The following is a 72,089-nucleotide window of genomic DNA, read 5'->3' on the forward strand; positions in this document are numbered from 1 at the left end:
AAGGAATGACAAGAGGACAATTTACTTGGCAAGGTGGCCAGTGGGCAAGACTGAGAAACTGGTTGCAGTGACAGGAATCACATTTCTGAACCAAAAGCAAAACATCAAAAGGCCATGGTCTGACAAATGTGAATACTTAAGTGGACATTAGGTGAGCATACTGGGAAGACATAAGAGGGGAGGTGGTCACAGTTGTAGAAGCAGATTTTGGAGTGATCCCATTAAAATAAACTTAAAGGCTACTATGCCAAAGGGCCAATTTAACAATTGGAAGAAATAATTATCTTTCAAAATGTCAGACCTCAAGGAGAAAGGTTTGTGACAAATTAAGAGTGTGGAATTTGAATATTTTACATTAATAACCAGTGTTTCATTCCTCAATAGTGACTCATTTTTTTCTCTCTCTCTCCATACCAACTCCATCTCTCTCACACATACACACATGCTCCCTAGTACCCATGCCTTGGGAAATGAGAGGACTCAGCCTCAATTTATGAAACTCAGATAACGTGGGAGGCACATCAACCAGAAGTGTATCCAAGGGCCATTTCCTTGAGAATTTCAGAAAGAGTCTGGGAATGTTATAAACATGGTTGATGCTTTGAGAACCCAGGTTCTAGTCTGGATGAAGTCTTGGCATGTTCTTAGAGTTACCTGGGGCTCCAAGCTTTGGTGGTTGGGAGGCTTTCACTGTGACAAGCATCACTGCTGAAATCCGTCTGTGGGCTAGGCCTCTTCATTCACTTAGTATCTGGGAAAGGAGAAGAGTGGCTTCCTGCCATTTGTCCAACCTAATGCTACATACTTGTCTAGAGTCAAATATGCAGAAGTCATTCTAGACCCTGGAATAGGAGGTGAGCAAAGCAGACTAATTCCCTATGCACAGGGGCTTATTTTCTACTGTCCATCTCTCCTTGGTAAAGTTCTACTCACCTTTGAGACCGACCGTGGAAACCACATCAGTCATTCATGCATGAACACCTTCCTATATCCCGTCAACATCTCTTACAAACCTACCATGCTAGATACTGAACCTTGCAGAGGTGTGAGAAAGTCTTTCCCCCAGAAGCTCAAGTGCAGAAGATGAGAGGTGAGGAGTAAAGATGTACACACACGGTGCCATGGGGGCAAGGCAAGAAGCAGAACCAGTGCTAGGAGTATAGATTGGCCAACCCCAGACCAAGGGCAGAGGTGTCCTCAGAGGAGGTCTCCCTGGGGAAGAAGTTCAGGAACAGCATCCCCAAGGGATAACAGGATCAGGGTGGAGTGGGGCTGGTGCTGTGGAAGCCCTCAGTGTGGGACAGCTCATGCAGTTTCAGGGAAGCCTGGGAATCCAGGTAGGTGGAAGAGCAGAATGGGCGGGCGGGGGGGATGTGGGTGACAGGGAGAGCTAGAGAGTGGCAGGCAGCTACCGGGGGCCCTGTGGCCACATTACAAGTGTTCTTTGGGGTCAGAGGGCCTGGGGGGTGTGAAAACTGCCTGCCATGGTGACCCCCACACCAATAGTTATGCATTATGACAGTTTGACCACAAAAAAGTACCCCATCTACCCCGCGATCTGTTTCAGGAAACAGTTAGCCACAGAAACCCTTCGCCCTAATATTGAACAATCCTTCCTCTTTTGAAACTGAGGAGCTGCTTGCCTGCCCTTGCAGCTAAGGGTGGCTGAATCTACCTGAGGACCTATTAGGATGTCTCCTCTCAGCTAAAAATCCCGCCTTAATAGTATACTCATCAATCCAAGATTACCTCAGTATTTCCTGTTTTTATTCTATAAAACTGACTCTCCTTTCTAACACCTTTGAACCCCTGCTGAAAAGAAGGTGACAGCAGGCTACCCCCTTGCTGCAATTTTATGGATAAATGACATTTGTTTATTTGATCTCAGATGCAGTGTGGTCTTTGGCACTAGAAAGTGTGACATGGAAGATTCCATCACGATGAGAATATGGCTTACTGAGGGTTTGCAATGGGCCACTGATCAGCACTTCACATAATCTGCACAAAGTCTCCCATTAATTAAGTACTCTTGCCTTCCTCAGCATCGTCTTCCCTTTATAGGTAAAGGAAGTAAGGTACAGAGATGAGAATGAGCTTGCCCGAAGTCACACAGCTGGTAACTGATGAAAATGGGGTTTGAAGCTAGGCAGCCTGGCTCAAGATTCTGCACTTTTCCCTACTATACAAGGTGGTTCTAGTACCAGCGAGGTTTTTCTTCACATTTTTGAGGGCCCGTGGCAGTTTTTGAGTTTGGAAATGATGCGCGAGAATTTAGACCTCTGATGGACTGCTTCACCATTCCTGAGGGATGATTGGGTGAGGGTGGGGAGGCTGACGGGGGTGGTCCAGACACGAAGTCCAGGCAGACGCCCCCAAACCACGGCAGCGTCCTGGTTCACAATCTGATGCTCTAAGCTGCAGCGGCAGCCGGGATGGAGGCAAGTGTGAGCCATGAGAGACCTTATCCAGCAGGCTGACACTTTTCCAGGCTGGAGTCTTTAATTCCAACCACAGAACTTGGAATGACAGACGGGTAGGGCAGATAGCATTTTATAGAAGATGAAGAAACTGAGGTCAAGGGTGGGTCACTTGCCTAGAGTCACTCAGCAAACTTGTGGAACCAGATTCCAAGGGTTCACTGGCTCTTGGTTGTGGACCTGGAGGGAAGGTATAGCCCCAGACACAAAGCCGGAGTCCCAGGACACACCTGTTGCTTCTGCCTGTGGGGTGTCTTCTGAGCAGCTCATGCTATATCCTACCTGCACCTCATTACAACAGTTCCTGAAAGGGACACTGGAGTTAGGGTTTGAAAGCCACATTTATATAAAGTGTCACTTGGTCTTCAGGACAAATGCAAAACCTGGATTGTGATTTCTGTTTCGTGGATGTGGTTTAGGGGTTAAGTGATAAACCCAAGGAGACGCAGCTGGTAGATGGAGCAGCTAGGTCCAGTTTTTGGCTTCGAAGTCGAGAGGGCATTGACTGCATGAACTGCCTTCATTATCCACTCACCTCATTAAGAGCATTGGCAAGACTGTGAAATTGACCCTAAGCATGTGCGTGCTTTCTTTAAAACATAACTTGAAGGGTAAGTGTAAAGATTCACAATGCACTGGAAAGTGGGGGTGAGCTCTAGCAGGGCCTTTTCTGATATTCTGAGAGGTCATTTAAATTTTGTCTGGTCTGTTTCCAGGCCCTGAAAGGCACCAGGCTTGCTTTGACTGGCTGCCCTCAGAGTGTATGAAGATGAGAGTGTTATTAGAATCCAAAGTCACTCATTGGCCAGTGCTGGTAAACTAAAACCCGAAATGTGTGCAAAATGCGTTTTCTCTTTGGAGAAAGTGACATCTCATCTGAGTGCCTCGGGCCCCTGCAGGATGTTACCTACTGAGAAGGAATCACACATGCCAGGTTATCTGTCTTCAGGTGATTTCTTCGAAGTGTGGCGGCACCTCCCTTGATGACTGCTGGGGGGTATAATGAATCACCCACTTGCGGGAGAAGGCTGAAGAATTTGCTTTACCAGAGATACAGAAGTGGAGGGAATGCACAGGTATTGAAGTGTGTGTGCACGCATATGTGAATTTACATGCTTTGCATGCCCCTGTGTGCACGCATGTGTGCATTCGTGTGTGCACAAGTGCACTGATGTACACACATGTGCATCTCCAGCCCTGCTGAGGTCTCATGGAGGGGCGGATCAAGACAGTTCCTTAGAGACGACTACTAGCAAGGCTTTTGTGGAGGTGGCCTGGCCCTGGGAAGCTTAGAGCATCAGATTGTGAAGCAACATTTTACATAATGACTCTAGGAAGGATTGTGGGGTAATGGAAGGAATACCGATCCAGGAAGCAAGGCACTGAGCCCTGTCTCTGCCCCCAGCCTGCTGGGCAACTTCAGGAGACTCATCAGCCTCCTGAGCCTCATTTTCCCCACATGTGAAGCTGTAAAACCCAAACTCCTTGCCAGTGTGTTCCAGGCCTGTAGTAGGTGCTGCGGTGCGTGACTCTCCTTCGGGACTGAGCCCCCTGTCTCCCAGCTGCTGGAGTGGGTGCTCCTCAGAAACAAAGAGTCCTTCATCCAAGGTCCTCCCGTCTCTAGGGAGCAGCCAGCTGGGGACACACCCGTGCATGTGTCAGGCCCAGTTCCTGGCCTGATACCTCTGCAGGCCATCCCAGCTCCATGCTCCCTGAGGGACTGGCAGAAACCTCTCTTGTGAATGCACGGCAGCCTGGCTTCTCTGCTAGACTTCTACTTCCCTTTGACTCCCTTTCAAACGGACAGTCCCAAGAGCACTGCCCGATCACGCCCCTGCCTACAGACTTTCATCTCAGGAGATCCCAGAACAACACCCCAGTGGTCTGCGCCTCTGTGATGGCCCCTCCTCCACCGTCCCTCACTCTCGTCATCAAAGCACACTCCAGCCTCAGGGCCTTTGCACCTTCCTTCTGTAGAAAACCCTTCCCCCCACCCTTTGTAGATGACTTCCTACCATTTAAATCTCAGCAAAATGGTCATGTCCTCAGTAAGGCCTTCCCTGACCACCCCATCTAGGATTCCTCCATCAATTAATCTGAATACATCACTGTTTTATTTTTTCTCAAGGCCTTTATCACTCCCTGACATTAGGTTTGTTAATTATGCAGTTGTTTATTTTCTGTCACCCGCTCCTTTGAAATGAAAGTTCCCTGAGCACAGGATCTGCAGCTTGGCTCTCTGCCCCATCCGCAGTGCCAGCAAGTGAACCTGGAACAAGGTAAGCCCTTGACAAATATGTGTAGTGTGAATGGGAGACAAGGTGGTACCAGACAGGGTCCTTAACCTAGGATTTGGGATATCCACACACTTGGATGGTGCATTAAGTGTAACAGATGGCTGCAAGTTGTGTGGCTTAAAGCAACAGGGACTTATCTTCGCACTGTTCTAGTGGCCAGAGTCCTAAAAGAAGGCATTGGCAGGGCTGTGCTCTCTCCAAAGGCTTGCAGGAAGAACACCTTGCCCAGCTTCTTGTGGCTACAGGTGTTCCTTGGCTTCCTTGGCCACATCATTCCTTTTTTTTTCTTTTCTTTTTTAATCTGTTTTTGTTTGTTTGTTTTTTGAGAGGGACTCTTGCTCTGTCACCCAGGCTGGAGTGCAATGGCACGATCTTGGCTTATTGCAACCTCCCCCTCCTGGGTTCAAGCAATTCTCTTGTCTCAACCTCCCGAGTAGCTGGGATTGCAGGTGTGCACCACCATACTCGGCTAATTTTTCTTTGTAATTTTAGTAGAGATGGGGTTTCACCTTGTTACCCAGGCTGGTCTCAAACTCCTGACCTCTTGATCTGCCTGCCTTGGCCTCCCAAAGTACTGGGATTACAGGCGTGAGCCACCACGCCCGGCCACATCATTCCAATTTCTGTCTTGCTGGTCACATTGTCTCCATATTCACATGGCCTTTTCCTGTTCTCTGTATCTTCCCTTTCATCTCTCATAACAACACTTGTCATTGGATTTAGGGCCCACCTGGGTAATCCAGGATGCTCTCATCTCCAGAGCCTCAACTTACTTGTCTGCAAAGACCACATTTTTTCCCCCAAGAAGCTTATATTCATTGATTCCAGAGATTAGGAGATGGACATACTGGTGGTGGGGCCACCGTTTGACCTATTAGAGGCAAGAATAAAAATCCATCTTCATTTTGCCTAAGTTTTAACCAGTATTTAGGATTTGCTTCAATCGTGAATATAGGCACAAAGCAGAGTCCCCTCAGCGGTGTCTATGAATTTGTCATTAGTTGATATCACAGAGATTTTTGCCATAGGAGAAAAAGATGCTCATCATTTTCATAAACACAGCCCTTATCAGACTCCCCATTAGTTCTTATTATAGAATCTGTTACTAGAGAGCCCATATGTTGTCCTTTTACCAGTTTCTTTTTAAACTAGTTTGAAAGGTTGGGCGTGGTGGCTCGTGCCTGTAATCTGAGCACTTTGGGAAACCAAAGTAGGTGGATCACTTGAGGCCGAAAGTTTGAGTCTAGCCTGAGCAATGTAGCAACACCCTGCCTCTATGAAAAATTTTAAAAAGTTAGCTGAACATGGTGGTGTGTGCCTGTAGTCCCAGCTACTTGGGAGGCTGAGGTGTGAGGATCACTTGAGCCCAGGAGTTTGAGGCTGCAATGAACTATGATCATGGCACTGCACTCCAACCTGGGCCACAGAGTGAGACCCTGTCTCAAAAAAAGGAAAAATTGAATAAAATAAAAATAAATAAACTATTTTGATGAGCATATTGCAGTTTAATTGGGAGCTCTGTATTCCTGTGTATTTTGTTTTATGCATTTACAAACATTATTCTGTGAAGGGATCCACGGGTGTTTTGGGAAAGCCAGGGGAGGCTAAGAGCCTCTGGATGGAGGCTCTCAGAGGTGTTTTGGGTTTCTTTTCTTAACCTTCACAGGTTGGGCCATTTTTTTTTTTATCATATAGTTTACTATTGATGTTTTTTTCTTTTTGATCAGTAGTAACACTATCAGAGGCAAGACAGTGAGCTCTGCCTCTGCGGTCAGTACTGAGACCCCAGAGCAGAGGGCTGGGCTTTGAGAGAGGAAATGTTCAGTGCTATGATTCCTTGCATCTCTCAAAGATGTTTCCTGTCATCACATGATGTTGACAGAGCACAGGGTGGCAGACCATATGGAAAGGGCTTTGAGATCCACAGTTGTGATGGACTTGTCTCTCCATTAACTGTGAGAATTATGTTAAAGCTGGACCTATGCCAGGTCAGCATTGCTATCTTGCCTGCAAAACAGATTAGATGATGCTCAAGACCTATGTCTATCTACCCAGAGATTATTGCTCAGCCTGACGTATTTTGATGACACAGATGCTAAGCTTTGTATTTTATGTTTATTATTTTTTTGAGAAAAAATCTGCCACCCAGGCTGGAGTGCAGTGGTACATTCAAAGCTCACTGCAGCCTCAACCTCCCAGGCTCAAGTGATCCTCCCACTTCACCCTCCATTGTAGCTAGGACTCCAGTTTCACGCCACCATACCTGGCTAATTTATTTTTGTTTTTGTAGAGAGGAAGGTCTCACTATGTTGCCTAGGCTGGTCTCAAACTCCTGGACTCAAGTGATCCTGCCTCCTCAGCCTCCCAAATTGTTGGGATTATAGGTGGGAGCCACTGCACCTGCCTTGGATGTTAAATTTTAAAGAGGAACTGGATAACATGATTTCAATTAAGAGTCTCATACCTGTTGCCCTTGTGTTTGCACATGAATCCAACTTGAACTTGTGTCATGTAGGCATCTGCCTGTTCAAAGCCACCTGGGAAAAGAATTTACATTGGACTTGAAGTGAGGTGCATCAGCTGCCAAGGACACCACTAAAATATCAGTCTCAGCTCCATTATAGGTGAAGTGGACAAACAAACCCCTGATTCTTCCTACCTTACAGGGTCCTGGGGGGCTGGAATGAGAGAGTGAATCATTATAGCTTCCACTGTAGTGGTCCATCATCCTGCTTATTCCTTGTGGATGAGCTTGATTGTGCTCAAGTGTTAACCCCACCTTTGGAAGGGGTGACCCTCCTTCCATGGTACTCATAGTAATTTATTTTCCCTTGTTGGGTCTTGAGTTAGGTAGGACCATGTGACACAGCCCCAGAGGAGGAGACATGGAGGGAATTCTGCTTGGATGCTTTTGTGAAGGTATTCCTGGTTTTCCAAAAAATAAGATAGTAATTCTCCTCTCTTTGCTTTTGGACAGGTTGTGCAAGGACGGCTCTGAAAGCCCTCTCAAAACCATGAGGGCAGCATGGCCCACCTGCTGAAGATGGCACAGTGGAAAGGTGAAGTCTCAGGGCTCAGACGAGATCGTGAGCTGGCGAATTAACACAGGAGCCTTCTTTCCCCAAGTTCCTTGTCCTATGAGGTTATACCACTGACTGTTTATGCCATTTTTAGTTGAAGGTTCTTCTGCTTGCAGCCCCAAGCATTCTAACCGACATGAAAGGTCTGCTGTAGTCGTGAGCAGATTGTGGCAGTATATTTTGATAGTCTAGGTGGAGAAACCTTAGTGCAAGGGTTTCATGATAGCGGTTCTGCCTCTCTAAGGATATTCCCCTTCACTTCTGGATTTACAGCTGTGATCCGGATACTGAGTACACCATCATCCCAGTGGTACTATCTCAACAGGCTGCATGGAGAGTAATGGAAAAAGATACCACCTTGACCAAACTGACTTTGACCCCCTGGAGCTCTCACAGTATTTTGGGGGCTGTGAAGGGCAGACCTATCTGTGTTTCCATCAGGCCCCAGTTTCCTCATTACTTTGCTCAGCTTCCAAGCTGAGATCATTATTAATTAATACACTTATAGTTATTAATATATGGTGACATTAATTAACTACAGTCTATTAAATGCCCCCTGTGTGTCTGGTCTGATGCTACATGTTGTGCTGCATTTTCTCATTGATCCTCCCAATAAGCCAAGAAGATGAGTTTTGCTATGCATGTTTTACAAGAAAGAACGCAAGGTTCAGATAATTCATTAATGTGCCCAAAGGCCCCCATTCTGATTGGAAATCAGCAGAGGCAGGATATCACCTCGCAATTCACCCTGGTTCCACTTCTCTAAGAGGAGTTTTTGCAGAGGGAAGCATCTGTTTTAGATTTGCACCAGTTCTTGGCTTGTTCTGGTGATAAAGAAGAAACAACATTAACCTTGATGTCAAGAACCTGGGATTGAATCCTGGTCAGTCTACTGAGGCGATGCTGGGGAGAGGGGGTGTCGTGGCGTGGATTGATTTTTTTTTCTCCTCTGAGTCTTAGTTGTTTTTTATTCTCTAAAAGGGATAGTAGTCCTTAAACTCCAGGTAATTTATTGTCAAAGGAAATAACAAATGTGAAATTGTCCAGGTACAGTACAATAGGTACCAAAACCCTCTGTTTAGTTCATTCATTTATTCACTCTTCACTCATCCCTTATATCAACTTCTGGGTCTGCAAGATGCAGCATGTAAACACCCTGGTAGTGACCTTGAACACTCTGGTAGGAGTCATTCTCCGTCACCTACCAGCTGTGAAATGGTGGGCAGTGCAAGTAACCTTAGTAGGTCTCACATTCCCTTCTGTAACAAAAGCTTTTCTTTTGTGACAGCTACACTTTCATCATTTTAAATGTGTGAACTCATTAAATCTTCTCAATAGCCTTCAAAGTTGGCATATAATTATCTCCTATTACAGATTAGGAAATTGAAGTACAGGGAAGTTAAAAACTTGGCCATGTCGGCCAGGCGCGGTGGCTCACACCTGTAATCCCAGCACTTTGTGGGGCTGAGGCGGGTGGACAACAAGGTCAGGAGATTGAGACCATCCTGGCTAACATGGTGAAACCCTGTCTCTACTAAAAAATACAAAAAATTAGCTGGGCATGGTGGCAGGCGCCTGTAGTCCCAGCTACTCGAGAGGCTGAGGTGGGAGAATGGCATGAACCCGGTAGGCAGAGCTTGCAATGAGCTGAGATTGCGCCACTGCACTCCAGCCTGGGCGACAGAGCGAGACTCCATCTCCAAAAAAAAAAAAAATCTTGGCCATGTCACATGGCTGGTGAGTGCTGGAATTGGAAGCTGATCCCATAAAATTGCATGGTAGGACTCACGGTCCTGTCCACTATTTCTCCTCCTAGAGGTACTGTGAGGAACAGATGTCAATTGCATGCAATAGTGTGGCTAGCACATAAGAAGCAGTCCAAAAATGTCAGCTTATCATGTCAGTGAGATAGTGTGATGGTCACATAAACAAGTTCTGGGACTGGGTTACCTGGGTTCTACCCCAGCTCCATTGCTAAGATGTACAAAATCTTGGACAAGAATTTCATTGTCCTTATTAGCAAAAGACAAAGAACAAGAAAATTCTACATCTGAAGGTTTTGAGAGGATTTATCAAGCTAGCACAGGGAAAGTATTAGAACAGATCCTGGAACATTTTAAATGCATTCTGAGCATTGGTTTTTATTTAAAACCTCTTGCCGTGTTGGTTTTATTTAAAACCTCTACCTGAGCCACAGCTGTGAGTGCTCATGCTGCAGATCTTATTCACCATTGTCTTCTTGCATCTCAGAGCTTAGTACTCAGCACAGAGTCCAGGTGGAGGTGCTTAATAGAAATAGGTTGATCTGAATATAGCCTGCGATGCTTTGGGTACTATTACCTCTTTGTGGCATGGACATTCATAGAACCTGTGCATTAACTGAGTCCTTCCTGAGTGAGTCACTCACATAACAGGCTCCAGTGGGACAGATAAATGCCAAGCAGCTTGGTATGAGAAGGGAGGGGTTGGAGTGGAGAAGCCTGGGATCATGAGCCCTTTCATATTTCTTTTTGCTCTGACGTTGAAGGCATTTGTAATTCGCCTGTACATTCATTCAATCATCCACGGTCGGGAGCGTCCATTTCTGTTTATTTCCTCAAGAGAGGCAAAGCTGAACATTTAATTGCTCCTTTCTTCCTTCATCTCTCTGAAAATGGAGAGCCTTTAGTCATGTGGGCATAGAACACACTTCATCCTTTGTCTCAGGGAGAAGCCAGGTTACCCATCCTAAAACTCCCTCTTCTCTCATTCCTGTTCTCAGTGGCTTCTTTCAACCTGACCTCTCAAATCTCTCTAATATGCCCCTTTCCTCACATGTGCACACGCTTGCCACCCGGCCACTGGTTTCCTGCAGCAGGCCTCTCTTCCTGCCTTCCAGTACTGCCTTTGGTCTGGACTCTTGTAATCCATTCTCCATCCTGTGGCCAGAGCAATCTTTCTAGATATGATCATCTCAATTCCCCGTTTGTCATGCTTCGATGGCTTCTGTCTACTGGCTTCTACCTGAAAGCATTGAGCAAACAGATGCACCCTGTGCCCTCATGGAGCTGGTGGCTAGTCTGTGCTCATTGTCCACAGCTGTGACCGTTTTTGCCATTCACACATTGGGGCACTTTGAGTGTGGACATAGGGAAGGCTTACCTAGTCTGTCTAGTTGGGATAAATAACAAGGTGCCTTGGGAGTTGCCATGTGAGCTAAATGCTGATGATTAGGAGAAGTTGACCAGACTCTGCAGGGCATACCAGGGAGAGGGGGAAAATCCAGCACTAGGACAAATGGATATGGGGAACCTGCCTCTGGGTTGGCTCCTACAGGACTTGTACATGTTGTCACTTGAATGATGGTCACTTGCTTGTTTGTGAGCATCTGTTTTCTGCCCTGTCCCCAGAGTTTCCTGAGGCCAGAGGCCCTGTCTTCTCTTATTCCACATCCTCAGTGCTTAGTGGACACTCAAGAAATATTACTGTCAGTGGGAGACTAAATAAAGAAGGGAATAGTCTCTCTTCATTGTTTGTGTGAAGACTCCTCCTGCTGCCCCACCTCTCACTGTTGTTGTTGCCTTTCCTGCTCAGAAATGTATTGAATCTCTCATTTCTTCTAGGTTGGCCCAAGATACACCTCTTTTGAGTTAGATACAGAGAATTCAGGGGCAGCACCTGCAGGTAGACACAAAATTCTGCAAATGCCACTCTTTGAAGATTACATGCCTGCACTCCCTGTCCATCTGCCTTTCAAGAAAATGTGTAGTTAGAGTGCTCCATGAAGCAGCAGGTGTGGGGGGTGTGTATATGTGGTGTGAATGTGTGCATGTGGTGTGTGATATATGCATGTGTTTGTGACTCAACATGGTTCAGTGGAAGTTATATTCCTACCTTTGGATTCAGGCTGTAAGTTCTAATCACCTACATGGTCATTTATTGCTATGTCATCACTTGACCTCTTGGATCCTCAGTTTCCTTATCAGTAAAATGAGCATAAGTGTCCCCTTGGAAAGACTGTTATGAGGATTAGATATACTGCATTTAAAGCACCTGATATCTAAGGTTTTGATTAATTCCACTTCTCAACTCACCTGTTACAATGCTCAGGGGTTCATCCCATGCTAAAGAAGGGCATTGACAGCTTCAGGTTTGAACATATGAGCTAGACCTGGCCAGGGGCCCTTTGAGCCAAGACAAGGACAGACATGAGCCATGGACTCTTGATCCAGCAGCATCCTAGAGAAGCCATAATGTTCAGCCTGATTTTTTTCTGAATGGGCCTTGGGGAGGGGCTGGCAGAATTCAGCCTAATGGAATATACATTAGGTGGTTGAATCTGCTTGTCTTCATTGGGCCCTGTCCAGCACTGAAATTTCTGAAGCTGAAGTCATGGAGGAGACCTCCAAGGAATATGGGCAGCTCCATCCTTTCCCAAACTCACACTTTCCTTCAGGCCCTGACCAGTATCCAAGGGGAGGCTAAGAATCAAAATAGCCCACTTTTTATCATGTGTCCATTAAGTCCCAGACATTGAAATGGGCACTCTGCATGTGCTATTTAATTCAGTCCTCGAAGGCAGTGACTCTCAACTGGGGGTGATTTTGCCCCCCAGAGGACACTTTTCAATATCTAGAGACATGCTGATTAACAAAAACCACATGATGATCTCAATAAATGCAGAAAAAGCATTTGACAAAATCTGTAAACTGTCATTATGAAAAAGGTCAACAAATTAGAAATAGCAGTTTCTCAACTTGATCAAGTTTGTCTATGAAAGCCTCACAGATAATGCCCTACTTAATGGTTTTAAAAACTGAAAGCTTCTCCCTTGAGATCTAGAAGAAGGATATTTACTCTCACTACTTCTATTTAACCTCTAATATGTTAGAGGTCTGGCCAGGGTAATGAGGCCAAAAGAAGAAAAATTAAATAAAAACAAAAATGAATAAAATATACTCAGATTGGAAAGGCTGGTGAGGAGGGGAAAATGCAGTGACTGCCTTGTGTCTACAGCCTGACATCTGAGTTGTCTTTGGAGTTGCCGACATCTGAGGGGAAGCTCAGCAGACTCTAGAACCCCAGGAGTGCTCTCACCTCTCCTTCCATCCCCACCAGCTTCCAGGAAACTTTGGGGTACATGGACTTGGGAAGCCATATGTGGAGCCACATACCAAAACACTCATTCCTGCAATGGGAGGTACTTGGTTTCTACCTCTCTCCAGACACTATGCTAGACCCAAGAAATACAGACATGAGTGAAATGTGGTGCCTGCCCTAAAGAAGTGTCCCATGTAGCAAAGGAGAAAGAGCCTGATTAAACCAGTGCAGATATGGTGTAGTCCATGAGGGAAGCATATGTAAAGAAGTCTTCCTGGAGGAGGCACTTGGGATGTGCCAAAAAGTGTAGATTTATTTACCAGGCAGAAAGAGTGCATGAAAAAAATCATGAAAATGTAAAAATCATTAGATCTCTTGATCCAAATATTGCTGTCTCTCCCTACTCTCTAAGCTAGGGTATGATTGCATTCCCATGCCTCTCCAAACTTGCTTTGGTCAACGGAAAGTTGAATGAAGTGATTAAGAGATAGAAAATGGTTTGCCATGGTCTTTTCTTCTTGCTGTGACGACAGAAGAAAGCTTTATCAGTTTGAGTCATAGAGTGACTACAATGAACAGATATTTCCCCCACAACTCCTGCTCCCAGTTGCAACTTTGGGCATGTAGAGTAAAATTTAGGGGATGTTTGTCTTTGCAGCATAACTTAGCTCACCCTGACTAAAACATAAAGGCATCACCAAGGGCTGTAGAAAGAGCACAAGAAGGCCGGACATGGTGGCTCACGCCTGTAATCCTAGCACTTTGGGAGGCTGAGGCAGGTGGATCACGTGAGGTCGGGAGTTTGAGATCAGCCTGGCCAATAAGTTGAAACCCCATCTCTACTAAAAATACAAAAATTAGCTGGGTGTGGTGGTGGGTGCCTATAATCCCAGCTACCTGGGAGGCTGAGACAGGAGAATTGCTTGAACCTGGGAGGCAGAGGTTACAGTGAGCCGAGATCATGCCACTGAATTCCAGCCTGGGTGACAGAGCGAGAATCCCTCTCAAAATAAGTAAATAGATAAATAAATAAATAAATAGCACAAGAAAATACCTGGAGGTGAGAAATAGCCTCTTGGATATGAAAAACTCTAAAAGCTTAGTATGGCTATTGTATGAAGTATGACACAGGAAAATGGAGACATGACAGGGCAGAATCTGGAGGTTCTGTTATGCTTTACAGAGGAGCTGTGTTGTTTTTATTTTCCTGTAAGCAATGGGGAGATATTAAGAGTTGCGTTTTGAAAAAAACAAAAATCACCCTAGCTGCAATGTGGAGAATGGACCTCCTGGGGAGAATAAACCTCAATGCAAGGAGACTCAGGAGAAGCCTGTTTTAACCCTACAGGTGCAAGGAGAAGGGAGCCTGCATGAGGCCCACGGCATAGGGATGGAGGAGTGGGGACACGCAGACAGAGAATTCAACAGGATGGAATCTGCAGGACTTGGTGGCTGACTGTATATAAGAATGCGGGAGAAGAAAGAGAGTGGTCTCACTCCAAAGCCTGTGCTCTTTCCACTCACTTAGCTAGTTTTCTTTGGATAAATGCTTTTGCATTATCACCTAATTTAATCCTCAAAATAGTCTTCCAATTTAGGTTGAGCAAATTTATTTCGACTTTACAGATGAAGAAACTGAGTCTCAGAGAGGTGACAGAATGGGTTACTTTAAAATCACATTTCTCAAGTGTCCAAATAGCCAATCTGTTCTTTCTCTAAATTTCTGACCTCAGTCACTTAGATATTTTAGGGGTGGAAATAGATTTTGAGGGGGCAGTAGCAGCAAGATGAGAGGACTGCTAGTGGGCAGGGCTGTTGCTTTTTAGCCATAGTTACCTCGTTGATTAATCTATGAATGTTCAGGCATATGTTACACACATAAAAAACAGTGTGCTCAAAGGAAGCCTCATACACCAAAGTCTGGATTTACAAGACTCAAATGAGTGATTGTTATTCCATTGTTCAAGGCTTTTTTTTTTCCCTCCTTACTCTATCAAAGTATTCCTCGTAGGGTTTCTTAAAAGATCAATTTCAGTCTCCCAGGATGCTTTTAAAATGCAATTTATTGCCCACATTTTATTAGCATTCCACTGCTTAGTAATGCAGTCCATGTTTAAAATGGCATGTATCCACTCATAGAATTGTGCCAGCCTGAGATGTCATTAGCTGGGTATTTCCAATTGTCTTCACGGTTGTTTTAAACAAAGACACAGTGAGTAGAGTCAGCTGTATAATTTAAAGTGGCCCAGTTTCCCCGAATCAAACTCAGGGTAAAGCCCTCTATGGAACTCCATGGACTGAGAGGACCTGGTGAGACGGCAGGCAGCAGACCTGGTTTCTCATGCACTTCTTGACTTCAAACAACCCCGAGCCTGGGCCAGCACCTCTCTTCCCTGAGACTTACTCTCCTTTTCTGTAAGGTCAGAAGATGGACAAGCCAGTGGCAGCTCAGGGCTTAGAGCTCTGTCCTCCTGGTCAGTCCATTACTCCTTAGAAGCCCTTGGGAAATCAGGCTGTGGGAACACGTGGAATTCTTAGGATTAGATAGTCTGACACCTTCTAGTTTGGGGACTCATAGAAGATTTGAGTCTCTAACCTACTTCAGCCACTCAGAAACTCTGAGAGCTCAACTAGGTCCTATAGCTGTGTCAAGTCTCTGTTTTTCTCATCTGTAAAGTAGGGCTTTCATATTGTATTTGGAGGGTTCCGATAAAGGAAAAAGCCAGCACATTGTTCGGAACCTACATGTGTTTAGTGTGTGTGTAAATGCTGACATTTATTCAGCATTAAATACATGCTGGGACTACTTAAAGCACTTTACACATTTTCACATTTAATTCTAACAACACTATGAAGCAGGTGCTTTTTATTTTTTTTTATTGTTATTATTTTTTAATACGGAGTTTAGCTCTTGTCACCCAGACTGGAGTGCAGTCTCGGCTCACTGCAGCCTCTGCCTCCCCAGTTCAAGCGATTCTCCTGCCTCAGCCTCCTGCGTAGCTGGGGCTACAGGTGCACACCACCGTGCCCAACTAATTTTTGGTAGAGATGGGGTTTCACCATGTTGGCCAGACTGGTCTCGAATTTCTGACCTCAGGTGATCCACCCACCTCAGCCTCCCAAAATGCTGGGATTACAGGCATGAGCCACCACGCCCGGCCAAAGAAGGTGCTTTTATTTTCCTTCAGTTTACTGGTGAAGAAACTCAGTCTCAGAGAGACTGAACAACTGACTCAAGGTCAAAAAGTTCATAAGTGATAGATAAGAACACTGAAAGTTTTATCATATTTCATACAGACCTGTTCTAAAAACTGAGCTGAACATTTAATTCCACCATAACTGTTTATGTCGTTAGTCTGACACAGTGATCTGTTCACGTGATGGACAGATTCTAATGTGGCTTCCCTGATAACTGCCTCCTGGTGTTCAGTGCCTCATGAACTAGGCATTCCCGGTGTTCAGTGTAGGGAGGACCTATGACTTGCTTCTAACAAAGAGAATACGGCGAAGAATGCACACTGCATATGACTGTCAAGCTTATCTTGTTGGAGTCTTTCTCTCTCTTGCAGGCTTGATGAAGCAAGCGGTTATATTGGAGGTCCCCATGGCAAGGAACTGAAGACAACTTTTAGGAGCTGAGGGTGGACCCCATCTGATAGCTGCCATAGGGATGGAGACTCTCAGTCCTATAGCTGCGGAGAACTCAATGCTGCTGACATCCAAGCGAGCCTTGAAGTGGCTTTTCCTGGGTTGAGTCTCCAGATGGAAACTCAACCCTAAACAATACTTTGATTGCAGCCTTGCAGCTGTGCTTGACCTCCTGACCCTGCAAAACTGTGAGATAATAAATGTGTGTTGTTTTAACCTACTAAGTTTGCAGTAATGTTGTTACACAGCAATAGATAACTAATACAGTTTCGTTTTTTATTTATTTTATTCTTGTTACCATCATCCTAATAGTTATTATTTAAAATATCCTTCTAGGCTGGGCACAGTGGCTCACATCTGCAATCCCAGCTCTTTGGCAAGCTGAAGTGAGAGGATTGTTTGAACTCAGGAATTTGAGACAAGCCTGGGTGACATAGCAAGACCTCATCTCTCCAAAAAAGAAAATTTAGCCAGGTGTGGTAGTGTATACCTGTAGCCCTAGCTACTCCACAGCCGAGTCAGAAAGATCATTTGAGCCCAGTAGTTTAAGGCTGCAGTAATCTCTGATTGTGCCATTGCACTCCAGCCTGGGTGACAGAGCAAGACCTCATTTCTAGAAAACTATAAATAAATAAAATATCCTTCTATTAGGCTAAGTGCCCTTATGGGAAACAATTAGAGATACAGAACATTAAGTGAACACTAGAGACAACAGAATCCCAGATGACAGAAGAAACAGCACTTGATCTCCTAAACCCACTTCCAGCATCCTCAGTGCCTTCAGCTCTCCCTCACCAAGGAGTGGCTTCCAGCTCCTTCATGCAGCCCCTTTGCCAAACGTTGCACAGCCTGTTGATGTCCCACTGGAAATGCTGCAGCCAGAGCAGAATGCATGTTCTGCAGAGTAGGATGCTTTCTTCCTGCCACGGACTCTCCTCTCTTCGGTAAAATGCATCGCCAATTTCTCTGAGGACACTTACCACTCTCAGTTCATATAGTTTAGGTGAGATCTAGGATGAGTCGGCATGGGCTCTGGTCATGTTGCATGTCCTATTTTCCATAGCCCCAGGCAGGCCAAAGGGATTTCTCCCTAGGACCCCTGCTGGACCTGCTGGGAAAGGGGCACCTATTCTTTTTGCAAGGACTGCTTTCTTCCATGAGGTCCCTGCCAGTGTAGGAGTTGCCAGGAGTCATGATGTGCAGAAAGTGAGCCAGCATCGGGGTGATGCCAGTGGAAGGAAGCAGAGTTTAGGGAAAGAACAAGAGTCATCAGATTCTAGTGACCAATCCATGGGGCCTGAGTGAGTCCAAGCCTACACTTTTCACCTATATTGATACACTTTCTTTTGTGCTTATGCCAGTTTGAGATTGTCGTCCATCCCTAGCCATAGAAAGAGAGCACTGGCACACACGTGCTGAGGGTTAGCCATCATCTTAGATAACAATTATTCCATAGAGACATCATCAACTTTTTTTTTTTTTTTGAAATGGGGTCTCGACTGTCTGTCACCTGGGCTGTAGTGTGCAGTGCAGTGATGTGATCTCGGCTCACTGCAACCTCCACCTCCCAGGTTCTAGCGATTCTCCTCAGCCCCCCGAATAGCTAAGATTACAGGCGCCTGCCACCACGTCCTGCCAATTTTTCCGTACTTTTGGTAGAGACAGGGTTTCACTATGTTGGCCAGGCTGGTCTTGAACTCCTGACCTTATCATGTGCCTGTCTCGGCCTCCCAAAGTGTTGGGATTACAGGCGTGAGCCACCACGCCTGGCCATCAGCAACTTTTAACTTAGACATTGACACAGGATGGCATGGCTACTTCCAGCATTACACGGAAGTAATAATGTAATGTTTACATTATGTAATGTAATGCTGCCAACCAACAAAACTAATGGTAATAATACCTACGACGTGTTGAACGCCAGCATCATGCCAGGTAAAGATCACCCTCTTTTGTGAGTGATCGCACTGAAACCTCCAGAACCATGTGAGAAATGATGAGAATGACAGGCAGCCCTGGTTGGCACCTGCTGTGCATCAGGCTCCTTGTTCAGCCCTTTACACACAGGATCTCATTAATTTCCCGCCAGCTGTCTCACAAAGAGGGTGGCAACTTCATCTTCACTATAAGATGAGGTAGATTGCACACTTTGTTTCTGCTAAAGCACCTCCAATTTTCTCATAAACACCGAGGCCAAGTATCTCTGTGGCCACACAAGGTCCTTATGTAAAAGCTGAAAGGAATGACCATCCCTCACTGTCTCCAGGGCATCTGAGCTGAGGGCAGCCCTAGGGGGAAGCACTGAGGCAGATAGGGCTGCATCCGCACATCTGGTATCCTGAGATATTTGTTGATGGAAGAGCTGAAATGTTGGGCAGCACACACTCCTTGACCCAACAGCCCTTCTAGGACAGCTGGTTCAGAAGCTGGGGATTAATGTTAGGAACAGCAATACAGGGATCTCTGCCTTGGACAGCATGAAGTGGCTGATGCTGTCTGTAAATACACTTGTGTTCATTCTTTACCTACAGGATGCCCCATGTGCTGTGTAGGGGCCTGGAGTTAGGAAATGAGGACTTAATCTCTGTGGCCTTTCCGGGGCTCATTTTGGATATTGGGGGCTGTATATACTCATCTCTGAACCTTTTTTTGTAGGGGGGAGACAGAGTCTCTCTCTATTCCCTAGTCTGGAGTACAGTGGTGCGATCTCGGCTCACTGCAACGTCCACCTCCCAGGTTCAAGCAATTCTCATGCCTCAGCCTCCCAAGTAGCTGGAATTACAAGCACCTGCCAACATGCCCAGCTAATTTTTTGTATTTTTAGTAGAGACAGAGTTTCACTATGTTGGCCAGGCTAGTCTTGAACTCCTAACCTCGGGTTATCTGCCTGTCTCCGCTTCCCAAAGTGCTGGGATTACTGGCATGAGCCACCACGCCCATCCTCCGAACTTCTTTCTGGCTCTGGAATGCAAAGAGAATGGGTCTTTATAGCCCAGTGCTGGTGGATGAGGCTGAAGAGGTCTCGAGCATCAGATTAAGAAGAATTTTGGATGCCAGGCTTAGGACTATCGGGAGGAACCTCGTTCCAGGAGCTTCTCACATCTTATCTTACTGTGTCCTCGCAGCAACCTCAAAGGCTAGATGTATTAGTCAGCTTTCATACAGCAACAAATAATCCCCAACTGTCAGTGATTTACAACAGTGGATTCCAAGCCTGAGCCTGCATCAGAATTACCCAGAGGCCTTTTTAAAACACAGATCGCTGGGCCCAACCCCTAGAGTTTCTGATTAAGCAGGTTTGGATAAGGACTGAGAATGTGCATTTCTCACAAATTTCTAAGTGATGTTGATGCTGATGGACCACGCCTTGAAAACCACTGGTTTATAACAATTGACATTTCTTTCTGACTCACAGCCCTACGGGTGGGCCATGGTGCTCTTCTCTGGGCTGTGGATGGAGTCCAGGACCATTCCACCTGTTTCTCACTCCAGAACTCAGGCTGAATGAATAGTGGTTACTCAGGCATGATCTAATTGCTCATGGCAGGAGCATAAGAGGCCAAGCTAAACCAGTCATGCACATTTAATGCCTCTCTTTTGATTGGTGTGTGTCTCCTCTCATTGGCCAATGCAAGTCACAAGCCTAAGGCCAGCATCTGTGGGATGGGGGAAATATACTTCTATTGAGGCTACAGGCAGGAAGAGTAAATATGCAATTTATAAGGTAGATGCTCTTTTTCCATTAGGCATATGAGAAAATTGAATCTCAGAGAGGCTAACTGACTTGTCCAGCATCACGTGAATGGCAGAACTGAGATTTGAAACTGGAGCCTGTTGGAATGGCAAGGTGAGACCGAGGTGGGGGGTGAGTGGGCTGATGGCTGCTGGTGGCAGGCTTCCTTCTGGATCCTTAGGAGGCCATGGTGAGAAGAGAGCAAGTGAGCGCAGGATCCAGACACACCTGAAATGAAATCTTGATTCTGTCAGTTGCATGAGCTGGGGAGTCAGTCACCTCTTTGAGCTTTGGTTTTCCATTTGGGGTGAACAAGGGCAATAATTCAAAGTTCATAGCATTGTAGTAAGATTTAGGTATAGTGCAGGCAAAGTGATTCAGAAGTTTCCCTCAAGAGAAAACACTTGAAATTTTAAAAGAATGAAGCAGATAATGAGACTAGCCAACAATAGAAGAGATATTATTTTGTGTTGAGGGGACAGAGGCACCGTGTAATCCTCTCCCCACTGGTCCTATAGGAATCCATGTGCTCAGAAGACCGGCCAGCTGGTCTTTCACAGAAAGAGCCTCACTCCATTTTTCCCTGTAGGTTGGACTGGGTGAAGAAGTTGTCTTTTCTGAGCCTTGGGTCCCAGACAAATCTCTGAAGAACCGGGACCCCAGAATGCCTGGCTTCGCATTTCCTCAGGCTTTGTGCCATCTGTATTTCCCCAGGACTGGGTAGATGGCCTGATACTTAGTATGTGCTCAGCAAACGCTATGTGAATTGCATCCTTATTCATCCTTACAACCTCAGTTCTCTCCCTGAAAACGGAGTCCTGGGCATCTTTCAGTAATATTCCGTGAGCCTTTAGTGCATTTATTTTTTCCTTGGTATGCTTTGCACTGAAAGCTATTTTCTTTTCTGTCATCCCCTATCAACTTGGTGAGACCAGAAGTGAGGGCCATTGTGATTGTGGATGCACCAGGGCCTGGGCAGGATGACAGCTTCGTATTCTTATTGTCATGCTCTTTCCATTGTACCAAGCTTGGAGAAGCTGCCACAGTGTGTTCATTCATTCATTCGTTCATTCCTTCATTCCTTCATCATCGCTTCATGCTGGCAACACACACTTGCTGTTAGGGTTACTGCCCATTTGGCATCCTTCCCTAGCCTGATTGTGAACTCCAATTAAGAGATGGCTTATAAGCAGCCATGTGAACTCAATTGCAGTATCACTGAACTCCTGCCACATGCCAGCCATGGTCATGCATCCTAGTTTTTGCCTTTCCTGCTTCCATTTCCTCTTTTTCTGGCAATAGTTCACTGGTGGTTCACTACTGAAACCTTCTCCCCCTACTCTCAGAACATGTTTTGTGAATGGGGTGAATAACACCCCTGGCTTTGGAGGCTGAGCTTGTGACCTGAGCCTGGCCCATCAGAGTATCATGTCCTTCTGGTTGTAAGCGATGCTTTGACTACGGGCACATGGCCTGACTCAGGCCGATCAGAGAAAATAGGACCCACCACTGTGGAGTGTGTTAGAACCATTGGGAGTAGACTTGGAGTTGTGAGCAGCCATCTTGCTACCATAAGGTGAAAACCTGAGAATTGAACAAACACAGAAGGCAGAAGCAATATGGGGAAAACGAGACTGAGTCTGGGAAACAGTGCTTGAGATCTGGGGTGAGCCAGCGAGGCTGACTTACTTTCTTTTCCTTCCTTCCTTCCTTCCTTCCTTCCTTCCTTCCTTCCTTCCTTCCTTCCTTCCTTCCTTCCCTCTTCCTTTCTTCCTTCCTTCCTCCCTCCCTCCTCCCTTACTCCCTCTCCTTTCTCCCTCCCTCCCTTCTTCCCTCCCTGCTTCCTTCCTTCCTTCCATCCTGTCTCCCTTCCCTCCCTCCTTCCTTCCTTTCTTCCCTTTTCCTTCCTTCCTTCCTCCCTCCCTCCCTTCCTTTTTTTCCTTCCTTCCTCCCTTTTCTCTTTTCCTCTCTCTCTTCCTTCCTCATTCCCTCCCTCCCTCTCTCTCTTTTCTCCTTTCCTCCTCCATTTTCTCTTTTCTTCCTTCCTTTCTTTCTCCCTCCCTTCCTCCCTCCATTTCCTCCTTTTCTCCCTTTCCTCCTTTCTTCCTTCCCTCCTTCCTTTCTTGCTTTCACTGGTGTGGATGCAGATGAGCAGAATAACATAAATATATTCTCATCCGACAGACTATCTGTGTACCAGTGATTGTGCTGGACCCCGGGGACATGATGATGGCTAAACAGAGATGTCCACTGCCCTCTGGGGCCTTGCTCTGGTAAGGAATAGAGATGATATGCAAGATACACATACAATCACAGCTGTGTCTAGTGCTTAGAAGGAGAGATGTCAGAGGGTCATTTACCACAGTGTTAGACAGTTGGGTGGGTCTCTCTAAGTCAATGGTTCTCAGCCGGGATGATTTTGCTCTCCCAGAGGATACTTGGCAGTGTGTAGAGATATTTTTGGTTGTCATATTTGGAGAGAGGTGATGCCACTGGCATCTAGGGAGCAGAGACTAGGGATTCTGCTAAATATCCTACAACACACAGCACAGCCTCCTGTGACAAAAAATTATCTGTCTCAAAATGTTGATAGTGCTAAGGTCGAGCAACTCTGTTTTAAAGCAACAGAGGCTGAGCTGAGAATTGGAAGGTAAGACATTAACAAGGCAAGGGGACAGCAAGGGGACTTAGAGTGTTTCAGGCAGAGGAAACCCAAAGGGCAAAGGCTCAGCCAAAGACATTCAAGAGTGGCCAGGTGTTGGATGGTACAGGTGAGGTTGGAAGTCAGTGAACATACAGGACTCCTAAATGTAGTTAAATATTTTGGTCATCAATCTAAGATCTGCTTGAATATACTAAGAAAGAGGTGATAGCAGTGACATGATATTATTTGTATTTCAAAAAGTCCTCTCTGGCTGCATCATGGAGAGTCGATTAAAGTGAAGTACAGTAATATGGATAGACCGGCCATGAGGCTATATCATGATTTTAAGTGATACAGGAGTGTTGCTTAGACCACAATAATCTTGGTAGAGTTGGAAATAAGTAAAAACTGTTGAAAGTCAACTAAGAGTTAAGATATGTGGGGCACGGCAGTGGATTGGATGTACGCAGTTGGTGTAAGAGAAAGATATATTACCCATGGCTCGGTGGTTCCAATGCAAGATGGGTGGACAAAAGTGTCATCGGCCAAAATAGGAAACACTAAGTTTGCACAAGAAGATCATTAGCTAAGTTTTGGCCATTTGAGTTTGAGGTGTTGTGTTGATTTTCAAGGTGTATCCAAAATGCATTGATACTTCTTCCCTTAAGAGGTAGAGTATAATATCCCTCCCCTTCAGTGTGGGCTGGACTTAGCTTCTAGTGACTTGAATATGGGAGGAGTGACAATATGTTAAGTATGAGACTAGGTCGTAAAATGACGGTGGCTGGGTCACATGGTTATGAGTCTAGGTCGTAAAATGGCTGTGGCTAAGTCACATGGCTATGTGACTAGGCTACAGCTATGGGACTAGGTTATAAAATGATTGCACCCTGGGTGCAATCTCGCCTTCTCTCTTGAGTCACTCAGTCAGCTGCTATATCATGAGATAGTCCAGGAGACAGAGAAGCCAGATAGTAATGTGTGAGGATATTTAAGCAGCTCATAAAGAGGCCCATGTGATGAGGAACTGAGGTCTGTTCATGGCCTGGAAGCAGGTCATTCCCAGTCAAGCCTTGAGCTGACAATTGACAGTAGCCCCAGGTGACCAATTGAGGACAGCCTTAAGAGATACCAGAACCACTCAGCTCAGCCACACCTGGATTCCTGACCCACAGAAACGATGAGATAATAAGTGTTGCCTTACACATCTAAGTATTAGATAGATAATTTGTTATAAAGCAATTGAAAACAAACACAGAAGCCTTTGAAACACTCTAATGGTTAAGGCTATAAAGCATATCTCAGTATCATCTAGAGTTTTGACAAAATTCCTCTTGATACTTTTGCAGATATGATTATAAAATACAGGATGAATAAGAGTACACTTAGCAATGGCATTGTAGAACAATTTATCTCAAAATGCAGGCAAATTCATGCCAAAGAGAAAGGTGGCTTGGTTCTCAGTCCTATCCTACTCAGCAATGATCTATGTTTCCTGGATAATGATGCAGAAGGCAGACTGGGCACATCTAAAGATGTTACTACTGAAAGCTGAAAACAAGGGCTGATTTGCTACGTAATCCCCAAAAGAGGCTAGGAAAATGAAATGAAAACTTTCAATGGTGCAAGACAATTCCATTGGCATTGTCTTATTTAATCTTAAAAAATTACATTCTATTATTACAGATAAAGAAACCAAAATCAAGCCATTTGTTTAAAGTTATATAGACAATGAGTGAGGACCGTAACTCCAATCCATGCCCTTCGGCTCATGGCCCATCCTTCTTTTCACCACACCAGGGCTCCCTGATGGCAGAATCAGGGCTGTGAAGGATTTTAAGAGCCTGGAAGGAAAATGGACCAAAAAGTTTATGTTTATCTCCTCAAAGTGCTTGACTCTATAGGAATGGGCTGTGCCATATACTAGCCACTCAGCATATGTGGCCATTTAAGTTTAAATTAATTATGATTATAAAATAGAAAATTCAGTTCCTCAGTCGCACTAGCTGAATTTCAAGGGTTTGATAGCCACGTGTGGCTGCTGCCTGATGCACTGGAGCATGCAGATATAGAACATTCCCATCATCATAGAAGATTCCGTGGGACAGGATTGCTGAACTGAAATACTGCTCTTTGTGAAGTGGAGGCAAGTTCACTGGTTTTTGAGGTTTTTGGCTACCGAAGGACAGTTGTGGAGGGACAGGAATGGGGAAGCTGATGAATACAAAACATCAGCTAAAATGGGAAGGAGTGAGTGTGTGACAGAGGCGTGAACTGGAGGGGCTGCCAGGAATGACAGGCGTCAAGCAGGGCTGCGTGTGATAAAATGGGAACCCATTGCTATACATGCGCCATACCCTGTCCTCATGACATCACAGAGGGACTTCACCCAAAGAAACATTTCCAGCCCCTCTTTGCCCTGCCCCTCTTTTCCCCAGTCCCCCTTCCTTCCTGGCTGCCAAAAAGAGATGGCAGAAAAATACATTTGATTGGGAGAGTGGCTAAAAGCTGACATCTGTTTATACTTCAGTCCAGGCTGTCGATCTGGGTGACATTTACTGTATTGGGCCCCTCTCTGTTCCTCTTTCTCTCTCTCTTTCCCTCTGTCTTCTTATTGCCTCTTACACATAAAGTAGGGATTCTCTCTCCCCAGCGCAAGTGAGTATACATATCTGCTTTGCAGGCTTTCCTAAGTCCTTGGAAAGACAGAAGATCTTAGATCACCTGATTATGCCTACAGATCCCAGCTATGTCTTCTGGTCTTGTTTCAGCAGAGTTATTGTTGATCTAATCTCCACCTTTCTGGACATTGTGAGTATTTCTTAATTGGTCCTAAACTTGGAGGAGGAGTACAAGAGTGATGAGTTGTCACTCTTGAACCTCAACAGTGATTAAAGTGGAATTTAAGAACGTTAGTCTCCCTTGTCAACTGGATCCACTTTAAGGCTATTTAAGAGATGCAAGAGCAAAATAATAATACTGAGTTGCTATCAGTTTTTTGACTGTTGTTTTGAATGTTATCACCTCAATCCAGAGTCACATAGGATATCAGGATATACTGGGTTACCCTTTGAATATGATAGTGCTTTCTACTACAGAGAAGTGGGCTGAGGTGGGTCTGGTCCCTGCGGCTCTTGGATGATGTCTCTCCAAGGCTTTTGTGTCTTCAGGATTAGAGGAGAATGTTTAGCAAGGAATTAAGGAGGCTTTAAGGGGAGGCTTTTTGAAAACTGGTCCAGAATCCCAGACAGAAAAAACAACTTTTCTTGAAAAATACTTTGGAACTGAGGATACAGCACTGCTCAGACTGCATTATCCAAAATGTTCTGTGTTCTCCATGGTGTAGGACAATGAGGCTGAGAGAGGTGACAGTAATGCTAATAATTAAAGCCACAACTAACCTTGGTTGTGCATTGACTCCACAGGAGGTGCCTTTCTAAGAACTTTCCTTCCATGACCTTATAGAATCCTTACAACAATGCTTTGAAGTAGGGACTTGTATTGTTCCCACTTTAGAGATGAGGAAATTGAAGCATATGGAGAGGTTCAGTAACTTAAAGTTTTTCAGCTGGTAAGGTAGGAAGCTGAGATGTGAACTTAGGTGTCTTTAATTCCAAAGCCAGCTCGGAGCCACTGTTGGCTATGCCATAGGTCACCAAGCTGATACCAGTCGTCACCACAACCACTCAACAAATAGGGTCATTAGCATTAATTAAGAGTCACTCACTGTGAGTATGGCAGACATCTCGGGTGAACCAGCAGTAGTCAGTGTTCCCAGGAGTTTTTCTGTCTAGTGGCAAAGACAGACAACGTAAAAGCATAATCAAAACGCCTCCTCATTTTATAGGTCAGGTACCTGCAGCCAAGAAGGAGCCAAGCTGCCCAAGACCTACAGTTGGTGGGTCCTAAAAGGGTCAAGGTACATCTGAGGCTGGGACAAGACTGAGGCAAGAGAGGAGCTTAGGGGGCTGAAGGAAAGGAGGCTCCCCCATTGCAGGTGCTGCCTATGCACTTGTGCAACTCTGAGAACCAGTGCCTCCTTAACTTTTTACCTTGGTCATGAGAGACTGGGGTTTAAACTGTGGCTGCATCACTTAAGCCTCACCCCAGTCCTGGCCCTGACTACAACCCAGATCTCTGACTTCAAGAGTCACCCCACAGCCTGTATTCTCACAGCATGAGCCTTTGCCAAATCTTTATTCTGTTTTACCTTTTTTTTTTTTTTTTCCCAGGAGACTTTTACAGAGATTTTATCAGGTGTGATATAAAGCACCTTCTGGGATTTCTAAGTCAGTTATCAACCAGCTCCTAAGCTCTGGAGCCAGGGACTGCATCACCCACGTGTCCTCGGCATGAATTGTTTTTTTAATACTGAATTTTAGTTATTCTGAGACTCCGGGGATTGTACGACTTGTCCTACTTTTGGAGATGTTAAAGTGTTCAAAACAGTAAAAGCCTGTCAGAGAATCAATGAAACAGAGTAAGAAGGACATGTTCACTGCCTCAATTGAGCCCCTTTTACATGGAACAACTGATTGTCAGTGAGTCCAAGGGTCTCATTCGAGGTCACAAGGCTAATCAGAGCAGAGCTGGCCCTGAAACCCAGGCTTCTGTCTCCTGACCTGAATCATACCTGATCCCAGAATTGTAACTGTTAACCATTGTGCTTGACATCAAATATAAGTCTCTTTTTGTTGGGGCATTCAGGGATTCTCACTGAGGAGGAGTGACAGGTGCGGGGGCAGGAAAGAGAGATTTATTCTGTCCCCAGGCCATTTCACATGAAACCAAAGTTTATTGTAACCTTTATTTTGACAATCTTGGAGTTTTATGGGAAAGGAAGAGGTGGGCAGCCATAACCTAAACTACTCCCCACCCTGTTTATTTTCCCCTCTCTTTTTCCTGTGTTAATTGTTTTCTTTCCCTTCAACACTGTGCAGTTGCTTACTGATATGGTTTGGCTGCATCCCCACCCAAATCTCATCTTGAATTGTACCTCCCACAATTCCCATGTATCATGGGAGGAGCCCGGTGGGAAGTAATTGAGTTATGGGAGCAGGTCTTTCCCATGCTGTTCTTGTGATAGTGAATAAGTCTCATGAGATCTGATGGTTTTATAAAGCGGAGTTCCCTTGCACAAGCTCTCTTCCCTGCCACCATATAAGACTTGACTTTGCTCTTCCTCCATCTTCTGCCATGATTGTGAGGCCTCCCTAACCATGTGGAACTATGAGTCCATTAAACCTCTTCCCTTTACAAATTACCCAGTCTCAGGTATGTCTTTATGAGCAGCATGAAAACAGACTAATACACTTGCCAGCCAGGCAGTGGAAATGTCTGCAGGGGAAAGTGCCATCAGACCTCCCAGGCACTAGCACCACAAGGGCACACTTGCTCTTAGACTCACCTCACTGACCCTCCCTTGGGTTTTAACAAAGAACCAGAACAGAAAACAAAGGGAAGCATTCCATGAGTCTTTAAAAGGCACTTTTTAAAAAGTCAGCAAAAATTAAGTAAGTTGTATCAATGTTTGATAAATAACCCATCTTCATTTTTAAGTGGGAGAAGTCAAAGATCATAGCTATTTAGAGAGGTTTATTCTAAACTATCCAAATATTGGCACTGCACTCAGACTGTGGAGGGGAGAGAAATAAATAAATGTCCACTCCTGCCTTCTACAACCTCACAATTTTTATGGGGATGAAAACCATCATCATTACAATGCACAATGGAGTGAGTGTTAATTGGAGGTGTGAGAGGAATGACCAGATGGAAATGTTTTGGGGAGGAAATAACTCAGGTGTAGAGTCAGACAGAGTCTGTCTCAGTCATTAGCTCTCTGAATAACCTTAATGAGATGTTCAAGCTCTCTGGGCCTCAGTTTCCTCCCATGTAAACTGGGAACATTATATTTAGCCTATAGGTTATTTGAGAATTAAATGAGCTCGCATGTGTAATTGGTCTTGACATAGCATAGGTTCTCCAAACATTTGTTTCTTCCTCTCCCCTTTTCCTCCCTCTAAAATTCTATAGATACATTCCTCCATCCCTCAGTTCCATGCCCTTTGGTTCCCATGAAAATTTAGGTTCCCCAGTCATAGTGCCTGAGAGAAGGTCTTAGGTATAAATAGTCTATCTTCGAGGTAGCACAAGAAAGCAAGGGTGAAAGAACAGAGAGTATGAGACAGAGAAAGAGAAAATCTAACACAAGGTTATGCTTTTCTCATTATAGACCTGCATTTTGTCAGTGCAATGGCCTCTGCTTGAATTCCCTGACCTAAGGATGAAATTCTTCCAGCTTCCCTTGCAGCTGGAAATGCCATGGTAATGGATGTAATTGCTGGGCTGGCAGCAGCCATCTTGCAACCATGAGGAAATAAGCATGTGCCAATATGTAAGGATGGCAGAAAAAACAACTAGAAGGCGCTTGGATCTATGATGTCACGGTCGAACAGCCAAACCAACACTAGCAGTTCCCTACCTCTAGACCTCTCCCCATGTGCAAACATTAAACCTCTATTTGTTTAATTTTAGCCAGTTTTCTGATATCAGCCTGGGAGCTTATTCCTGACTGACATATCCTTATGGAAACAAGGACCTGGCTCTGTTGATCCAGTGGTGCTTTCGTGAGTACCTAGAATAGCACAGAGCACGCAATTGGTACTCAGCAAATGGTGCTATTATAATCTCACAACGTGACTGCAACTCCAGTCTGAGAGGCATTTCCTGTTTCCCAGGCTTATCTCCACCAAGGGGCAATGGCATCTGCAGGGGAGACTTCTGCTGTCAGAATTTATCCCAAGCCAATTAACCTCTAGCCTTTAACTCACTTTCTCCCTAGCTGACATTCATCATCTTGTCCGCCTGTCCCAAAGGCCCTGGAATGTCCTGGAACCATATCCCAGAGTGTGAGTCATGGACTTCTCCCTCGCGACCCTTCCTGGTGTCTCTAAGTGAGATACTGGTCCTGATCAATCTCAGATTCAGAAACCATTTAGAGAGTGATATCAACCCAGGCTTTCTCCTCTGGGGCTGTAGAGGGAGTGAGGAATAGGGTCTCACAGAAGCAGAGCTGGAAAGTATTGGGACCAGACAACCAGGCCTCTTAGTCACACACTCCAGGGACATCATTCCTCCTGTACTGCTGTCAGTGGTACCCGTGGATCTGTACAGTGCACGACCTGCACTGCTGCGTGGGCTGCATGAAGAAGCCCTGCTGGCTGCACAGCTGCAAGGCCTCTGGATGCTGCCACGTCCCACCAGCTTTTTGTAAAGAGGACAATGAACAGCAGAGAGGTTGAGTATATCTTCCCAAATAGCATCCCAAAACATAGCTAGCATATTGAGAAGTGTATCTTCCCATATGCTATAAATGTATATATCATATTACAAATATAAATGCATATCCATATAACTGTGTATTCAGTTAGTGAAAAAAAGACTGTAAGAAAATAGTTAAACCAGGTTGCAGGATCATGAGTGAATTTGCTGCTTGAGGTCACACAGCACTTAAGGAATGGAGCCTGGACTTTATTTTTATTTATTATTATTATTATTTTTTGAGACAGGGTCTCACTCTATTACCCAGGCCGGAATGCAGTGGCTTGGGCTCAGTTCTCTGCAGCCTTAGCTTCCTGGGCTCAGGCAATCCTCCCACCTCTGCCTCCCAAGTAGCTGGGACTTCAGGTGTGTGTCACCACACTCAACTAATTTTTTATTTTTAGTAGAGATGGGGTTTTGTCATGTTGCCAAGGCTGATCTTGACCTCTTGGGCCCAAGTGATCCTCCTTCCTTGGCCTCCAAAAGTGCTAGAATTACAGGCATGAGCCACCACCCTATGCCCTAGACTGGATTTAAAAATAATCTGTCTGGGCTCAAAGGCCTTTGACCTACAAGGTCCCATCTGATCTGGCACCTGCTGCTTGTCGGGACAGGCTCACTCATGGTGCTGGGCCACACGGGCCGCTTGGCTGTTCTCTAGTTGTTTGAGCTTGTCCTGCCCCAGAGTTTTTGCACTAGCTCTTTCCTTTGCCTGGGATGTTTTTCTTCCTTCTTGCCAATCAAGTTTTGCTTCTAATGTCCATTTCTCAAAGAGGAGTTTCCTGACTATCCAGTCTAAGACAGCCTCCGTGACTCTGCAAATCACTTCCATGTTACGTTTCTCTGTTTAGTATCTGAAGCCACCTTACCTCTGTGTTACTGTTTGTCTCTCCTGCGAGAATGTTAGCCCCATGAGCTCTGTCTGCTCTTTCTCAATTATTTTCCTGGCAGCCAGCACTGATCATATACTGGGTGTTTAGTGCTATTTTAGGTTTAATAAATTAAAGGGTTGGAATTGGGATTCTTGTAGCGATCCATCTGACTATAAAGCCGACACACCCTTTCCCCACATTAGGTTGAAAGCAGTAATCACCAAATGGGAAGAACAGAAAAGCATAGCTTGGCTCAAGCCGTGAAAGTCAGCACACAGTGCGAGCTTTCTATATGCCAGGCCATATCTCAAATTGTTGACACGAGTGATCTCGATCTCATTTATTCTCTCAGCAGCCCAGGGAAGCAGATACTATTATTTCCTTCATTTTACAGATGGTAAAACTAACCCCCAAGGAACTAAGTGATCACATAAATAAGATTATATGGCTAATATGTGGCAGGGTCAGGATTTGAAGCCAGGCGGTACAGTTGGAGATCCCAGGACTGTTATGCTATCTCATCTGTCTATGCAGAAAGAGAATCACCAGCATCACTTCACTTACATCCTCTGCAAAATGTGAGGTTAGACTTGTCAATGAAAGTTTGGAGCCTAGTAGAGAGTGAAGGATTGATTATAGTCATGGCCAACTTTGTCCAGGCCTCCCTGTTATCTCACCTACTGGGGATGCACCTCCCTTGCTCATGCCTTCCTACACTGACCCTGGGCTTGCCCCATGGACTTACTGTAGGACAGTGGCAAACACCCATCAAGCATGTGCTGACACCACCATGTGAAAGAGCCTAGGTGAGTTTGCTGGGGTATGAGAGGCCAGGTGGGGCAGAAGTGACTTATCCACACTAAGGCTGTTCTTGACCAGGCAACCCCCAACCAGGAGACCAGTGGATCACTGCTGCCAAATGAGTCCAGCCAGATCAGCTGAGCCTGCTGCCCAGCAAAAGAACTCCCCAGCTAGGTCCGGTTCCAAATTGCCAGGCTACAGAATCATGTGCTACAGAAATAATTGTTTTAATCTACTAAGTTTGAGATGATTTAGCATACAGTAGAAACTAACTGATACAAAGGCTGAAGGGATTGCCAAATATAATCATGCATTTAATCCTCCCAACAGCCCAGAGGCAGATATATTATCTCCGTTTTGCAGGTACGGAGAAGGCAAATAACTCGCCCAGATAGTCAGTGGTGAAGCTGAGATTTAAATCCAAGCAATCTGATTCTAGAATTTGTCTTTTTAACCTCTGTACTATATTGCTTCTCAAAGACTCATTAAGTCTGTAATCCCAGCACTTTGGGTGGCAGAGACAGGTAGATAACTTGAGCTCAGGAGTTTGAGACCAGCCTGGGCAACACGGTGAAACCCAGTATCTACCGAAAATACAAAAAATTAGGCAGGTGTGGTGGCATGCGCCTGTAGTCCCAGCTACTCAGGAGGCTGTGGTGAGAGGATCACTTGAGCCTGTGAGGTGGAGGTTGCAGTGAGCAGAGATCCTGCCACTGCACTCCAGCCTGGGTGACACAATGAGACCCTGTTTAAAAAAAAAAAAAAAAGGACTAATTAAAACCTGACCATTTGTCAAAAACTATGCTGGTTTCTGGGTATATGAAAACAAATAAAACAAGGCCTTTTACTCATAAATTTATACATATATATGTGAATACATATATTTAGAGGATGGGTTATTAGTCTTCATGTAGAAATAATTTATATAAATTAGTAAGAAAAGTATCTCAAAGAAAAATGAGTAGAGCACAGGTATTTATTTTAAAAATGGATGTTTGCAAAAATGTATTAACCACATCAGAAAGAGAAGCAAATTAAAGTAGGAATGAAAAATCATTTTACACCCATGAAATTAGTATTTTAACCAAGAGTAAATAAATAAAAATATTTAATTCTTTTGGTGGGAATGTAATAATTTGGCAAGAGTTTTAAATGTTTTCATGGCAAATGTAATTCTAAGCAAAGAAAATAAACAAAGATACGGAGACATACATCACAGTTATTTTTAAAATATTAAAATATTTTAAAATAGTAAATGATATCTAGTAATAGAGATATTAAAATATATTATAATATATTTCTATGGCAGGCTATTGTGCAGCCATTTAAAATACTATTACATTTATTGCCATAAAAATATAGCCATGTCATAATTGTATATAATATATCTTCCTGAATATATTATAAATATATACACAATTAGGGAAAAAAGACTGGAAGAAAACACTAAAATGTAACCAGCAGTTAAACCAGATTTTAGGATCATGAGTGACTTTTGTTTTCAGTTGTTCTTATACCTTTTCTTAAATTTCCTAAAGTTTTTACATTGAGCATGAAAAACTTTTCTAATAGAAGGAAAAGAGCAAGTTAAAAACAAAGAATGTCTTGAAATCCAAATAATGTATGAAGTTCAGCTAACAGTAATGTTACTTGACTGTGACAAATGTCTCCTAGTAAATAAGATGTTCATGATGGGGAAACAGTCCTGGGTATATGGGAACTCTTAATACTGCCTTTGGAGCTTTTCTGTAAATCTAAGTCTATTCTAAAATGAAAACTTTATTCAAAACAAACAACATCACCAACAAAAATCAGGGAGGACTTCTGCAACTTACCCCTGTAGCAGGCTGTGGAGTACAGTTGCACAGTTTGCACCTGCAGAGCCCCTGATGGAGCGGAGGAGGGTCAGAAGCCTCTGTAAGGAGGCGTCCACCCAGGGCAGCACCTTCCTGTACTTATCCACCTGGACAGGCTGTTTTCTTCTAATGCACCCAAAGTCACATCTAGCCCAGAAGCTGCCCTGCCATCTCCCCACCCCATTCTCATCACCTGCTTTTATTTCTGCCTCTTGCTGTGTTCCATCTCCTTTAAACAATGTCAAACCTTTTCATAGAACTTCACACAGCACCTGTACTCACCGACCTTCCAGGTTTCTTCTGGTCATCATGGTTTTGGAGATGTGGTTTCATTCTGGGAGGATACGTACTGTTGAGGAATGGCCTTTGCACCCCTGCAGTAGGCCTGTGGGTATGACTGTTACCTTCTCTCCTTCCCTGTGCCACCATCTGTGGTGGCCTCCAGTGGTACAGTGCAAAGAGCCCTTGATGGGGATTCAGAATCTTTGGCTACACTTCCTGCTGCCCCTTCTACCAGTTCCTTTCCCCTTGCAGAGCCTCAATTTCTCAGTTGTTTAAAGTTAGACTGCCTTGTGATCCCGGGCAAGTTGCTTAATCTCTTTGCGCCTTGGGCTCCTTGTCTGTGAGATGGGAATCGTCACAGCTTCTATTTCTTTCTTTTTTTGAAACAAGGCCTCACTCCGTCACTCTGGCTGGAGTGCAGTGGTATGATCTCAGCTCACTACAACCTCCACCTCCCAGGCTCAACCTCCATCTCACAGGTGCTCGCCTGTGGTCCCAGCTACTTGGGAGACTGAGCAGGGAGATGGAGTAGCTGCGACCACAGGCGAGCACCACCACACTCAGCTATACTTTCTGTATTTTTAGTAGAGATGAAGTATCACAATGTTGGCCAGGCTGGTCTTGAACCCCTGAGCTCAAGTGATTCTCTAGCCTTGGCCTCTAAAAGTGCTAGGATTATAGTTGTGAGCCACCTCACCTGGCACAGCTTCTATTTCATGGAGATGTTGTGAGTTAATGCACATAAAGCTCTTAGAAAAGTGCCTGGCAAATAGTAAGTGCTTAGTTAGTATTAGTTATTATTATTACTGTTATTGTTACAATAAACATGACTTTTGCTAATATGGTAAAGTGGTATTTCCCAAATAAATTCCACACAGGTATTTCCACTGCACAAAAATCTTCCATGGGACTCCATCCCTGTGTTGCCATTTGCTGTTGTAACAAATTGCCACACACTTCGTGGCTTCATGCAACACAAATTTATTATCGTAGTTTTGGAGGTGGTCAGAAATCCAGAAAGGTTTTATGGTCCTAAAGTCAAGGTATGGGTGGGGCTGCCTTCCTTTCTAGAGGCTCAGGGAAAAGTCTGTTTCTCGCCTTTTCCTGCTTTTAGAGGCTGCCTACATTCTTTGGTTCTTGGCTGCGTCACTCTGACCTCCCTTCTGTTGTCGCTTCTTTTCTGACTCTGACCCTCTCGCTTCCCTCCTCTAAGGACACCTGTGATTATACTGAGCCCTCTTGATTATCCAGGATAACCTCATCATCTCAAGATCCCTACCTTAGTCAAACCCACAAAGCCATTTTTGCCATGTAAGGTGATGTGTTCATACCTTTTGAGAGTTAGGAAGTAGACCTATTTAAGAGCCATTATTTCGCCTACGCAGTCTTCTTCAGGATAAAGCCCAGATTTCTCAGAGTAGTGTCACAGCATCTAAATTTGGAGTCCCTCCAATTCTTCCAGCCTTCAGTCCTACTGAATCCATCTCCAGAACATTTGCTATCTTCCCGTGGGACTCAGCTTCCTACTTTCTTGCCTTTATCTTCCTGTTCCTACCTGGGAAGTCCCCCCACCTTCTTCAAACCCACATATTATCCTTTCTTCAAGATCCAACTTAACATCTGTAGTAGACAGCAGTGACCATAAAAATGCTGCAAAACACAACTGCCCTGAAACTCAGTGGCTCAAACCCACGTTCATTCTCATTTATGTTTCTGCAGTTTGGCTGCAGATCAGCTGATCTAAATGGGGTTCAACTAAGCTTGGTCCAATCAGTAGGTAGGGCTCAGGTCTGCTCCATGCATATTTCATCCTGCATGGACCAGACCTGATTTTTGTTATGGTGAGGACAGTAGCATGAAAAGAAAAAACCCCACTGTGCAAGCACACTCATCTCTGATCTCTATTATGGTCACTAACAACCTACTGGCCAAAGCAAGTCACGTGGTTCAACCTAACATCAATAGAACAGGGAAATATACCTTGCTTCTAGAAGGAGGTAAAGTAGAGTAAATGTTTCATGTGGCTCAGCCTAACATCAATGGAACAAGGAAATATACTCTGCTCCCAGGACGAGGTAAAGGAGAGTAAATATTTGCTGAACAAGGATTCAACTGATCATAAATCCTCCTCCTCTAGGAAGCCCTCCTTGAGTTCCCCAGCTGCAAACTCTGTATTCTTCCTTTGGCCTCTCACAGCAATCTAACTCCACTTTTCTTAGAGCCAAAGACATTTATCTATAGCATAGTTCATTATCTCTAATAGGGTATGGATACCTATGTAAGAGCCACTTGAGGTCTAGACAGGTGGCTGATTCTTATTTACTACTAAGCCCACCCTTCATCCCACTCCAAGTGTCTGATGCCTACTCAGTAAAGGCCCCAGAACAGGAGAACAAGTACCATCCATCTCTTTTCAGGAAGCTTGGATGTAGAAGCCCCATCAGGCTCACCTGGGAATTCTCTTATTGCTGGCAGCCAAGCTTGCATATTTGGGATACTGCATTGGACACACAGGACACATTCTTGACTCCCAAGGTGATGGTGCTTTTGCAGTCCTAATTATCAGAGGGATAAGAAAAGCCTGGTCTTTTTTGGCTGAATGGCTTCAAGCTGCATTCTCATGGACATTTTTTTTTTTTTTTTTCAGGAGGTACTTTAAAATAAAAGCAGTGCCTTTTCTGCTTTCAATCCTGTGGAAGTAGATTATGAGAAACACACTTTGGGAATTGCCAGCCCAGGGGCCTATCCATGGGTTCATTTAAACTTGGGTTTAAAATGAGATTCTTCACCGACAGGGAAATGTCCAACTCTGATTGGTGTGTGGGGCTTTGTTCTAAGAGCTTACACTCCGTGGCACTGGCATCTGGTTCAGTTTCCCATCAGTTGGATGATCTTGGGCAAGTCGCTGGCTCTGTGAGCTCCAGGTTTTCCATCTGATAAGTTGAGGCCTGGCTGGTCCTGGACACTCACAATTCCATCCCTGTGCTAGCCCTTGTGTCTAGAGGATACTGTGGGCATTGAAGTGTAAGGTTTGCAAAGTGCTTAGCAGCCCAGAGGGTGGGCTCAGCTCACTACCAGACTCTCCCTGTGCACCCATACTGGGGCTGACCCTGTTGAGGAGTCATGGGTTCTTTCCCCCGTCTGCATGAGCCAGTTGGAATGCTTCCAGATTTCCTTCTTGCAGACTGGGCAGGCCTCTTCATTCCCAGCCAATGGGTCAGAGCAGCTCTAAAATGAGAGATGACATGGTTTGTGGATTTATGCCCTGAAAGCACCTTCTCATATGCCTGCTCAGTCAGAGTGGTGTTCTCAGCACTCCCCATGGGGAAAAACCCACACTGGAGGCTGGGCAGGGATGGCTGATGAGGCTCCCAGCCTCACCAAACACTCCCAGTGTATTTCCTGGTGAAGTGGAAAATTGCATCCTTTAAAGAGCGATGCAAAACAAACAGAAAGTATTCCTGCAGAGGAAGGTGGAGGAGGGAGGTTGAGGGGAACGTGACTAATAATAGTGTAGTCATGAACATTCATATAGTTCTCTCTGGCTTCCTTTCCCTCCCTCTGTAACGAACTTCCTGAAGCTTAGGGGTGTGGGGGCTGAGTGAAATGGAATGACAGCTAAGAACTGGACACAATCTCAAAGTGACTATCAGACACAGAAATTCATTGATGTTCATTTCCCATCACGCGGCCTTCCTCGTGGGTCCATGTGGGCCCTGGCCTCTCCTGTGTACTGGGGACTTCTTTCCTGCACTGCCTCTCACTCTGAGCTGCCCAGTACCCTTCCCCTCCCTCCCCATGTTTGTTATGTCTCACTGTTGCACCGTAATAAAAATTATCATGACAGGAGAATCAATGCTTATGAAGCCCTGACAATATGCTATGCATATTTTAACCACTTTACCTTTATTAGCTCATTTAATCTCCATGATTATCTCATGGGGTAGGTCCTGTTGTCCCATTTTACACTTGAGGAAACTCAGTAAAGCTTCATGTTTTATAGTGTAATTTTATTATTATTCAGGTATGATGAGGCCACAGACCAGAGTGTGATGCCATTGAAAAGACAGTTCCCAAGAGGAGAGGCACACCAGGCCATGGGGTCCGTCGGGGAAGGACTGTGTCCACCAGTCAGAAGTCAGAGGGAATGGGAAAAGAACCTTCATTTTGGTTTCCAGGGAAAGGAATGGTCAAGCAGGCTTAGGATTGGTGAGTTTGAATACTTTCCAGGATTCTGGGGCCATAGAGTTCCACTCTAATTGTCCAGCACCTGTCCCTGGGGTGAGTAGGTCAGGGGAATCATGGCCAAGAGTATGAGAGCAATAGAGCAGGTGAAGGTGTGAGCTCTGGGTTGCCTGGTTTATATACCCATTTGTAATCGGCAAAAGGGTCCAGCTGCCCACCGCCTGCAGAAAGAAGTTCAAATAATCACAAGTTACGAAAAGACATTGTAAGATTTTGTTATTACCCGTGCCAGCAAGAGGAAGAGTAGAAAGAAATTCCACTCTTTAATTTGTGAAGGGAATGAAGGGGTTTTTAAAGAAAGAGTTTGAAATATAGAAGAGGCAGGAGGGTGCTAGGAGGTGCCAGGTGGCGTGACTTGCTCCAAAGGTGCATCTTGAATTATTTTCCACTTGGTGAAGGGCCTGGCACCGTTGTGGATCCTCCCAAGTTATAAATTAATCACAGTCAATACTGTAGTCACTCTTTAGCCAGGAGTGGGTTCTGACCTTAAAATAATTTTTGCTGGAGAGAGAATTCTGGTCTGGTCCTGATCAGGATCCAACCTCTGAAGCTTCTAAGGAAATAAATGACCACAAACGTGAGCATGGTGTGAACTTAAGAAGCATCTAGATAAATAAATGTGCATAAGGCATGGAAGCGTAGAATGGGAAAAGAAAGGGAGTGGAGGTTCACAGTACATTCCGAGGCTGTATTTCAAGATGAAAGGTAACCCATATGCAGTTTGTGTCAAAGTTATATCTTGAGACTTGAGGAGGAAAGGGGAAATGAAAAAAAAAAACGTTTTAAAACGTGGTTTGAGGCTAAGCTGCTCAGCTACACATTTACCGTCTGTAGGAATTGGCCAGCCCTGGGAGGTTGGTCTCTTCAACACAAGCAAGGCTCTCTTTGTCAAAGCATGAGAATGATAAGACATGCTTCATACCCTTGGAAGTCTACAGAATGTTTTATGGAAGGCCCATCAATCTATGGGATCCCAACTCTCCTCAGCTCCCTGCCAGGCACCTTTCTGGAGGTTGAAGGTGGTCAAATAAGTGGCAGCCCAACTATGTTCCCTCAAAGAGTTCCCAGTCTAGCGAGGAAGCAGATATGTAAATCTCCTTGCACCACCTGATACTGTCTACCCGTTCACCCCCAGCTGGAGAGAAGTATAAAGTACTATTTGATGAAGAGACTAGCAAGAAAACCACATAGCTGAGATACAATAAAAGCTAGACATGCAGGATAAGGAAGAACTCTCTGGAAAGGTAAGCATCTGAGTTGTACTCAGAGAGGAGGAACAGAATTATAGAAGATTAGGGAAGTGCCTCTGGAAAACAATAGAGTCCAGAGCAGTTAGAAAACAAGATGTGGGCAGGAGCAGGACTGAGATGAGGCTGCTGTGGTTTAACCGTGTTTAGCATGATCATAGCAGCCAGGAGTTACTGCGCACTTTGTACATGCAAGAAGTTTCTAAGCAATGGAATTTTCTCATCCCTCACCGCAGGAGGAGGAAATTCAGGCACAGGTGTCCCAGGTCACAGAGGAAGAGGGGAGCCCGGGTTCAAAGTTGAGGGGAGTGACTCCAGTGCCCTCACTTCTAACTGCTGCAAAGGGAGCTCCAAAGGATTTTACAGTCCAGGTAACAGTTCTAGAAGCTTCCTGTTGTCAGCTCTGTTGAGTATTTATCAGCAGGAGATGCTGAAGACAGTGAGCAATTAGGAGGTCATTGCATTGGTTCAGAGGGGAAAAAAAGTTGATAAGGTGATGTTTATGGCATAGAATTCACTGGATCAGATGAGAAGATGAGCTGCATGTAGGGGTGAAGGAGAAGTAAGAAGGGAAGGTTGAAGCTCCAGCCTGGGCAGCTGGGTAGGCACCAGCCCCCTTATCTTGGGAGTAGATATGCTCGGGAAGGAGCTGGGCTCAGTGGGAGGCTGGGAGTTGGCAGGCCCTGCCCGAGGAGGCGAAGCTGGCTGCAAGCAGCACCCAGGCTCACACTGAAACCCCCTTCCTGGTGCTGCTGCATCACAGCACAGAATTTAGCCCTGTGTTAGAAGTTCTATTGGGACTGAAACCCCATTCTCTGTTCTCTCTCTCTTTGTGGGTCTAGAAATACCAGGCACTGAAATACTCTGCAACTCCCCTTGCAGGTGCAGACCTACATTCGGTAACAGCCCTTTCCCCTCCATCACTCCCACTCTTGCTAGCTCCTGGACCCTGCTCCCCAGGTGCAACTCCACTACCCAACTGGCAGGTCTTTACTGCAGACGCAGCCTCCCTGGGAAATAGACTCTTCTGCAGGAGGCTGGGAGTATGTCTTTTTACATGAAGGATTTGTGGAGTCTCAAGAAGTGTGTCTGCAAAGGCCTTGTGAACTCACTCCAGATTCTCTTACATTTCCCTCTCATAATAGTTACACATATGCTGCAGTTGTCTGCCTGGAATTTCCAGCCTTCACCCTGCTCCTGACCAGACCCAGAGGAACCATTTTCTCCACTTCCCCCTTGGTCCTGCTGGTGGTTGGCAGGGGCGTTAGATGTCCTTCCACCATCTGCACCCTTGGAGAAGAAGTCAGAGGTCCAGGCATCCTTTGCTTAGGGTCATCTGCTTACAGGCTAGCTCCTCTGTCCCTGCTCTCAGTAACAGGGTCCCTGGCACTCACCACTGGTGCAAAATTTAAGGGGGCATCAAAAAACTCAGTCATCAAGATAAATAATTTAATGCAAAAATTCAAAAAAAAAATCAAAATGAATGCAAAAAATCCAAATGTTTAACAACAACAGAATCCACCTCTGCAGTTGCAGAGCCTCTGCCTCGCTCTTCTCATCTTTCTTTCTTTCTTTCTTTCTTTTTTTTTTTTTTGAGACGGAGTCTCGCTCTGTCGCCCAGGCTGGAGTGGAGTGGCGCTATCTCCGCTAACTGCAAGCTCCGCCTCCCGGATTCACGTCATTCTCCTGCCTCAGCCTCCGAGTTCTCCTCATCTTAATCCCTTCCCTTCTAATCCCTTAATGCCTGTCTTTATTTTTAAAATTGATATTTTGTTTATCAGGAAGATTTTGCATTAATTTTGATTTTAAATATTGAATTTAGTATTATTTATCTTGCTTTTTGAATTTCCTGGAGCCCCGTTAAATTTTGTACCTGAGGCAAGTCCCTCCCTTGCTCACCCTAGTCCTTGCCCTGCTTAGAAATGGATGGCTGCAAGGCCACACTTTCTCTGCAGAGGCTAGAAGAGTGTCTTCCACACTCTCTGGCAGGCATGGCCCAAGTGTTAGACTTGGAGCCAAGAGAGTCAGGTTGCGGGGGAATTTCACGGGAAAGCTCACGCTTTTTGCAACTTTTATCAAAACTCTCCAATCTGTGCCACCAGCTGTAACACTGAATGCTAATTTGTTCCCTCAAATATCTGATGCCTGTTTGTTTCTGAAACCTCATTGGTGCTTAAGACATGTTTACTAGGTGAATGAAGAAATGAATGAGTGAATCCTCAACTGCATTTTCAATTATGTATAGAAATTTCCCTTTAGAACCCTCAGAATCTGTCCACACACACCATGTCCGGATTCCATCTTATTACCCTCTTCCTTAAACTTGCAGATGTTAGAGGAGAATGTTCTTCGGGTAGTAACATTGCACAGGTTAATGCAATGGCCAATTAGGAACAGTAGTGGTAGCCAAAGGTTTAATGGCTCCATTGTTGGAGATGTTGCACTTAAAATTTCAATATGGAGCAATTGTGAACAGATGAAATTGGCTTTCTCTGGAGCATATATATCACCTCGGGTAAAAAGAAATTAACTATCACTCTGCATGAGGCATAAAAGAAGAACAAAAATAATATAGAATTTCAAAGATAAGAGAAGGAGAAGCCACAGAAAAAGATGAAACTATTTCTGTAGTTACATGGGCTAAGGGTGTCACCTGCTCTCTAATAAGAAGAAATCTGAGCAAAGAAAAGTAAAACTGCAAAAGGTATTGCGTGCTTAATTTATTACTAAGTTCAAGTTAACTTTATATAGTTATTTTTAGTATTGTTAATTGACTCTCAAATAACCTTTAATGTTTTTATAGAACCCTAAGAAAAGAGAGCTCCTAGGTTGTGTGTAGTCTGAATTGGTTAGCCCAATACTGACTAATCCCTTAAAAATTCTAGTACCTGTATTGGAAGAACCAGATAATAAGTTCATGCTACAGAAAAGTGCCCAAGCAAGGCTTATTTGGGGAATAGAGTTTGCTGCACCATCCCAATGATCTCCACTATGTTTGAGTGTCTATTATATGTAGGGCTCAAGAGCATGGAAGATAGGAAAAGGGATAAATCTCAGTCGTTGCCCTCAATGAAGTTATTGTCTGGTGGTCAAGGCTGAGACGGACACCAGCATTTGCCCAATGAGGCCAATGTCATGGGGAGCTTTGCTTAAAGAGTAGAAAAACCCTCAATGAAGGCCTGTTGGAATCTACTTTGGGTGAAGATTTGGGGATGATGATGATTCAGAAAGTCTTCATAGAGGTGGGCCCATGTGAATAGAGTCTAGAAGGAATTCTGGCCATATGACAGAGAGCCCAGCAGGGTCCACTTGGGAGCTTTTGAAAGAGAGTAATCCTCTCATCTTAACAGTTTGGTGGGCTGCAAAGTCCACAGGGCCATTGTAGGTGGAGAAAACCCCCAAGTGAGGAAGTTGTACCTTTGGAGAGTTGAATTTCCTTGGAGTGCAGGAGTGAGTAATAAGAGGATGGTGGTGATAAGGCTTAGGAGTGGGTTCATGCTGGTTCATAAGGGGCCTTGCAAGTCTCATTAAAGGCTGCTAGGCATAAGAGCAACATGAAGCAATCCACACTTGCACCAGCAGGTGGGTGACCACACAGAGGATGGAGTGGAGCAAGACCAGTGAGAAAGAAGCTCCCTCATTGCCTTGGGGTCACAGAGTTTGATGTTCCCTGATGGGGGGGGCTCTGATTCCCTAGAGTTTTTAATCTAATAAGTGAAACTGGCAAGACCTTTCTCTGCCCTAGCTTTTCAGAAGAGGTTGGCGTCAGCCTTTCTTCCTGGGGTGCTGTTTTCCCAGTTATTCTCCAATCATATTTGTAATGTGGGCCTGGCTCTGTGCCAGGAGCATACATGTGGATTCTTTCAGGTAATTTTCACAACAACACTGAGAACTGGCATCATGACTCCATGTTGAGAAAAGGAAACTTAGGCTCAGAGGTCACATGGAGGAAATAAAGAGCTATGGCATGAATCAAGTCTTCTGACTTTGAAATTTCATGAGCTTTTCAGAGACATACATTATCTCATAATTTCTCTCTCTCGTTCGTTCTTTATTCTTTCTCTCTCCTTCCTTCCTTTCTTTCTTTCTTTCTTTCTTTCTTTCTTTCTTTCTTTCTTTCTTTCTTTCTTTCTTTCTTTCTTTCTCTTTCTTTTTCTTTCTTTCTTTCCTTTCTCTCTTTCTTTCTTTTTCTTTCTCTTTCTTTCTTTCTTTCTTTCTTTCTTTCTTTCTTTCTTTCTTTCTTTCTTTCTTTCTTTCTTTCTTTCTTTCCTCTCTATTTTTTCTCTTTCTCCTTCCTTCCTTCCTTCCTTCCTTCCTTCCTTCCTTCCTTCCTTCCTTCCTTCCTCCCTCCCTCCCTCCCTCCCTCCCTCCCTCCCTCCTTCCCTCCCTCCCTTCCACTCTCCATCTATCCCTCCCTTCCTCCTTTTCCCTTCCTTCCTTTAATTTTTTCAATTTATTCATTCATCATATTCATTGAAAAATGTGATCCTCCACCTTAGTGCTCTAGAGTCATTAGCTACCTGAAGTGATCCTTTAACAACTGAGTTGCGTTCAGAAAATATTTATTGACAACTTCTATGTGCTTGGCATCTTATAATTTCTGAGGAATCCTGTGATGGTTAAGCTATGGTTTCCACTTCAAAATCTCAATCGAATGCAAGAAACAGATGTACAAACCAGAAATTACAGTTCGCTGAGTTAAGTGTTAGAAACGAGCTATGCTAGAAACGACCTCATTCCCCCACATTGTAAAATAGATGACTTATGGCTATGTTGATCTCCACTCCTCACTCTCCTATGCACCATGCTTTAAAAATGAAAAGGCAGAACAAGCCTCTCTGGGTCTTTTACCCTGTGTTAGTACTTGGACGAAGCATGCATGTTCTCCTTTGTCTGCTTTCTAGAATTCCTTATTAAATAAGGGGAAAAACTGAAAAATTTATATTTCAAGGCTTAATATTCTATGAAATTATAATAGACTCTGCACAAAAAATTTCATCTCAAATTATGGAGTTTTCTATATCAATGTATCAAAGCATGCTTCCTGGATGCTCTTAGTGTCTTACGAGATTGAATAATAAATAATTTCAAGAGGGTGATAAATATTTATATGAGATAGTAAAAGTTTGATTCAGTCATAAAACGGTTTGAGGGAAAGAAAATTAAAAAGTATTGACATATGCATAGGAAGAAGATAAACATAAAGGAAGTCAAATGAAATGTTAATAGTAGTTATTTCTGAGAATGAGAATTATATGTAATATTTATTTCCCTTTCCATATTTTTATGTGTCTTCCCAAAATTCTGCAGTGAGGATGTGTTGCTTATATTTTTAGAAAATAAATATTATTTAAAAAAAGAAACTTCTTGGTAACTTGAAGATTGTATTTCGTTGGTGGGCTTTTCACCAGCTGACCTGCGCTTTCCACCATCCAACCTGCTCTTTCCACCATCGGACCTGCTCTTTCCACCATCCAGCCTGTGCTTTCCACCATCCAACCTGTGCTTTCCACCATCCAACCTGTGCTTTCCACCATCAGACCTGCGCTTTCCACCATCTGACATGCTCTTTCTACCATCTGACTTGCTTTTTCCACCATCCAACCTGCTCTTTCCACCATCCCACCTGCGCTTTTCACCATCCGAACTGCTCTTTCCACCATCTGACCTGTGCTTTCCACCATCGAACCTGTGCTTTCCACCATCAAACCTGTGCTTTCCACCATCTGACATGCTCTTTCTACTATCTGACTTGCCCTTTCTACCACCTGACCTGTGCTTTCCACCACCTGACTTGCTTTTTCCACCATCCAGCCTGTGCTTTCCACCATCCAACCTGTGCTTTCCACCACCTGACCTGCGCTTTCCACCATCCAACCTGCTCTTTCCACCATCCAACCTGTGCTTTCCACCATCGGACCTGCGCTTTCCACCATCTGACATGCTCTTTGTACCATCCGACCTGTGCTTTCCACCATCGGACCTGCTCTTTCTACCATCTGACTTGTTCTTTCTACCATCTGTCCTGTGCTTTCCACCATCCGACCTGCTTTTCCCACTGTCTGACCTGCGCTTTCCACCATCTAACCTACTCTTTCCACCATCTGACCTGCTCTTTAAACCATCTGACCTGCTCTTTCCACCATCCCACCTGCTCTTTCCACCATCTGACCTGCACTTTCTATCATCCAACGTGCTCTTTCCACCATCTGACCTGCATTTTCCACCATCCAACCTGCTCTTTCCACCATCCAGCCTGTGCTTTCCACCATCTGACCTTCGTTTTCCACCATTCAACCTGCTCTTTCTACCACCCAGCCTGCTCTTTCTTTCCATCATCCAGCCTGCCCCTTCCACTGTCTGACAATATCTTTCCACCATCCAACCTGCTCTTTCCAACATCCAGCCTGCTCTTTCCACTATCTGACCTTCTTTCCACTCTCTGACCTGCTCTTTCCACCATCCAGCCTGTACCTTCCACCATCTGACCTGCTTTTTGCACTATCTGGCCTGTGTTTTCCACCATCCAACCTAGTCTTTCCACCATCCGACCTGTGCTTTCCTGGAGGGGATTTGGAATTGACTAGAGTGAAGCTCTCTTCTTTGTAAAATAAAAATTAAATAAGTTTGAACTAACTGAATCAGTAAACCTCCAAAGTAGATATAGATGACTTCATGTATGCAAGGTGAGCTGAGTTTGCTAAAATACCAGCTTTCCTGCAAGGAATCCAGCTATATTGTCTACAAGTACACTAGCAATATAAGACTTTGTGGATGGGGACTTTAAAAGTGTTTTGACAAAGAGATCAGTCAGAAGTGAGTTGATACTGGCTGTCACAGTTGATAATGGTAAGAACAACAACAATGGCAAGTGCTTATTTCAACCCAATGCTCTCTCCCTGCCACGCTCTAGTCTCCATTCTTAATATGTTAAATTGCTTTATTAATGATGATTAGGTGAGGGAGCAAAGAGCAAGGATTTAGAAACATTTGGGTCTTATTCCAATTCTCTGGGCATATTTCTTTATTTCTTTTATTTATTTTTTGTATTTATTTTGAGACAGGGTCTCATTCTGTCACCCAGGCTGGAGTGCAGTGACACAATCATAGCTCGCTGCAACTTTGATGACTGGGGCTCAAGTGATTCTCCCACCTCAATCCTCTGAGTAGCTGGGACAACAGGTGCACATCACCATGCCCAGATAATTTTTAATTATTTTTTTAGACATGGGATCTCACTATGTTGCCCAGACTGACTTTGAACTTCTGGGCTTAAGTGCTCCTTCTGCCTCAGTCTCCCAAAGTACTGGGATTACAGGCATGAGCCACCGTGCCTGGCCTGGGCACAGTTCTTTAATCCATAAAAAGAGCATGATGCCATCCTTTGTGTTGAGTTTATTAGAGGGTGATCTGGAGGGTAAAGTGACATTATGTAAGTGAACCAAACTTCCTCACGACTCACTCATCCATTCACATGCATTGCCATGTATTTAGTTTAATCCTAGTTTTAAATAGAGAGAGAGAGGGATATTGTTCTCTGTCTTGCACCCTTTCTCCTGAGCTGCACCTGCAGCTTCTCCATCCCATGGTATTCTGAGATTTTCCACCAGGGGGATTGTCCCAAACAAGGCCAGAGACTTTTGGAAAGACCCTTAGGGAAGCTGTCTTTTCATTCAGGATCACAGATGTGTGGATGGAATGCAACTTGTAAAAGCTCATGTCTGAGAAGGAAGCAAGGCAGATCTGAGTAAGGGAAAGAGCCTGTGGGACCTTTACCATATGGAGTCACCATGGCTTAACCTGTCCTCCACCCCAGGATATCTCAGTTACATGAGCCAATACATTTTGTTCTTGGCTCCTGATGACTGTCATGAAAAAGGCTATTTTCCATGTAAAATGAAGTCTGGAAGGAATGATCCAAATATTAGCACAGAGAAAAGTATTTATTTTCATATTCTTTCTTTTCTGTGTTTTTACAAGTGTTTTATAAAGATTGTTTTTACTTTTATGCTAAGAAAAAATTAAAGTGTAAATGTTTTAAAGGGTTGTGTTGTGATATCTGCCTTGGATACACTCCCTTCCTTCGTGTGGTTGGGATTGTAGGCTAAGATTTTAACGCTTTCCCACCTCCGTCTGGGTGATGCCCCAGGCTGTAGATTTCAGTATGATGCTGCTACCAACTGAATGTTTCTGACCTCCTTAAATCCATATGTTGAAACCTGATTGCCAAGGTGATGCTATTTGGAGGTGAGGCATTTGGGATGTGATTAGTTCATGAGGGTAGAGCCTTCACGAATGGAATTAGAGCCTTTACAAAGGAGACTCCAGAGAGTCCCTCACCACTTTAGGAGATAGCCGCCGCCAGTGAACCAGGAAGCAGGCCCTCCCCAGATACTGTGTCTGCCAGTGCCTTGATCTTGGACTTCACGGCCTTTAAAACAGTGAGAAATAAATTTCTGGGTTTTTTTGGCCCCTAGTCTATGGCATTTTTGTTATGGCAGCCCGAACAGACCAAGGCATGTGCTGTCTCCCTCCTGGTCCAACTTAGAAATTTGGGCTCTGCCAGTTTCATTCCCAGTCCCCACTTGACACTCCCCAAATGTCCACATTTGCACTGCCCTTTCCATTTCTAGCCTTCCTTCAGTGCCTCACGTTAGTTGTTTGTTTGCCTGTACCTCTCTCATCTGCAACCTCTTGGGGAAGAGATACTCCTTGTTCCTCACTGCTGCCCAGCCCAGGAACTGGGCCATGAGAAGTCATTGGTCTATTTGCTAAATGCATGCATGGCAGATTCCATGGGCTGGCTCGTACACCACCTATCCTAACTATCTTCTTCCTGGTTTTCTCTTGTAGAGATTGGAAAGCAATAATGTTTTATCTCTCAGCTTATTTTTTTAGCCAGGACTGGCCAAGTACCTAATGTTTGCAGAAATCCAGGAAATGATTCCACTCCCAAATAAAAGAGCAAAATCTTGAGAAAATCATTCACCTTCCTGCTCTGCCCCTTTTTTCCTGCCTGTAATGCTGACGTTCAGCTGTGTACATGCTGTAGCCATCTTGGTTCTGTGAGGCACCCAGTACAAGGGGGAAAGTCAACATACTCAAAACAGAGGACATAAGGAGGGATGGAACCTAGGTCCCTACTGACATCACTGAGATCATATTGGTCCTCAACTGCCTTCCACTGGGCTTCCTATGTTGGCAGCCACATAAACCCTATTTTCTTTCTCCACCGTGGTCAGATGTCTGTTATGTGTAGCAGATCCCCTGACACTTGCATGAATGAATGAGGGACCCCACATCAACAGGTGGGGGTGCATAAAGGGCATTGGAGAGCATCAGCATTGAATCTGGCCCAATGCCGCAGATCAAGGGCTGATGTTCATGGTGTCCCTGGACCTACACAGGCTCAGCGAAGATGATGGCTTGCAGAAGAACACACAATTAAGCATTGGCAAAATCGATATGCATTGTTTACTTTGTTATACAATGTGTCTTTTGTAAGCATGTTGCAAGGTGCTGGGCATATAGAAGGTATTCACTGTATTGCTTTGTTAAATAATAATAGCAGAAATAAAAGAAGTGTTGCTTGATTGGGAAGTCACGTTTCTTTTTCTCCGGGTGACCGCAACGTAATCGAACACATCCCAAGACACTTTATACAAATGTAGCATCAATTCCTTTTCTCCCTTGCCTAGCCCTTGGAGTTCCGGGACATCACCAGTGTTATTGATTCTTGGCCCAGTGCAAATGTAGACAGGATGTGTCACACTCCAAGGAAATGTCACTTGAGGAAACAGATCAATAAGTTTGATTATTCACATTACAAAGGAATCCCAGCTAGTGCATTGGAATAATTGGTTGTAGGAAAAAATTACTATAGAAAGACAATGCTGCTTGGTGGAAAAAGTCCCAGGCTTTAAGACAGCTCCATCTCTTACTATCTGGGCTCTCTTTCCATGCTTTTTATAGAATAATAGTAGTCATGGGGTAGAAATAACTACAGTCACAATGATGATGATGCTAAGTTAACCTTCTAAGGCTGGTTTTTGTGTGTGTGTGAACTACTTAAACTGAGTGAAAACAAACAAGCAAGCAAGCAAACCTAGAACAATGCTGAACTACTCAGAAATCAATATTAGTGGCTAAGTGTATAGTTATTGGAAGCCCTCAAACAAGAAGAGAAAGTTCTTTGAAGAACAATTTGATCTGATATGGGAAGCTTTGCATCGATAGCATGAACAGGTGTTACAGGTAAAGAGCATTTGACTTGGAAAAGTTTCCTCTCTGTAAAGCCAGACCCAGGTATTGTCTACCTTTGCCCCATGGACACTACCCCCTCAAGCCCTTCACACTGTATTTGAGTCTTTTATGGTTCTGGGAGGGTCTTCTTTTCTCCAGGGATATGCAGAGAATTCTGGTTCTCAAAAAATCTGGAGGGACAAGGAGCTATTTTTTTTTATCAGTATTGAATGGGTTGATGAGGGATATTTTAAAAATAGACTCCTGTCACCCCATTCCTGATTTGAGAGGCCACTGCTATTAATGGGACTTTGGCCATCATCAGGAGGGTAAAAACCACATCTGCATTCTCAGTGCACTGTCTGACATATAGTAGGTGCTCAGTAAATATTTGTGGAAGAAAGGGATAAAGGAAGGAAGAAAGAAGGAGCATAGGGATAGAAGAATGGAATGAGGGAAGGAAGGAAAAGAGGGAGGAAGGAAGAGAGGAAGAGAAAGAGGGAGGGAGAGAAGGAAGAAAGGAAAGAAAGGAAGTGGGGAAGAAGGAAGGAAGAAAGAAAGGGAGGGAGAGAGGGAGAAAGAAAAGAAGGAAGGAAGGGAAGGAGGAAGGAACACAGGGAATGAAGGAAAAAAGAAAGAAAGGAGAAAAGAAGGGAGGAAGGGAGGAAATAGAGTAGAAAGAAAGGAGGAAAAGAGGGGAGGAAGGAAGGGAGCAAGGAAGGAGAGGAGGAAGGAGGGAAGGAAGGGAAGGAGGAATGAAAAGAGAAAGAGAGGGAAGGAGGGGAGGAGGGAAGGAGGGGAGAAAGGAAGGAAGGAAGGAAGAGAGTGACAGAAGGTTCAAGGAAGAAAGGAGGGAGGGAGGGAGGAACCTCAGGTTGTTGGGGCAGGACAATGCCTGAGAGCCCCAGGTTTAGACGCAGTATTGCCTATTGTCTTATGAACTTGAACTAGTGTAGAGGTTGAGATTCTGTTCCAAGCTCCATCACTCATTAGCTATGTGATCTTGGTCAAGTCACCTCCTGTCTCAGAATGCTGACACTTTGGAACTGGCTCTGGGACACAAAAGGAATCAAAATAGATAAGGCAAATCACCTCACTTTCATCTCAGGTATGGAAGTGATCTCAGAATGTGATTGGTACAATGATAGCAAGATTTGCCCTTAAGCATCCTTTGAGGCTGACAAAAGTTGACATGGAATAAGACTTTTTTCAAAGGATGTTCCAATGCTGAACCCACAGGTCTCCCAATCGGCCCTTATCCTTCGGTGGGGAAAGTCAATAAAAAGCCTTTAACCAAAAATATTCTAGTTTGGGGATGTGGAAAGCAAGATGTGAGTGTGGGATAGGGTCCCTCAGACTGAGCCCTTTGGGAAGGTGAGGGTGGAAACCCTTTCCTAAGTCTGAGGATCTGAGTGTAGAGAGGAAACGAGTAAGGCCCAGGGGTCTTGTTAAGATACCTTTGGTTCCATCACGTGTGGCAGCCAGTGAGCAACCATGACTGCGTGGCGTGACTGGGCAAAGAAGGGCAGGAGAGGGTTCCTGAATCTCCTATGGTCTAGCTAAGGCATGGGAAGTTTAGAACAACAGTGGTACTTGAATCATTGTCCTGTTGGGCATCAGTTGAAGACATGACTCCCAGCAGATGTCCAAGAGAAAGAAGGAGGAAAGGCTTAGCTAAAATCAGATAGAATAAGACTTAGGGGCCACAGAGGGCAATAAAAAGGTCCAAAGTTGGGATATGAATTTAACCTTCCCACAGTTGCCCAGGTTTCACCATGTAAGCCCAGAGAGCTTAACATCTGCTCTAAGGAAAAGTGTAATTGGGAGTACGATTGGGAGTAGGCACCTTATCATGAGCATAGGGTTTGCCATTTTCCATGATGTCAATGTCAATTCCAGCTTGCACAACTCCTAAAAAATTAGTGATCATCTTTTACTGGCCACACGAGCACAACCTGGGACAGGAGGGAATTCCTGAATGTAACTGAGCAGATCCAAGATGGCTGGGAGATTCCAGAATTTACTGAATTTTCTGCACCATGTAGAATGGGACCTAGAAGTAAAAAGAAGAGCAATACAAAGTAAAGGAAAAACTACAGACCTCCAAGATAGGGAAGTCCAGAGCAACTCCAAAGTTAGAGCTTAGTGGGGCTAAAATTGTATTAAAGATGGTTGGAACCACCCAGGACTCAGCACTGTGGGAAAAGGAGAGATACGCACTGTTAGGAAATGACTGCTGTTACGATCACAGTCCCTGGTCTCCTGGAGTCTCTCATGTTTCTGCAAAGCTCACAAGCACATAGACCGACTTTGCTTTGCTCCAGATTATCTTTATAAGGACATCAGTGTAGCAAACAGCCTTGGAGAGAGATAGTGTCTCTCTCCAGAGTAAACGATAGACAGGCTTAGTGACTATTATAAAAGGTTTAGGGTCTCTATATTTGAGTCTCTCTCCTGGAATACACCCTGCTGTGGGGGCAGGTGCTATCTGGCCCTCTTCACCTTGCTGTGAAGGAACCATGGCTTGTGGAACTAGTGTGACAATGATGATACTTGGATTAAATGCCTATTGCCTGAGTCATAAATTGTTCCATGTCCCTGATCAAGGAGCTGCATATCTTCTGCAGCATCCAGGAAACTGTGCCAGGCTAACTTGGCCTGCAAATAAAGTAAAACCTCAGCCCCTTCACAGTTCTTGACAACTACAAATCCAGATTATGAATAATTGCCATGTGTCAGATCATTCGACAAACACTTTAAGAGTTTGGAAACACAGCTGACTAGAGTGAGGAGGTTTGGAAGCACAGTTTCCTGGAGTTGAATGTTACTGTCCGATCCCATGGGTAAGGAAACCAAATATGGGAGAAACAAAGGTCCTGCCCCAAATTCTGAGGATAGGGAAAGGCAGGGCTGGTGTTTGACAGAGGTCTGCCTGGCTCTGGAGCCCGTAGTGTGTGCCCTAAACCGGAAGCCCTGCAAAGCTTTATGCAACTTTAGGGGCGAGGGTAGACTTTGGAAGAGCCCTGATTTTCACAGCCAAAGACAGGTTGGAGAAGGCAGTGGAAGCTGCATGGGCTTTGGGTTGTACAGATCTGAAAGGCAGTCCTAGCTCAGCCCCTGTACCTTGAGTAAAGCAATTTATTTGGCCTTTCTGAGCCTAATTTCTCTCATTTGTGAAATGGGAGAAAACAGTGCTTACCTCACAAAGTAGCCATAGGCTTAACCAGGTAAAGTGAGTGAAGTTCCTAGCAAGATATCTGCAAAGAGCCAGAACTAACAGTAGTCCCTTTCCAAAGAAGCATTCTTCCTATGGTAGCAATTATGATCGTTCAATTGGATGCTGGAGAACCAGGTCTAGGGCACTGAACGGCGGATGAGAGAACTAAGTTCAGGGAGGGGCGAACTCTCTCATGTTCTGTTCCCAATGCATTTTAGTGTTTGAGTCTGGGTGGGACCTCATCTCCAGCTTGGTCAGTCCCTGTGTCTCCACCCCTCCCTGCCACTACTGCTCAATGCCCCTGCCTGCCTCTGTGCCCCTTTCATATAGTTCAAAAGGATCCAGCCTCCTCTTTCAGGAACCCAATATTTCTCTATTTAATGCTTTTCTCTTCCATCTGGGTACAAGTTCTATGGGGGCAGGATCCATGCCTATTGGTGTTTGCTGTATCCCAGCCTCAGCATGGTGCCTGGCACAGACTGGGGACTTGATGGATTTCTGTATAAAAGCTACAAATGAGTGCACAAATACATGCATGAACAGAACACTCTGAGGCATACTGCAGGCCTGCAGGAAAGGAAGGATTAGGAAGAGTGGGGATGTGTGAGTAAGGAACAGCAGCATGGAGATAAGAGAAGGATGCAGAAGCTTGCTTGGGTCTGATGTATCCTCTCTGTAGGGGCTGCAGGTGGCACTGAAGATGGCGGGGCCCCAGGTGCAGTGGCTGGCCCAAGCAGATGGTGCCATCTTTATCATCTTTTCTGCCCTGTTGAGAAACTCCTTGACATTCATTCAACACAGTGAGGGGTGTTTGTTGGCCAGAGCCTAGGAACTGGTGAGGGAGATGAAGCGGTGAACAGAGGGGACCCTGGGGGTGAGCACAACATTGGTGGGGCAGCAGAGTCGTTGGTACAGAAGGTTGGGGTGCTTCTCAGAAGAGGCAGCACCTGAGCTGAGTCTTTAGGGAGTGTTGGGATCCTCTTTATACATAAATGACCCAGCTTCAGGCTCCTTCAGGGTCCAGGACAGCCAGAACAATGCCAAGTGCTGTGGTCACCCCACTCTGCCCAACTGGGCAAGCCAAGGCCTGTTGTGCTTTGCACCAGTCATGTGGGAAGCCAGCCCTGTTTTCTCCGCATAATGCCAGTGCTGAGCGTGAGCCTGGCAGGGTGTTAAGAGCATGGGCCTCTGGGCTTTTGAGCTGGACAGACCTGGTCCAAGTCTAAACTACCCCAGTACTGATTGTGTAACTGCACCTGTCTGAATTTTGGTGTTTTTATTTGCTAAACTGGAAAAATGCAAGTACTTGTATGTTTTTCACAAGTAATGAGATAATCCATGGGAGTTGCTATCATCACTGTTGTTGTTATTATTTTTGGTTTCCTTCTGATTTTGCCATTTCTGTGTTCATATCCAGGTAAGTTTTGGTGTTCTCTCTTTCTTAGTGTGGTTGTCCCCACTCAGCATGATCTTCAGCTTTTTGCTTCTCAGTTTGCATAGCAGAAACTGAACAGATGAGACCCCCTTCTCTGTGAGGCCTCAGCAAAGCCACCAGCATTGCCGTCTTTGCCGCCTTCACGCCTGGGCAGTGCCAGCTTCTAACAGGACTGTGTGGATGGTCCCCAGGCAACCGTGAGGCCTCAGCTCCAGGATTCTGTGACAGCTGGTGTCACCAGTGGGAAAGGGTGTTTCCACCTCAAGTGGGAAGCTTAAGGCAGGACTAGTCTGGCCTGTCGGCTTGTTTATTTACAAGGCAAATTGCATTTTCTACTCCATCAGCCACCATGCTGCACCCAGGAGCTTCTTCTGGGCGCTGGCTCTGATCAGGGATTGGAGTGCCTTTGTTCTGGGGCTGGAGGAAGATGGGTTGGGAAAGGAGGGGAGTTTGGGGGGCACTGCCAACCCAGGAGGCATCTGCAGAAAGAAAACCGGCACTGTGAACTGGTGCAAGAAATGCTGAAAACCTGTGGGCTTTTCCAACATACACTTTGCTGGAAATGAATGTGTTACTACCAAAATATAAACTGGGGTGCATTTCTTTTCTTCCCTGAGTCACGATATTTTCCCCTACAAAACATAGCTTCAGGCAAGGTGGTTATGATGACCATGCTCAGAAATGATGGCTATGAGTGCAGTTCTGTAAACTCCAAAGTCAAAAGCAAAGAGGGTGGGTAGTGAAGGAGAATAGATATGGCTTTAATGCTTTTGTTCTCTCTAACATTCATGTTGAAAATTAATTCCCAATGTGACAGTATTGGAAAGCGTGGAGTTTGGGGGGTGATTGAGTCATGAGGACTGTGTTCTGAGGAATGGGATTAGGTGCCCTTATTAAAGGGCTTGATGCAGAGAGTTTGACGCTTTTTCCCTTTTGCCTACTGCCATATGAGGACACAGCATTCCTTCCCTCTGGAGGATGCAGCATTCAGGGCACCATCTTGGAAGCAGAGAGCAGCCCTCACCAGACAACAGACCTGCTATCACCTTGATATTGGACTTCCCAGCCTCCAGAACTGTGAGGAATAAACTTCAAACTGTTCTTCAAACATTCCTCAGTCTGTGTTCTGTTACAGTAGCCCAAACAGATTAATAAAGGAGCAAAGCTCCCTTTGTTCTACCACAACCACTTGAATCCATCTTGGCGAAGATAACCACAATGCAAAAATTCTCTGTGTCTCAGTTTATCCATCTTCAACATGAGGGCAGGAACACCTACTGCCAAAAGTGCTGTGAGAATCAAATTGGATAAGGCACACACATCTCCCAGCATACTCTCCAGCACTGGAAAGATGCTTAGTTCTCTGAGCCTCAGTTTCCCTGATTTGTCAAATGGTGAGGTTGAATAATAAATTTAGAAGAGCAAAGAAAGCACTTCCTAGAATCCAGGCCTCATGTGCTTAGTGTGCTACTTTACTTATTCCCATAAAGGTAAGACAAGTTAGGGTTTTGATTATCTGATTTTACAGATAAAGAGAGTGAGATGTGGAGAGGTAAAGTGTCTTGTCCACACTCACATCTCCAGGAAGTGACAAAGGTGAGATCCTGTCTTCAGATCCCAGGCTTTCACGGACCACCCTCAGTTGTCGGTAGAAGTTGGACTGGACCATGGTCCCTCAGTCCTTCTCTGGGAAGCTGTTACGACTCACAGGACCCTGAGGGCTGATCGAGCCCAGCAGTCTGCAAGCTGAGTGTGAACTCCTTTGAATTTCACAAAGACTTTTGAGGGTGTGGACAGCTTGAAGGAAGCTCCTTCTACCTGCTCAACGTCTGTAAGTGCTCTTCGGAAAGTGACCCAACTAAAGATGCATCTGGGCTCTGCCAGCTTTCCTCTCTCCCCATGCCTTGGCAGAACTTCCATTCCCTTTTTATAAAGGAAGGCCATTCTTAATCCTGAATGTAGCCTCTGGAGCATCAAACCAAGGAAAAAATTCTGTGAGTGCCAAGTGACGGAGCTTCTGTGAGACATACTGAAGGTGGTGGTGCCTTATTTCAACCAGGCATCAAACATAGGCAAGAGCAAGTTTCAGATCTAGTTCTCTCTCTCTTTCTCTTGTTGTCTATTTATCTCCTATCTATCTATCCATCCATCCACCCACATCCATCTGGCTGTCATCTTCTCTGTACTTATCCTTCTATTCATTCATCCATCTTGCCATCAATCTGCATAGCCAATCAGCTCTCTCTCTTAAAATTTGATTTCAGGAATGAGAAGGTTAACAGAGCTTGTATATTAACACAACTCCTTCAATTTTACAATAAAGTCAGGCTCTCCTGTCAGTAAATTGGATTTGGCTGATGGGTTTGACAATAAGAACTGGCTTTGCCAACTAAGCCACCTGGCAGATATTTTTCATAAATTAAATAAATTAAGTCAGGCACATGGGCTCACACTTGTAACCTCAGTGCTTTGTGAGGCCCAGGTGGAAAAAATTGCTTGAGGTTAAGAGTTCTGGCCCTTCTCTACAGAAAAGTAAAAAAAAAAATTAGTTGGTTGTGGTGGCCCGTGTCTATAGTCCTAGGTAGTTGGGAGTCTGAGGTGGGAGGATCGCTTGAGCCTATGAGTTTGAGGCCGTAGTGAGCTATGATTGTACAACTGCACTCCAGCCTGGAAAACAGAACAAGATCTTCTCCCTAAAGTTAATTAATTAATTAATTAATTAATTTAAAAAAGTTAAACCTGAATTCCACGGTTTTGACCAAATCGAGTTAAAGCACTTATATAACATTCCAGACCTGGGCCAGGTGCGGTGTCTCACGCCTGTAATCCCAGCACTTTGGGAGGCCGAGGTGGGTGGATCACGAGGTGAGATCGAGACCATCCTGGCTAACATGGTGAAATGCCGTCTCTACTAAAAATACAAAAAATTAGCCTAGCGTAGTGGCGGGCACCTGTAGTCCCAGCTACTCAGGAGGCTGAGGCAGGAGAATGACGTGAACCCAGGAGGTGGAGCTTGCAGTAAGCCAAGATCACACCACTGCACTCCAGCCTGGGCGATAGAGCGAGACTCTGTCTAAAAAAGAAGAAAAGTTCCAGACCTGCACCATCCAAATGATAGCCGCTAGCCACATGTGGCTACTAAGCACTTGAAATGTGGCTGTCAAAACTGAGATGTGCCGTAGTATAAAACACACAGCGGAGTTCAAAGATTTAGTGTGATAAAAGAATGTAAAGTAGCTTATTACTATTTATCATATTGATACAGGTTGAAATGATAATATTTTGAATATATTGAGTTAAATAAAATATATTATTAAAATTAATTTCACCTGTTCCTCTTTCACTCGTTAAATTGTGTTTAATAGATATACCTAAGGTAAATGATGAGTTAATGGGTGCAGCACACCAACATGACACATGTATACATATGTAACAAAGCTGCATGTTGTGCACATGTACCCTAGAACTTAAAAGTATAATAAAAAAAAAGAAAATTTAAAATTGTGTATGATGTTCTCATTACATTTCTATTGGACAGTGCTGCTTCAGAGAACAGATTCCTTGGAATTATTTAAATGTATGGCAAAGGTTTAGATTTCCATGTATAATGTCACAGTGGTACATGTTTTTCAAAATTCTCGTAGAAGGTATACAAGCAAAGATTCCATATTTTACAGGTGGAAAAATTCTGGCTTTTCTAATTTTGTGGCTTTGTGAGAATTCTATAATGGGCACAGAAAATTTACTTTCAACCTATGGAGTCTTGACAAATATAGGGATACTGACCTTAATGAAGCTCCTCAAGGTTAACAGAAGACTTCCCCTTGAAGAGCGGATCTTTTGCCTGTGCTCTGAGACCTTCTAGCATTTGAGCTACTGAGAAGGTGTCTGTCGTTTGGCCAGGCCCCTCCTTCTCACCCACCCTAGGTCTGAAAGAGAAAGAGGGAGAGAGGAATAGAGGGGCTGAGGGCAAGAGGATGGGGTCTGGGTCTATTTACAATGGCTAACTTGCTGAGTGACCTTAAGAAGTCACGTCCCCTCGGAGTCACAGTTGGATGATCTATAAAGCATAACCTTAAAACCCACTGATTTACATGATCCTTGCTATGGCCTAAACGTTTGTTTCTTTCTGAAATTCTTGTGTTGAAATTCTAAGCCCCAAGGTGATGGTCTTTGGAGCTGGGGGCTTTCCCAGGTGATTAGGTCAAGGGGGTGGAGTCTTCATGAATGGTGGTTAAGTGCCCTTCTGAAAGACACCCCAGAGAGCTCCTCATTCCTTCTGCCACATGAGGATGCAGTGAAAAGACAGCCACCCCATGAGCCAGAATATATCATCAGACACTGAATCTGCCAGTGACTGATCGTGGACTTCTCAGCCTCCAGAACTATGAGAAATAAAGCTCTGTTTGTGTCTAGCCCATTCATTCTATGGTACTCATAACAATGACCTAAATGGACTAATACAATTCTAAAGTGACATTTCTCTAGCACTGACATTCCTGTTTCCTCATCTGTGTGATGGGCATAACACATTCCCTGGCCTCCTGGGGCTATTGGGAGGGTTGATTTAATCAATACACCACTGTATTGAAACAGAATGTGGCCTGTAGCTTTAAAATGTGCCTGCTGTTTCTTAAAGTGTTCTCTGTGTACTCTGAAGAACGCAGTCTGTGAGGACACAGTTGTCCCATTTTACAGAGAACGATGCTGTGCTCAGCCTCAGAGAGAGGCAAACCCACCCAGCACGTTAATGTCAAAACTGGTCAGGATTGAAACTCAGGACCTGGGACTCCACTCTCATGGACTCTTATTTCTAAACATGGCAAAATACATGTATCATAACAGTTACAATTTTAACCATTGTTAAGAGTATAGTTCAATGGCACTAAGTATATTTGCATTGTTGTGAAACTATCACTACCATCCATCTCCAGAACACTGTCATCATCTCAAACTGAAACTGCACTTATTAAAAATTCCCCGTTCCCTCCTTGCCCAATCCCTGGAAAACACCATTCTACTTTCTGTCTCTATAAATGTTATTACTCTAGGAGTTTCATTTAAGTGGAATCACACAGTATTTTTTCTTTTGTAACTGGCTTATTTCACTAAGCAGAATGTCCTCAAGGCTCATCCATTTGTGGCAGATGTCAGAATTTCCTTCCTTTTCAAGGCTGTATAATATTCCATTGTATAGCTCACCACCATTTTGTTTATCTGTTCATAATGATAGACACTGGCTTGTTTCCACCTTTTGGCTACTGTGAATAATGCAGTTATGGACATGAGTATACAAATATCTACTTGAGTCCTTGCTTTTAATTATTTTGCATATATACCCAAAAGTAGGGTTGCTGAATCACATGGTCATTCTATGTTTAATTTTTTGAGGACCCACCACACTCTTTTCTATAGCAGCTATAATTTTACATTCCCACCAACAGAGTTCCCAGTTCTCCACATCCTTGCCAACACTTGTGCACAGGCCTCTTTTTAAACCCAGCCCAGAGTCTAGTAGTTGTGAGGGCAAAGGAGTTGCTCAAATAACTCTGGCTGCTTGGCAAGCAATGGAGCTTGGAGACTACACCAGGAGCCTTTCAGACACGTTGGTGGCCTGTCCAGGCCACTGGGATGATTGGAGCCCAGAGCCATATGTGAAAACTGAGATACCAAAGTGTCTTCATGCAGGTTTCAAAGGCCAGATAAGTACCTGCCTCTACTGGCTCTCACTACTGCAGGGCAACCCTGATCCCTCCCCAAAGCCTCCTTTTTCTGAAGCCTTCTCATTAGGGTAAGCAGGGCCTTCACTTATCTGGGAGATCAGGTCAAAAGTCTTAGAGTCACATGACTTGTCTATTTCTCTCACATTCAACCCCAACTCATCAACAACTCTTGTCAGCTCTACCATTGATGTCTATCCAGAATACTATCACTTTTCACCTCCTTCCCTGACCTGCTTGGTCCACACCACCTTTATTTCTCACCAAAGTCCCATTGAGGCCATAAGGATCCTCTCAAAACCTGGGGCAGCTTAGAGTGTTCACGTGCTCAGAGCCTCCAGAGCTGATGCCCTCACCAAAGTCAAACCCAAAGGAAGTCCTCAGCACCACCCACAGGACTAGAGGATCTCCTCCCAGGCCTGGTGACTTTCCCAACTCACCTTCTAACTCTCCCTTGCACTCTCACATTCCTCCATGGCCTATGCAATGGCTGTTCCTCTATAGGAATGTCTTTTTCCTGGGATGGCGCTCTCCTCTGCTCAGATGGGTCTTGTTGGTGAGGACTTCCTCAACTTCCCTTTATAGAACAGCACCACCCTGCCCTGCGCTGCACAGTCATCTCACCCTTTGGGTTACTTTCCTGGAGCTTCCCTAACAAATTACCACAAACACAGGGTCTTAAAACAACAGAAATGTATTATCTCAAAGTTCTAGGGGCCATAAGTAGGAAATCAAGGTGTCAACAGAGCTGTGTTTCCACACAAGCTCCGGGGGAGAGCCCTTCTGTGTTAGTCTGTTTTCACACTGCTATAAAGAACTGCCTGAGACTGGGTGATTTATAAAGAAAAGGGTTTAACTGATCCGCAGTGCCACATGGCTGGGGAGGCCCCAGAAAACTTACAATCATGGCAGAAGACAAACGGGAAGCAAGGCACATCTTACATAGCAGCAGGAGAGACAGCCAGAGGGGAGATCAGCCAAACACTTTTAAACCATCAGACCTTGTGAGAACTTACTCACTATCAGGAGAACAGCATGGGGGAAACTGCCCCCACAATCCAATCATCTCTCACCAGGTCTCTCCCTCAACATGTGGGGATTACAATTCAAGATGAGATTTGAGAGGGGGTACAGACAGAGCCTAACCCTATCACCTTCCTTGCCTCTTCCAGTTCCTGGTGATGCCAGGCATCCCTTGGCTGTGGCTGTGTCACTCCAATCTCTGCCTCTGTGTTCACATGGCCTTCTTCTCCATGTCACTGTGTGTCTTTTTCTGTCTTTTATAGGGACTGTCTCATTAGAGGCAGAGCCCACCCTAATCCAGTATGGCTTCATCTCCATTCTTACCTTAATTACATTGGTCAAGACTGTATTTCCAAATAAGTTCACATTCTGAAGTTCTGGGTGGACGTGAGCCTAGGGGACACTATGCAACTCGCCACAGCTCTCTCCTTTTTTACTTCTTGCACTTATGACCAATGACCCTCTGATAGAATCTCAATTTAGTTGTTTAATTGCTGAGTCTCCTAAGAACATGAGCTCCAGCACCACAAACACCAAGTCTGTCACTGCTGTGGCTCCGCAGCAGGGTCTGGCACATAAGAGGGGCTCTGTAACCGTGTGTGGACTGGAAGACTGGATGTTGGTGCCCCTCAGGGGCTGCTTTTCCCTTGCCAGGGGTCCACTGTGCTAGCAGCACCACATAGGCTGAGGGTTCCCTCAGTCCCCTGAGCTGGAGTCCCTGTCTCTGGGTGGCCACCATCCCTGGAGAGCAGCTGAGACCCCAGTGCTGCCCCTGCAGCCAGCCTGGCACACTCAGGCTGCACAACAATTTATAAAATGGATTACTGTCTCTACGTGAGTTTTCTCTGATTAAGGAGATGAAGTGTAGGTGGAATTGATTGGATGGTTGAGAGATTATTAATGGATTTTTGTTGTATTATAGGATTTGTTAACTGTTTTTGCATTACTTTTTAGAGTTTAAAAAAGCTAATACAATGAAATGAAAAGGTACTGTATGTTCACTGAAAAGAAAAAGACAAAAACCTAACAGTAAAATCTGAAGAAGAAAAATCTCTGTAATCCCACAACCAACAGGCAACCCTCTCTGGCTTGTTATCAATCAAACAGTTTTCTGTGCAGCATGAATTGTGGTTGAGATCATACCCCACACTCAGTTTTAAATCATGCTGTTTTCCCCTGCAAATTAGGCAATGAGCGTTTTCCACGTCATTAACGACTAATAACAGTTACCACTTGTGCCGTGCTTACAGGGTAGGAGGCACTGGGCCAAGCATTCTATCCAATTGACTCTTAATTTTCACAACTGCTGCATGTAGTATGGCAAGAAGTGATGGACCTTGGAGCTGGGCAACTTGGGTACCAGTCCTGGCTCTGTCATCCCTGAGCTGTGTGACTTTGGGTATGACAGCTGTGTTCTCTATCATGACAAAAACTAGCTCTATCTCGATTGTGTTTCAAATTTTCCCATCAACAAACATGAGTATCCTCCTATCTATCACAACCCTATCCATTATAGTGGATGGTTGAGGAGGACTTAACCAAACACAACTGCATAAAATCCTAGCCTACCCCTCAATCACTCACACGGGTTGAATAATAGCAGTACTAATCTACAACCAAAACATTACCATTCTAAACGTGATTATTTACTTTATCTTAATAACCACATTTCTAACATTCAACCTGACTATAAGCAGCAAAACCCTATCACTATCTCATACCTCAAACAGATTAGCATGGTTGACACCTATAATTCCATGAATTCTACTATCCCTAGAAGGTTTACCTCCATTAACAGTTTTCCTGCCTAAATGAATCATCATCCAAGAATTTACAAAAAACAATAGCCTTTTTACTCCAACTATTATAGCTATCATAACCCTACTCAACCTGTACTTTTACATATGCCTAACTTATTCCATCTCAGTGACAATATTCCCCACATCTAATAATATGAAAATAAAATGACAATTCGAAAACACAAAGCCCAGATTAGTCTTCCCCCCACTTATCATCTCTTCTACCCTCCTCTTACCCATCTCTCCATTAATACTAACTCTAACTTAGAAATTTAGGTTAAATAAGACGAAGGGCCTTCTAAATCCTTAGTAAGTAAATTACACTTAATTTCTGTGACAGACCAGAGGACTGCAAGACTCTATTCTGCGTCAATTGAATGCAAATCAACCACTTTAATTAAGCTAAGCCCTTGCTAGATTGTTGCTAGATTGGTGGAATTCAAACCCATGAAAATTTAGTTAACAGCTAAACACCCTAATCAACTGGCTTCGATCTACTTCTCCCGCCATTGCAGGGAGAAAGGCGGGAGAAGCCCCAGCAGGATTGAAGCTGCCCCTTTGAATTTGCGATTCAACACGAAAAATCACCTCGAGGCTGGTAAGAAGAGGCCTTGACCTCTGTCTTTAGATTTACAGTCTAATGCTTACTCAGTCGTTTTACCTTTTTCCCACTTACGTTCATCAATTGTTGATTGTTTTCAACTAACCACAAAGATGTGGGAACACTATACGTGCTATTCCGCGCATGAGCAGGGAGAGTGGGCACCGCCTTAAGCCTTCTAATTCGAGCAGAATTAGGCCAACCAGGAACTCTGCTAGAAGATGATCAGATCTACAATATTATTGTTACCACCCACGCATTTGTCATAATCTTCTTTATGGTAATACCAATCATAATTGGGGGTTCGGCAACTGGCTAGTCCCTCTGATAATTGGTGCACCCGACACGGCATTCCCCCGGATAAATAATATGAGCTTCTGACTTCTCCCCACATCTTTTCTACTCCTACTCGCATCTTCAATAGTAGAAGCTGGCGCTGGGACCAGCTGAACAGTTTATCGCCCTTTAGCAGGAAACCGAGAACCTGCAGGAGCCTCTGTGGATCTGGGCATCTTCTTGCTCCACTTGGCAGGTGTCTCTTCTATTTTAGGGGCCCTTAACTTTATTGCCACAATTATTAACATAAAACCCCCAGTTACATCCCGGTATCAAACACCCCTTTTCGTCTGATCAGTCCTCATTACAGCAGTCCTTCTACTCCTTTCCTTCCCAGTCCTAGCTGCCAGCATTACTATACTATTAACTCACCGTAACCTCAACGTTACTTTTTTTGACCCTGCTGGCAGGGGTGACCCTATCTTGTACCAGCATTTATCCTGATTCTTTGGTCACCCTGAAGTCTATATCCTAAACCTACCAGGCTTCGGGATAATCTCCCACATCGTAACGTATTATCTTGGAAAAAAAGAACCATTTGGGTTCCTTTTTGGCTGTGTTAGTTTCCTGCGGCTACTGGAACAAATTACCAGATGCTGTGTGGCTTAAAACAACACGTATTTATTCTCTTACTGTTCTGGGGGCCAGAATCTGGAATTAGGGTGTTGGCTCAGCTATCCCCCTCCGAAGACTCTACGGGAGAACGCTTCCTTGTCTTTCCCTAGCTTCTGGTGTTGCTGGTAATGCTTGGTCCTCCTTGGCTTGTAGATGCACCACACCTCTTTTCTGCCTCTGTCTTCATGTGGCTTTTATATAAAGACATCAGCCATTGGATACAGGGACTGCCTTAAACCAGTATGGCCTCATCTTAACTATTTCTATCTACAATACTCTGTTTCCAAATAAGGTAATATTCTGAGGCTCCAGCTGGACCTGAGTTTTTGGGGACCACTATTCGTTCCAGTAGAGGGGGTAACCCTCCTGCAGCTCACGTTACTCATTTGTTGGATGCAGAGACTAGTGTCTGTCTTACAAGGTTAGTGCAATGATTACATGAGGATACAGATGTGTATTTATGGCTGAGAACTGTGACTAGTGCATTGCAACTTCCAGGGCAGGGTTTGTTGTGACCATGAGGCAGTTTTACAATCATCTCCATCCGTCCACTGAGGAAGTTGTGTTTCAGTTAAAAGTTGCTCAGAGCCCTCACCCCAGGATGGCAGTGCTGGCACACATTGGAGCTGCTAGAGAAATTTCTGGGCGGTGTCCCATTTTTAGGAGACAGTATCAGTAAGCGATCAAGAGAAGAGACTTTCATGCCAGCCAGGTCTGAGGACAACTCCCAGCTTTAGTCACTAGCTGGGTGGCCTTGGGTGAGTCCCTCAGACTCTCCGAGGCCCTTTTCCTCAGCTGTGACTTGGGACAAACCATACTCATCTCACAGGGCTATTGTGAGGCCAACGCAAATCTGCAGGGGATTCTCAGCTCAAGAGGAAGCACACAGCAATATGCAAATGGCAGCTGCTGTTAGTTTATGTTTAAATCTAGTTTTGCTGGTTTGACATGTTCACTTATTAGTTTTTAAAATAGCCTTCAGGCCAGGGGCGGGGGCTCACGCCTGTAATCACAGCACATTCGGAGGCCAAGGCGGGCGGATCACATGAGGTCAGGAGTTTAAGGCCAGCCTGGCCAACACGGTGAAACCCCGTCTCTACTAAAAAACATAAAAATTAGCCAGGCATGGTGGTGCATGCCTGTAATCCCAGCTACTCGGGAGGCTAAGGCAGGAGAATCACTTGTACCCAGGGGGCAGAGGTTGCAGTGAGCTGAGATTGTGCCACTGCGCTCCAGCCTTGGTGACACAGTGAGACTCCATCTCAAATAACAATAATAATAAAAATTTTAAAAAATAAAAATAGCCTTCTTTATTTTTCTTATTACAGAAGTCATATATGGTCATTATAAGACAGTCAGAACATATAGATAAGCCAAGAGCAAGTATTAATCACCCATAATGTTACCATCCAGAAATAAAACCTCCTAACTACCCTTCTAGTATTGCATATGTGCAGGTATGTAAAGAAATACACACATATAGAAAACATACATCTTAGTGGGACACTTGTGAGCTGTCTTTTATTTTAGCTATATGTGATGAGCATTGCGTGTGTGTGTGTGTGAATATAAATTGTCATAGCTATACCACATTGTTTCAAGGACTGTGTTGAACCACAGCCTTGTTTAGACACCAAGTAGTGGTTTCCCAACTCATCTTTGGTTCATTTCCATGATGCATCTGTTTCCACGTTACTGACATGGGTCTGTGGTGCAGTGATGGGGCTACTTCTGTGTCTAGCCCAGTGGCCACAAAAGAAAACGGGAATGTCACTGAGGACGCACTTGTTATGGTTCACAAAGCATCTCCACAGCCCCTTCCCAGTGTGCTCTTGCTGTTTGAATGCAGGCCTCCCTTTTATAGGTCAGGAACTAAGTGTTTCAAGAGGCCAAGAAAAAAAAAATGGCAATGGCAGGAGCTGAATGCAGGACTTGTCTTAGCAGAGTCTCTGTTCTGCCATGTAAGGGGCTGAATGTCAAGGGCCTCTGTTTGCTCACCCTTCACCGTGGCCCCCTCTCCTGCCTCTTCCACCACCCAGAGGAATAAACAGATGGACTCTCCCTGTGCCTTTGGGCTCCCAAGGCCTTTCCCCAGTGGGGGACTTGAGTATTTGGAGGAACCCTGGAGAAGGATTTCTTCTCCAGAAATGTCCTTTCTGTGCAGACTTCTATCACAACAACTCTTCCCCTGTCTGCTTCCTTCCTTAGCCTCTGAACCTGTTGGGCAGGGACTCTTGTTTTCTTCAATCCGAACTCTTGTATCTAACAAGGGAGTTCAATACAAATTATGCCAGTTGAATCGAGCCAATGAAAACAGATGAATGGTGGAATCTCACGCAATAGCTGCCTGCCTGGCTAGAGCCTGTTGGCCACTGTATATTTATTTATTTATTTTTTGAGATGGAGTCTTGCTGTGTCGCCCAGGCTGGAGTGCAGTGGTGCTATCTCAGCTCACTGCAAGCTCCACCTCCCAGGTTCACGCCATTCTCCTGCCTCAGCCTCCCGAGTAGCTGGGACTACAGGCATGCACCACCACGCCTTGCTAATTTTTATATTTTTTAGTAGAGACAGGGATTCACTGTGTTGGCCAGGCTGGCCTCAAACTCCTGACCTCGTGATCTGCCCGCCTCGGCCTCCCAAAGTGCTGGGATTACAGGCATGAGCCACCGCGCCCGGCCTGGCTACTGTATATTAAAGATTTCTTATGCTTTTGTGACATTATACAGATTACAGAGGGCTTTGCTCACATCCATTGTCTCGTAAGGTAGGCTGAGTTTAAATGATAATGATGTGGTTTCACAATGAGAATGATTTTTTTCCCTCTTGCATTCACTTTTCTTCTGGATCTTATACATTTCTAGTGACACCCTCAACAGCATTGTGAATTCTTATTTTTAAATATTAATATAATGGGAGTAAATTGGTATTTCTTTCCATTCATTGATTTTTAGCAAGTTTGAACATTTTTGGAAAGTGTTCATTTCTGTTCTTCACTCATTCACATCTTGAGGTCTCAGTATGTTATTTTTTTTTTTCAATTTACATGGGCTCAGTCATACTTATGACAATTTTTCTCCAGACACTTTTTTTGAAATCAATTTGTAGTTAAGTGCTTATTTTCATGAGAGCTTAGCATTTTAAGTCATATTTTTTGATTTTTTTCATTTCAGACTCTTCAAACAACTTTGAAGTTTAGAAAGTCATTCCTGTTAAAGATATTTGATCAGAAGAAAATCCAATTTAGTATAGGTTTTTAAATTTTAATGTGTCATAGTTACTGTTTTAATCTACCTGGAGGCTATTTTGATTCTAGCTATAAAGTGAATTATGAAGACTCGAAGCTACCTTTTCCTTCCCCAAATTAAAAACTAAAAGCAGTCTTTCAATTCCTACTTATTGGTTTATCTTTGCCATCTACACACACACACACACACGCACACACGCACACACACACACACACACACACACACACAAACATTCCTCTAAGTCATCTTCAGGTATTAAATGTAATAAATAAATAAATATCTGGGTATCTATTTCTACTGGTAGTTGATATTGCACGTCCAATTTATTTTACAGATAAGAACATTGAGACACAGAGAGGCAAATTAATTTTCATGGACTCACCCAGTGAGTTACTGGAACATCTAAGAGGAAAACCCATTTCTGTGGATTCTCAACTCAGTGCTGTTTCATTGATTTCATCCATTCTCTCAAAAGAGGTTACAATTAATGTCACTTGTTCCCACACTCTGTCTTTCCAATTAGACCTACATTGTCTAATACCATAACTACCAACATGTGGCCGTGGAGAGTTTGAAATATGGCTACTTCCAATTGAGACAGGCTGCAAGTGTCAAATGCGCACTGGTGTTTGAAGACGTGATGTGGGAGACAAAGAATGCAAAATGCAAAATTAATACCTTTCATAGTAATGATAACACTACCCATTGAAATGATAACATATTGGATGTAATGGATCAAATAAAACTTGTAATTAAATTTAACTTCAGTCATTTCTTCTTATATTTTAATTTAACTCCCCCCACATTAAAAATTCCACATATGGCTTGTATTATGTCTCTATTGGACAGTGCTGAAAACCGGATTAACTCTCAATAAGCACTGTAATTTTTTTGTTTTTATTCTTTTGTTCTCACCACTTTATCTTAGCAATTAGCACAGTTTCTGGTGTGTGATAAATGCCCACGGAATATTTGTCAAATGAATGAATGTGTGAATAAGGGAACCAAACAACTACAACACCATCCACTTGTGAATGAACATGATTCTCAAAAGTCATGATGGTTGCTTTTCTCTCCAAGTTTAAAGGGATTGACTAGGCCACATGATCATAATCAAAAAGGGTCCCTTAGTCACTAGGGATCCACAGGGAGCAATCTAGGATGGCCCATGAGCTCTGGCCACGGAGGCAGCTTGTTTGAGAGCTCCTTATGCCATGATTCTAATCGCACTTGGCAGACCTTAAGTTCCTACTCACACAGTGTCGTTTGCTCTATCGCACTCTTTCTCTATCAGGTATTACCTGGCAATTCAGCCTCCTCTTATCATGCACTTCCTCAACTTCTCTTTTAAGCAGGAAGCTGGAGGTAGGGGAGCCCAGGACACATGTGAGAGCAGAATGTGATGGGAGGAGCGTGCAACGTGTAGGGTCCTGGGGTCTGGGAAGGATGAGGTTGGCAAAAGGAGAAGTTGCAGGATCAGCAGGGCCTGTGAGTCATCTCTCTCAAGGGCACTACAATGACACTGAAAGCTTCCAGAAGGGCAATGACACATTCAAATTAGCCTTTCTGACAGCTCCCTGGGGCTGCTGCATGGAGCATGGATGGGGACACTCAGGAGACTGGTGCGATCCCATGGTGGTCTGCCGAGCAGGGGCCGTGTCCACGGAGCCAAGCAGGTAGACTAGAGAGTGTTTAGGTACCCAGGAGGGATACGGGTTCCTGGCATGGGCAGCAGGGTGGCTGGAGGAGTTTCATAAGTATTTGCTGTCTGGATGTTTGGATGGGCAGATGCTTAGATAGTGGATAGATGGTTAGATGCTGTGCTTTCTTCAGACCTCTGTGCCTTAATACTCTGTTCACCTTGGATGTCCTAAGTCCTCATGGTACTTGACAATATGTCTCCAGCCTCCTTTCACTCTCTTCTTCCAAGCTCCCTCCTTTGGGTGCCCACAGCATCCTGCAGTCACCTCTAAGCCCTCCACTAACATTGTCGGCTGACTTCTCTGTCTCCGTATACTTTAATAATGGAGGGGCCCTGCCTTTCTTCTCTTTGTGCTCCTAGTGTCTGGCTTATAGAGGATATTCAGTTGGTGTATGCCAAATGAACGGATATGTTACAATAATATTCAAATTCACCAGATTTTAGTCTCCATGAAAGCAAGAGCCACACCTGCCATAGGCATCATCATGTCCTCATGTCTGCCTGTGACACAGGCTGGCCTCATGCAGAGGTAGAATCAGAGCTTTCTTAAAGGGTATGATATGAAAAACATCTCAGAACAAATCTGAGCTCCTAAGAAACTGCCCTAGTACCACACCATTCTTCATTCTTGCTACATCTACTATAAGTAACTGGGAGAGAGACCTTTTTCTATTGAGGGCTTTGGGACTTGGCACACTCACTCATGCGCTTCTTCGCTTTCTCATTCATTCATTCACTAATTTATTTATTCTTTCAGCAACTTTCAATCTGCTCTAGTCACAAAACCCCTGGTAATGATTTGCTGGTTCTGGACACCATCCTTCATCAATCAGGCAGGATGATGGCAGAGGTGGCATCCAAAACCCAGGATGTCCTGAGGGTGCGTTCCTTGCCAGGATGTTAATTCCAAACAACACAATCTGTCTTCATATTCCTAAAGACCTCTGTGAGAAGGAATAGTCATAGGTGCCTCAGGGGAAGAGATGTGAGCCCCCTGAGAAAGACTCCCCTCAGCTGGAGGAAGGCTGCTCTGTGAGTAGGGGTACTCTGTTCCATGCGGATAAGGAACTTCCTAGGGGCTGGCTCGGGACCTGGCTGAGCTGCTGCACAGCCATCTATCATGCAGGTCACAGGCTGGGAGAGGTGAGCTCTGACGCCCATTCTAACGCAAAGTTTCTTGCAATGTCACTTTCCCTTAATCCACCTTTCGTGTTTTTCAACTAATGTTTTAGCATCTTGAATGGAGAAGCTGTGTTTCATAAAGCCAGTGCCATGGTTCAAAATAGGTTAAGTTTGAATCTTTGCTCATTAACTGTGTGACGACAGGGGAGCTACACAACCTCTCTGAGTCACCTTCCTCCTTCCTCAGTGAGGAGCCCCATACCTCCCTGGTGGTTTTCTGCGTGTGTGAAAACACCCAGTACTGCCTTTAGGACGGACTCCCATTTATGGACTCCCAACTCTGTCATTTATAGCTGTGTGACCTCGAAGAAAATAATAGAATTCACCTTTGGAATTCCATTAATTGATATATGCAAAGCTCTTGGAACAACACCTGCCACATGTAACATATGAAGCATCATACAAATGTTAGCAATGATTATTACCTGCATGTGCCCTTCTAACACCCTGTATGTCCCAGTGAGTCCTCATTAGGGCATCTTTGCATTGCCCATCTTCATCTGTCCAGTCCTCCATCTGCAGCAGTGCCTGTCCGCCCCATCCCCACCCCAGAACCTAGCACAGCCTGGATCACAACAAAAGCTTAAGTCATCCACGGAAATTACTGAAGGAAGAGGCTGTTGTCACCTGCCACTCAGCTCCACAGCACCGTGTCCAGCTCAAGGACAGCTGGACTTCCCAAGAGCACTCTCTGAGGAGTCCTGCCTTCGGACCAAGGCCACCACATCGGATATCTCCAGGGGGTACCAGGACTCATACACATTGGTGTCTCCACAAATGGGACCCAGGGGACACTGTTTCTGGGTGAATGCTCTCCCTGGGAGCTGTGGGACCTCACGGTCCTGAGAGCTGTGCCAGCCTCATGTGCTGGGCCTCTCAGGGGTACCCAGGCATGGGCACGGGGCCTGGGTAACCAATGCTTCTCTGTGAGGTACAAGGGATTCCTGTGAAGCTGCAACTAACCATGTAAACTGAGTCTGTGTGGCTGATAAAATATTTCAGGGAGATGTGAAGTGCTGGTGGCCACAAATCATTTCTGACTTCGCAGCTGGGGAGAGGTTGGTGTTAGGGCAGATGAGAAAGGGAATGCCGGGGGAGCGTCGAGAATTCCAAATCATTCTGCGCTCAGGGCTGACCCTGTTTTCAAATACTTGACCCAAGGGGTGTTTGAAGCAGGAAAACAGGGTCTGGAGGCAGGAAATACTGGGCCTATTCACACTTCAGCTATGACAGGAAATATCCTCTCTTTAGAGCAGACACCGAGTAAATGACTTTGTAACTTTACTTCAGCCTCTTCATTTATATAGGGCGTACACCAAGTAGTCAAAGGAAACCATTAGAGGATATTTAAACCCCAGCAAATTCTGTAACAGGGCCTTGAGCCCTTATGC

General features: G+C 44.6%; 1 long non-coding RNA gene across 2 annotated transcripts; it reads left to right on the forward strand.

Moving 5' to 3' along the window:
- The first annotated feature begins 2,748 nt into the window (after positions 1–2,748).
- Positions 2,749–40,080, forward strand: LOC114680350 (uncharacterized). 2 transcript variants are annotated; one of them, XR_013397439.1, is made up of 8 exons: positions 2,749–3,553; positions 4,647–4,756; positions 7,290–7,398; positions 7,752–7,833; positions 16,503–17,055; positions 20,328–20,428; positions 22,499–22,587; positions 39,818–40,080. It is a non-coding gene; the product is annotated as an uncharacterized LOC114680350 (long non-coding RNA). The 2 variants fall into 2 exon arrangements; XR_013397440.1 differs by lacking the exons at positions 7,290–7,398; positions 16,503–17,055; positions 20,328–20,428; positions 22,499–22,587; positions 39,818–40,080 and having other exon boundaries at positions 2,749–4,756; positions 7,752–8,432.
- The last annotated feature ends 32,009 nt before the right edge of the window (positions 40,081–72,089 follow it).

This window comes from Macaca mulatta, chromosome 8, assembly GCF_049350105.2.
Source record: "Macaca mulatta isolate MMU2019108-1 chromosome 8, T2T-MMU8v2.0, whole genome shotgun sequence".
Classification (NCBI taxonomy): domain Eukaryota; kingdom Metazoa; phylum Chordata; class Mammalia; order Primates; family Cercopithecidae; genus Macaca; species Macaca mulatta.